Genomic DNA, 72,089 nt, shown 5'->3' with positions numbered 1-72,089 from the left:
ATCCGCAACCTAGAGCAGCAACAGCAGCAATCCCAGGAGGAGTGGAGGGCCTACTACCGTTGGGCTGGGTTTAACCCCAACCAGCAGCAGTGAGCCTGAAGCTAGCTTGGGGGAGGACCCCCATGAGAGGTACCTTGTATCAAACTCTACCTTTACCGCTTTCCAAAACCATGCATGAAACCAAACAAAAATTTGCAAAATTCTGAAAATCCATAAAAATTTGCATAACTAAAATCAAATAAAAATTGACAAAACCTTTAAAAACCCAAAAAATATTTCCTTGCTTTCCAGTATGTGTAGTAAGCATGTGTAGTTTTTCCTTGTTGAGATGATGAAAAGTTGCTCTGTTAGTTCCTTTCATATCCCTAGTTACAATATTGTGCTATCCCTAAGTTCTGAGTTTGGTGGCTAGATGTTCAAACCTTAAGCTTGAAACTTGTGGGTAGCGAAAAGCAGAATTCGAATTTAGGTTCTTGTGGGTTATGATATGGCTGAAAAGAGTTGCTATGATCTTCTCCTACGTGATGCTTGATATCCAGAGTATTTCTTTTCAAAAATACAAAAATAGAATAAAGTTCCTCGGTGATATGCAATTCCTATCCAGAGCCATATGAGTTACATGTTTGAAAAGCCTTTTCTACATATGCAACTTGTCTTCTCATTGAGCTTTGTCAAATTGTTGTGACCCTTTGTGAGAATCACTTCATATGCCCATGATCAAGATCACGTACACGTCCACTCACATGCTATACTTCTACACCTGGAAGATAGCAAGTACATCCCCCGTTCATCCACAAATAAAACTCCATGTTGTACCATGTTTATCTCTCTCCAAAGTTATCATCATGATGTATGGGCTATACAAAAAGAAATAAAAGATGCATACCCAAAGAAGGTATGCCACATGCCCACAAGGCATGTCAAAAAAAAAGAAAGAGAGAAAAGATGCATAGCCAAAGAAGGTGTGCCACAGACCCACAAGGTGTGTCAAAAAAAAGGAGAAAAAGAAAATATAGCCCATACCAAAAATATTACAAGGGAGAGAGAAATCATATAATGTAGTTTCATCCACCATCCACCAAAAAAAATATCCACACACTCGCACATCTTGATCAAGGCTTATGACTTGTTTCTCCTTTGGATCCGGTCTTTGACTTAGCGAAATATGAGAAGCAAGTTTGCCATTATATCATCCATACCTACAGATCCACCAAAAAGAGCCATTAGAAGTAGGATGGGAAAACAAAGGCACATAAAAAGGCCTTGGTGCGGAATGAAACACATTTGAGCGATCCGAGAGATCACCCGAGGAACTACAATATTTCTTTTCAAAAACTTTATAAAAACCTCTGGATTGACGGTTGAACAAAGGAGTGGTAAGTGGTACTCTACAAGCCGTTCTGACCCTCAACCGCCAAAGATGAGGATGATGCTATAAGCCCCACAGGAGTAAGGTAAAAGTTGCGAACAAGGCCAACTTATTCAGAATAAAGGTAAGAACACTCGGTTGTGCCTTGGGCATAAGTCAGGAATGCAATATTGTAGCAACTCCTGATCAACAACCTAAGTCTAAAACTTTGCTCGCGACGAGCAAAGGGCTAGCTTAGGGGAGTTGTTGACGGAGCTTAAGTGCCATTTTCACCCGTCAACCTAAGTACATTTCAGATGAGCAATAGCGGAATAAGACGAAAACATACAGCAGACGCCACATAACTACGCAGAATATCGCATCCGGCATCACACCCTTACAAAGAGGGCCCACAAGTCAGAGGAAACGGGGCCTCCACGCAAGATGCACTAGAGGATAAGGATAAGATCCAACGAATCAATAACCCAGCAAAGGATCAGCATGTACGGTCGACAGGTGGGGTCGGCCGACCCCTAGGGTCGGCCGAACCAGGCCTGCAGTGCGTCCAGGTGCATCTCGAGGAGGAGTCACGGCCAAGGCACCTGATGACCTTCCATATATGCGTTGGCGGGAAACCGACCTCCAAGTAGTATAAATAGGGCCTCTCTCCCCCCCTCTCAACACACACACACTTCATTCCATTCTCTCCAAGAAGGCTCTCCTCTCTCTTACTCTCTTAGCTAGGTAGTGGAGCTAGGCTAGTTCTCTTTAGCGAGCAAGTCGTCCTCGGTGTCGTTGAGCAATCCTCGGCTCCTGGTATGGCTTTGTATCCAACTTGTCAAACTTCTATTCAAAATATAGAGTTCTTCCATAGTTGCTTTACTATCTTGATAGTTTATTAATCCATGCTTAGATCGTTCATAAGTTATGCTATGGTCTTGGTTAGGCCAGATGATCCGGGTACGGATAGAGGTTCGTTGTGCTTTCGGGCTTGTTCTAATGTTTTACTCATCCATCCGAAGGGTGGGAGACCTGGGGGCACTAGAGTAGTGACTTTATACACGAGCGTGGTGCTCGGGTATGCGGGATCCTTTGGATATGACCGTGGTCCACGATGTGACTGGGGTAGATGGAAGGTAGTGACAGCCCTGTCCGTATGGCGTAACAGCGGTGTTGCATTTAACGTACTCCCCGACGTTCAAGTTCGGTGTAGGAGTTCATGCAAAGAGGTAACGGGACTGGATGTACTCCGGTACGGGGCCTTCTCCCCGCTATCCCATTTTCCTGGTACCTGCAGTCCTAACCATGATCTAGCATGACCCCAGCTTTGGATAGAATCACTAGGACACCTAACCTAGTTTAAGCTCCAGCTGACTTGACGTAGGATAGAGTAGTTCCTTGTTTTATAGTTTCTCTCCTTTATTCCTTCCTCTTGGAGTTTGGATGTGTGCTGTGTGACATTAACCTTGCTTATTCTTTATTTGTACTTACCCCTATTAGAGCATTGCCTATTACTTGAGGCACAATGTCATGGTTAATGTTGAGTACAATACCTTTGCCGCTGCCATCCTTTGGGACATAAATTGTAACACCCTAAGTTAAATTTCAATACTTAATAATAAATTTAATTGGCTTTATTTAAATTTCTAAGGTTTATTTTGCTTAGCCTTGCATTTATAATTTATTTCTGCTTCATAAAGTAATTAAAATTTATTTTAGGTTCAACATGCTTGTGCATTCATGCTGGTGCATTGTTCTTTTTGTTTGAGTGCTAGGGTTGAATTCAAATTTGAATTTGAATTCAATTAGTTTAGTTTGAGTTTGGTTTGAAAATAGAATAGAGGAAAGAAATTAGAAGAAACCCAACCCATAGCAACCCAAAACCAGGAAGCAGCCCAGCCGGTTCCAACCCTTTCCTCTCCACACCCGGCCCTCCCCCAGCGCGACACACACCCCCTGGCCCAGCAGGCGCCGCGTAACCGCTGCCTCTCCACGCGTGGTCCAGCCCAGTGCTCGGGCCCAGCGTCCTTTTCTCCCGGCCTGCCCCGCGCCACGCGACCGGAGCATCGCCCCGCGCTCGCCCACCTCCGCTCGGCCCGCTCCACCCGCACGCCACGCGCGTTGCCAGCTTCTTCTCCTCCGTCCCGCTGCCACACCGGGCCCGCATGTCGGCGCCTCCCTCCGCAGCCGTGCAGTGCGCTCCCCACCTTCGACTGACAGGCCGGCCCCGCGCCCCGCTCGCCCCACCTGGCAGCCACCGCAGCTGCGTCCCGCGCCCGCCGTTCACTCGCTGACCACGCGGCCCCACCGGTCAGTTTCATCTCCCTCCTCATCCCGTGTCCCCCGCTCGCGCGCGCAACGGAATCCCGAGATCTTCGCTGGCTTCCTTTCCTGGGCATGCCTGCCCAAGATGCCCGGGCCTTCTTTAAACGCACCCGCGACCCCCCCTGCATCGCATCTCGCCACTGCAGACGCCCCAAACCCTAGCCTCGGCCGCCTTGTTTTGCTCCGCCCGGAGCAGAGCTCTGCGCCTCCGCGGGCGCGCCGCTCCTCGGCCTCCCAGCCTCCACCGGCCGCCGCAGGATCTCCTTCGTGGCCCCAGGAGCATTACCAGCCGCCTTCACATCCCCTTGCTCCGCGCTCGCTCGGGATTTCCACCCGGACCCGCCTCATGTGAGCGCCGCCGCCCCTGCGATTTCCTCGCCGCCGGCGACTTCGAAGCCCCCTGACCCCTCTAGCATCCCCGCAAAAGCTTCACGAGTCGAACCATCGGATCCAAAGACCCGGAGGACCTACGCAGCACCCCGTCCGTGCCCATTCCCGTAGCCCGTGGCGCACCCTAGGTGCCCGGACGCCACACGCCGGCGAGCCCTGCTGCACCGAGCCGCCCCACCGCTGTGCACCTTGCCCTGACCCCCCGCAGCACCCAAATACCCACCCCAGTGGACCACACGTGTCGTGCTCCTTCTTTTGCACCAAACCGCAGGCCAAAAGACCCTCGGTAGCGCCTAATCCTCCTACTCCGGCGAGCCTCCGCGTAGCGCCGCCGCGCGCCACCGGTTGCGCCGCCGCCCAACGCGCCCAATCTCCTCGATCCGTTCGATCCAGAACGAACGGCCCTGATTAGAACGGCGACCCCCTTTGATCCTAGCCACCAGATCTGGATCTGACGGCCCAGATCTGAACGTACCCCTTCGCCTGGACATTTTGCTAAAGAGCCCCTGACTTTTGTTAATATCAACCCTCGGTCCAGCTTTAGTTAAAAATAATTCCACTTAGGTCCTGTTTTTAACGTTTTAACCCCCGAGCTTTCTGGAATTAGTGCCCGCAGTCCAGCCCTTGAGTTTTTATATGCTAGCCCCTGAGTCTAACCTTTATTTACATTTAGGCCCTCAGTTTTTGCAGAAAACCCCCCTGGAACTCCAGTTTTCTTACAATTAGGTCCCTGAAACTTGTTTTTAGCCTAGAATATGCGTTTTAGTTCCGTTTTAGGCGTTCTTTATGTCCACGCGATCGTTGTGACATGTAGAATAGTTTTAGACTAGTTTAGTGTGCTGTTTTTATGTATTGATGTACTATTTCCTAGCTTTGGTTAGTGTTTGCTTGTATGTTTATGTTGTGCATTGTTTTTGGCCATGTGTTCGTGAGTAGACGTTGAGCTACCGGAGGAGCCCCAGTACCAGTACCCGGAGCAGCCGTCTTCTGACCAGTTTGAGCAGCAGCAGGAGTAGTATGAGGAAGGCAAGTATAACATGAACAACCGATCACTTTTAAATACACTTTCATACTGCATTTTACTACTGTATGCCTATAAGGACTTTCCTAGCCACTTTATATCCTTTATATATATCCTTTGGGTTGCATTTTGGTTAGTTGTGCTAGGTGCCGCGCTATAACACACATGGTCCTTTTTAATTAACTGGATTAATGGTATATGCAACTTAATACTGAGAGTGGCCCTCTATGTGGCTTGAGTGGCTCACGTCTCGTTAAAATTGGTTTTGTTAGAAACATGGTTTTGGGGTGCAGCACGGTGCTTACTGCCTGGTTGGCCACTCTCCATAAGGACCGGTTCATAGAGCGACAACCTGGGACAACAGCGCTACCACAAGACTGGAATGGGACGGTCTTGGCGTAATAATTAGGTCTTTTTGGTTTGGAGTAACTTACCTGCGGGGCAAGGGTGGTAAGCTTCTATGTCCCTCGTACTGAGTGGCCTCGTCTGTGTTATTCTTGACGCCCACTAGACCTGCTACATAGTCGCCGATCCAACCCTCGTGGTTATTCCTTACCAACGAGATTCTTTGTAAAGGCCTCGTTGTGAGTTTGCTAGTCATCTCACCTAAGGAAGTGTGATGAACAACTAGCGTAGCTCACGACTTGTGGGTAAAGATGTGCAATATCTGCAGAGTGTAAAACTGGTATACTAGCCGTGCTCACGGTCATGAGTGGCCCAGATCCTCCTTTTGATTAGTGGGGTTATCTTCCTTTGACAAGGCAGGTTTCCCCGGGTGGTTTGGTTCGGTTTGGTTCTCAGTAGTTTCTTAATTAATTTTGATTAATTACTATGTAACTGGGTTAATGGTAATTCATCAACTCGTAATAAATAGCTATAATAAAATTTTGCCAACACTTAAAAGCTAATGCAGTTGAGTCAGCCAACCTTAGAGCCTCATAGTTTGTGTTATACTTGTTGAGTACAAGTTGTGTACTCACTCTTGCCTCTTCTCTACTTTTTCCTCTTGGATACTCTACTGCTGCTCAGTTCCTGCCGACGCGAGGGAGTTCGCTCAGCGCTACCAGGACTACGAGGACTTCTAGGCGTTCGTCTCCCAGTCGACGTCCCTGTGGCGCCCTGCTTAGCTTCGGAGAGTTTTATCGTATTTGTACTTCACTTCCGCTGTATCAGATATTTTTGTCATTAATGTAATAAATAGCATTCGTATTCGCTTTATTATATCTTTTTACGTGATATGTGCTGTGATATACTGTTCATTCTGTTGTATATACGTGTGACTTGATCCTGGCACGTATATGATTGCTCGGTTTATGTCCTTTTATAAACCGGGTGTTACAGAGTGGTATCAGAGCCATATCGACTGTAGGACGAAGCCTAGATAGAATTGGTCGAGTTTTAAGCCTTCTTCTCTCTCAGCCTTGTCTGCTGAAACTATTTTGCTATTATATTCCTTGAAAATTCTAAGATTTTCACTCGTCTTGCCTTGATTACTCTCTATTAGTTTCCGTAGATTCTGGTCTGAAGAAAATCGTTTGACCATCATAGGTATAAGCTAAATGACCCCTTTATAATAATACGATAGCACGTTCCGCGACGCGTTATGGTTAGTCGAGTCAGATGTTAAACTCGGCTAAGTTGTGAAATTTGTATGCTTGTTATTATGCTACATGTTTGATTTGGATTTTTGGTTGATTGCATAGTTTAGTAGTTAAATTTGTTTAATTAAAATCAGTTTTAAGTTAAAGTTAATTAATTAATAAAATGAGTTAGATCGTTGGGGGTAAAACCATTCACTCTATCCTCTCTACCTTATCATGCCTTGAGTTTCCCCGGTCTTGTTTGTTGAGAAGAAGGATAATACGAAGAGGATATGATATCCAGGGATTCACTGGCAAGGATGTCACTGACGAGGACGTCGGTTTCTGTAAGGGGGTAGGGATGTGACACCCCGGCATACAGATAGTACTGGAGAATTTGAGAATCTCTCATACGGAGCAGAAGAGTTATGCTATAGTTCCTTTTTCCCGGATTTATGTAACACCTATCTGGAGTTATCAGCAGTAATGCCTGTGCAGTCTTGTCTAAATAGGATAGAACCTTAAATAATGGAGTTTTTCTCTCTTCCTTGACCTTACCAATCTGTGTTTCCTCTTTGCCCCAGCTCAGATGTCGGCAGAACAAAAAGACCTTGGAGACAGTGCAGAGGGTGATGGTGAGAAAACTTGCCCGTGTTGCCAATTCTATGGCGTTCCTTGTCGTCAAGTTCGTGCGACTGAAGATGAAGCCACAACTAGGAGGAACCAGAGGTTGTTCTCCAGTACAAAGAGGAAGAGGTCTCATCAAGAGCAGCTAGCAGAGGATTCCCTTTTCCTTGACTGTCCATTGGTTGAAGAGCTACAGACCATCCAGAAGAGAAAGGATCCTGAGTGCTCTAGAGATACACAGGTCGAGAACCAAGCACTCTATGATTATGTTGATGGGTTGACTATCACTATGAAGGTGATTCAGCCACGCAGTCACAAGGAGTCCAAAGAGCAAGCAGCAGAAGTAATGCAAGATGTGATGTTAAGTTCACAGGGAGGTCAACCAAGTAGCGTCATTCACCTCCACCGCAAGTGCTACAAATGCGGACAAAAAGGTCATTATGCCAAAAGTTGTCCTCAGAATCAGCTGTCACCAGTAGCACCAGTCCAGGACCTTTCAACAATCCTGCGTACCAGTGGTGGCAAGACCCACCTTATTTCCGGGGACTGCTCCAAGCAGGATGCCCAGAATGATCAGGATCAGCAGCAGGTGATACCAGTGTGCAGTGATCTTACAAAGCATGAGCAGTCCAAGAAGGGGTCCAAAGAGTATCGCCAGGGTAGAGTTCACCATGTGTCAGCAGAAACCATTCGGGATAATAGTCCAGTCATTCTCGGTATGCTTCTGGTCAACTCTTTCCCAGCCTCAGTGTTGATAGACCCTCGTGCTACACATTCATTCATCAGCACGTAGTTTGCTGCTAAGCATGAGATATTGAAGCTTCTCATGAGGAAGAGAATGGTCATCAAATCATCAGAAAAAGAACAGATCTCCAGTTACATATGTCCTCGAGTCAGCATGAGGATAGGCGAGGCAACCTTCCCTGAGGACCTTATTGTGATGGAGTCAACAGGAATCGACATCATTCTTGGTCAAAATTGGTCAGATCGAAACAAACTTGTGATGCAGCCTACCAAAAGAATGGTAAAGGTCCAGACCTCGTCAGGAGAGCGAATTGAACACGAGGTTCAACATACTTCCAACTCAAGACATGCGGGTGTGAGAATCCAACTCAGGAGTGAGTAGAACTTAATCCCATCCTTGTTTCTCTTTGCTAGCCAGCCCAGAATCTCGGGACGAGATTCCTGTAAGGGGGTAGGATTTGTAACACCCTAAGTTAAATTTCAATACTTAATAATAAATTTAATTGGCTTTATTTAAATTTCTAAGGTTTATTTTGCTTAGCCTTGCATTTATAATTTATTTCCGCTTCATAAAGTAATTAAAATTTATTTTAGGTTCAACATGCTTGTGCATTCATGCTGGTGCATTGTTCTTTTTGTTTGAGTGCTAGGGTTGAATTCAAATTTGAATTTGAATTCAATTAGTTTAGTTTGAGTTTGGTTTGAAAATAGAATAGAGGAAAGAAATTAGAAGAAACCCAACCCATAGCAGCCCAAAACCAGGAAGCACCCCAGCCGGTTCCAACCCTTTCCTCTCCACACCCGGCCCTCCCCCAGCGCGACCCACACCTCCTGGCCCAGCAGGCGCCGTGTAGCCGCTGCCTCTCCACGCGTGGTCCAGCCCGGTGCTCGGGCCCAGCGTTCTTTTCCCCCGGCCTGCCACGCGACCGGAGCATCGCCCCGCGCTCGCCCACCTCCGCTCGGCCCGCTCCACCCGCACGCCACGCGCGTTGCCAACTTCCTCTCCTCCGTCCCGCTGCCACACCGGGCCCGCATGTCGGCGCCTCCCTCCGCAGCCGCGCAGCGCGCTCCCCACCTTCGACTGACAGGCCGGCCCCGCGCCCTGCTCGCCCCACCAGGCAGCCACCGCAGCTGCGTCCGGCGCCCGCCATTCACTCGCTGACCATGCGGCCCCACCGGTCAGTTTCATCTCCCTCCTCATCCCGTGTCCCCCGCTCGCGCGCGCAACGGAATCCCGAGATCTTCGCCGGCTTCCTTTCCTGGGTACGCCTGCCCAAGATGCCCGGGCCTTCTTTAAACGCACCCGCGACCCCCCCTGCGTCGCATCTCGCCACCGCAGACGCCCCAAACCCTAGCCTCGGCCGCCTTGTTTTGCTCCGCCCGGAGCAGAGCTCTGCGCCTCTGCGGGCGCGCCGCTCCTCGGCCTCCCAGCCTCCACCGGCCGCCGCAGGATCTCCTTCGTGGCCCCAGGAGCATCACCGGCCGCCTTCACATCCCCTTGCTCTGCGCTCGCTCGGGATTTCCACCCGGACCCGCCTCAGGTGAACGCCGCCGCCCCTGCGATTTCCTCGCCGCCGGCAACTTCGAAGCCCCCCTGACCCCTCTAGCATCCCCGCAGGAGCTTCATGAGTCGAACCATCGGATCCAGAGACCCGGAGGACCTACGCAGCACCCCGTCCGTGAACACAGCCTCCACTCCACCGCCAGTCGTCGACGCCGACCGCCCTGCGCCGCTTCCCCGCTCGATCCGAGCCTCGGTGAGCTACACCCCAAACCCCCCCTTCTTCTGCGCCCGTTCCCGTAGCCCGTGGCGCACCCTAGGTGCCCGGACACCGCACGCCGGCGAGCCCTGCTGCGCCGAGCCGCCCCACCACCGTGCACCTTGCCCTGACCCCCCGCAGCACCCCACTACCCACCCAGTGGACCACGCATGTCGTGCTCCTTCTTTTGCACCAAACCGCAGGCCAAAAGACCCTCGGTAGTGCCTAATCCTCCTACTCCGGCGAGCCTCCGCGCAGCGCCGCCGCGCGCCACCGGTTGCGCCGCCGCCCAGCGCGCCCAATCTCCTCGATCCGTTCGATCCAGAACGAACGGCCCTGATTAGAATGGCGACCCCCTTTGATCCAAGCCACCAGATCTGGATCTGACGGCCCAGATCTGAATGTACCCCTTCGCCTGGCCATTTTGCTAAAGAGCCCCTGACTTTTGTTAATATCAACCCTCGGTCCAGCTTTAGTTAAAAATAATTCCACTTAGGTCCTGTTTTTAACGTTTTAACCCCCGAGCTTTCTGGAATTAGCGCCTGCAGTCCAGCCCTTGAGTTTTTATGTGCTAACCCCTGAGTCTAACCTTTATTTATGTTTAGGCCCTCGGTTTTTGCAGAAAACACCCCTGGAACTCCAGTTTTCTTACAATTAGGTCCCTGAAACTTGTTTTTAGCCTAGAATATGCGTTTTAGCTCCATTTTAGGCGTTCTTTATGTCCACGCGATCATTGTGACGCGTAGAATAGTTTTAGACCAGTTTAGTGTGCTGTTTTTATGTATTGATGTATTGTTTCCTAGCTTTGGTTAGTGTTTGCTTGTATGTTTACGTTGTGCATTGTTTTTGGCCATGTGTTCGTGAGTAGACGTTGAGCTACCGGAGGAGCCCCAGTACCAATACCCGGAGCAGCCGTCTTCTGACTAGTTTGAGCAGCAGCAGGAGCAGTACGAGGAAGGCAAGTATAACATGAACAACCGATCACTTTTAAATACACTTTCATACTGCATTTTAATACTGTATGCCTATAAGGACTTTCCTAGCCACTTTATATCCTTTATATATATCCTTTGGGTTGCATTTTGGTTAGTTGTGCTAGGTGCCGCACTATAACACACATGGTCCTTTTTAATTAACTGGATTAATGGTATATGCAACTTAATACTAAGAGTGGCCCTCTGTGTGGCTTGAGTGGCTCACGTCTCGTTAAAATTGGTTTTGTTAGAAACATGGTTTAGGGGGCCAGCACGGTGCTTACTGCCTGGTTGGCCACTCTCCATAAGGACCGGTTCATAGAGCGACAACCTGGGACAACAGCGCTACCACAAGACTGGAATGGGACGGTCTTGGCGTAATAATTAGGTCTTTTTGGTTTGGAGTAACTTACCTGCGGGGCAAGAGTGGTAAGCTTCTATGTCCCTCGTACTGAGTGGCCTTGTCTGTGGTATTCTTGATGCCCACTAGACCTGCTACACAGTCGCCGATCCAACCCTCGCGGTTATTCCTTACCAACGAGATTCTTTGTAAAGGCCTCATAGTGAGTTTGCTAGTCATCTCACCTAAGGAAGTGTGATGAACAACTAGCGTAGCTCATGACTTGTGGGTAAAGATGTGCAACCTCTGCAGAGTATAAAACTGGTATACTAGCCATGCTCACAGTCATGAGTGGCCCAGATCCTCCTTTTGATTAGTGGGGTTATCTTCCTTTGACGAGGCAGGTTTCCCCAGGTGGTTTGGTTCGGTTTGGTTCTCAGTAGTTTCTTAATTAATTCTGATTAATTACTATATAACTGGGTTAATGGTAATTCATCAACTCGTAGTAAATAGCTATAATAAAATTTTGCCAACACTTAAAAGCTAATGCAGTTGAGTCAGCCAACCTTAGAGCCTCATAGTTTGTGTTATACTTGTTGAGTACAAGTTGTGTACTCACTCTTGCCTCTTCTCTACTTTTTCCTCTTGGATACTCTACTGCTGCTCAGTTCCTGCCGACGCGAGGGAGTTCGCTCAGCGCTACCAGGACTACGAGGACTTCTAGGCGTTCATCTCCCAGTTGACGTCCCTGTGGCGCCCTGCTCAGCTTCGGAGAGTTTTATCGTATTTGTACTTCGCTTCCGCTGTATCAGACATTTTTGTCATTAATGTAACAAATAGCATTCATATTCGCTTTGTTATATCTTTTTACGTGATATGTGCTGTGATATACTGTTCATTCTGTTGTATATATGTGTGACTTGATCCTGGCACGTATATGATTGCTCGGTTTATGTCCTTTTATAAACCTGGTGTTACACAAATAAATGACGATACCCTTACTCTCCGGGTGAAATGCTACAATGGAATATCTGTGCGCTTGCGGATCCATCTGTAATCATATTGATTATACCACGAGAGTGGCACCCCTTGGGTGCAGTTACTAGGATGGGTTCGGCGCCCTCATTTCTAGTGATTGCACTAAGGACTGACAACAGGCATTTCTGGCACTGTTGCTAAGGATTAACCATTCCTATTGATTGCGCTAAGAAATGTCAACAGCATATTTATCTTTAATGTGCGGCAAGAGTCCATTAAATGCTGCATCGGCCAACTGCTGATCAGACAGAACCAAACTGTAACATCGGTTCTTGACATCTCTAAACCTTTGGATAAAAGCAGCAACCGATTCATCGTTTCTTTGTCTTAAACCAGTCAAATCGGTCTACTTCAATTCAGTAACCCCAGAGTAGAAAAATTGATGAAATTGTCTCTCCAGATCGGCCCAATGTAATATGGAATTTGCTGGCAAAGTAGTGAACCAAGCAAAAGCCGATCCAGACAAAGACAAGGAGAACAAACGGACTCTGAGTGCATCATAGTTGCCCGCTTCTCCCAACTATAGAAGGAACCTGTTAACGTGCTCCATCATAGAAACTTCTCCCTGCCTTGAGAACTTTGTGAAGTCAGGCATCTTGTACTTGTGGGGGGAGAGGAATCTGATTGTAAGCCGGAGGATAGGGAGCCTTGTACATAACAGATTGTTGCTTCGGTATTAAGCCAAACTGCTCCCTCATCACTTCAGCTATCTTCGTGCTCCAATCAACTTGTGTTTCAACATTTGGTGTTTGTTGGGGAGAAGCCACGCTCGCTGCGTTGGTCATCATTGCAAGTTGCTGAGCTACATGATTCATCGGCTGTTGAGCCGATTGCTTCTGTTGTGCTTGCTGAGCTATTCGATTGGGTGTCTGCTAAATCATCGTCGGCTATGGTGCTGATAGACTAACCGACTGTTGCCCAGTAGACTCCATGTATGGTACACTAACACGCCGTATCTATCCAGTTGCTTGATTATGGAATACCCAGTTGACTCCCTTCTGATGCGGAGATTGCGACAACAGCACTTCTGAAGGAGACTGGGATTGGAGCAGGATAGCAAGACGTTACTGTGGGGTCATCGGCGACGGTGCCGATGCATTAGCTTGTGCCATCTGTTGTGGACTCCATGCGCTTTGTGCATTTAGTTGTGTTGCCGATGCATCCTGCTATGCACCCATCAGCTGAACGGCCGATGGATCTGGCTGAGAGGCTATCGGCTGAGAAACCGACGCATTAAACTACATCTTGGGTTGCGTAGAAAAGAAATCCGGATGCATACCATACCCAGTAGCAGGATTCCATCCTTTAGGAAATACGGACGTAGATCCGTCTTGCACAGTTGTAGCAATCGGCGGTGTGGTTGAGTAGATAGGATCTGCTGTACCCGCCGATGCTGCAGTAGTCATCTGGGGTGGAGTTTGACTATTGCTTGTTCCTGCCTAGCTATCTTGAGCCAACAGGGCTGCTGCCATAGACACCTCCAAGGGAGTATATTGCATCTGATCTGGTTGTATATAGTAAGGACCCATGCACCCTGGAAACGTGCCTTCAGCAAAAGTCTTAACCACCGCATTGTGCACTGTGTTGCCCATGACTGTTGCACTCTTGATGAAGGCTTGTGCCACAGCTTGGCCAACTGTGTCTATCATCTTGCTTTCACATTGAGCCTCTGTCAATGGCTGGAGAGATGGAAGATTAAACTTCTTGATCACATCACCAGATCTGTTGACGCTGTACGACTTGAGGCATTCACGTTTGAATTTCTCCACCAGCTCTTCATATTCCTTCTTTTGTTCTTCTTTGAGCTTATCTTCAGGAACAGGAATCTGGTTCTCTTCACTGACTGCAGATTTATCAGTAATGTCCGCCATGTTGAAGCTTTCGGTCCCACCGGGCATGCCAAAAGGTGTGTTGACGCAAAAATCAACTCACTGGAATCCGAGGCCAAGTGTTTGTCGAGTCACGGAAAGTCAACCAAGCGTGCCAGTCAATTTGACCTGAAATTGACAAGGGAGAAAACAAAGTCAAATTCGAGAGCGTATTGGCTGGGATTCTGAATATATCTCAGATGGGCGTATCGGCAAGCTTTGCCGATACTATAGACGACAAAAGGGTATTAAATGCACGCGCATAGTAAAAGAGTGCATCGGCAGGATCAGCCGATGCACTAAACGACAAAACCGGCTTTGAATAGCTGATCGTGTATGTATGACAAGATCTAAGCTACGAATGTGTAACTCAGATGATGTGAGCTAAAAACAGATCTAAACCGGCTCTTGACATAACAAAAATATTACTCCAAAACCTAAAGCTGATCTAGTATGTTATTAGATGTGATAATGGCCAAAAAGCATAAGAAAACATACAAATCTAGCCGATATCGATAATTGGTGAATAAATCTATACGAGATGACAGTGATGCGCCCGGAAGTCAAAGCCTAGATAAACTCGATAACTTTTGAATAGATTTGAACGAAGCTACAGCAATGCGCCCGGTAGCTAAAGCTCAAATATACTCAGTAAAACGAAAACTCACCAGCAAATCAAGTCGCTCGAATGTGAGGCGTCCTTGATCAACTTGAAAGAACTCGTCGAAAAGAGAAGAGAAAAAGCGAAGTCGCATAAAAAAGTGCAAAGGAATTGTAAAGTTGTGTTGTATTGGATGTGTATCAAGTTTTTCCGGTCCCTTACAACTGATATATATAGCCTAGCGCTATCAAGTTCTAGCCGATTACGGCAAACATTACTTGACCCTAAAGAAAAGACTACCTAAAAGATAAACTACTTAAATACTACAACCGAATCATCAAGATTTTCGTAGAGTCCGGATCCTCTTCTCCTTCCTTGACTTCATCAACAACTCTCCATCGGCCGAGCACCAGAGCTAGCGGATCAGCATCTTCAAAGCATATTCCTCTGGCCCATCGGACGGACTCCATCGGCCGATTCTAACCCTGTGCATCTTTTGGTTTCTTACAAATCGGCCACCTTCCCTTCACAAAAATCACCTTCCTTGACACGTGTCAAAAAACGGTGTCAACAAATAGAGAGAATGTGTGGCAAGGGGCGAGGAACCTCCGTTTGATCTTGAGGATTTGTTGCAGCATTACGGTTCGTCCCCACCAAACTCGGAGGTTCCAGTTCCGCCATCGTCTTCTGGGCCAGCTAGAAATCCGTCAGAGCATTGTGTGTTCCCACGCAAGGATGATTGAAAATCTGTGTGTTGTTGTGCGAATTTTTAAGTTGCATGTTTGTTTTTGGGATGTTTGTGTTAGTTTTCGAATGTAATCTATGTATGTGTTGTTGAATAAATTGTGTTGGATGTAATAAAAATGTTTGTTATTAAAAAATTGTTAGTTCTTTTCCACTGAATGAAATTGCTTATCCAACGAGAACATATTATTTGTAGATGGATCGACAATGGATGTACGGCCAGCGGTGCACAATGGCGTGGATTAACGGTCTTAAAACTTTCCTCGATGCTGCTGAGACCCACAAGTCGTCGAAATGTTTCATGTTGTGTCCATGCCGCCTTTACAGACATACTCTACATGTCCACCTTTTTTAGAAGGGTTTCATGGATTACTATACTCTTTGGACCAAGCACGGTGAACCTGGAGTTCCGATGGAAGACAATGAAGAAGATAATAATGATGATAACATCCCAGACTGGGCTCACTTATATGAAGCGGGTGTCTTTGAAGATGAACCAATGCATGAGGCGGAAGCAAATGCTGCAGAAGAACAACAACCACCTGACGAACTAGGTCAGGTTTTAGTTGATGCACACAGACAAGCTGAAACTTTGAAGGAGTCAAAGAAGTTTGAGAAGATGTTGGAGGATCACAGGAAAATGTTGTATCCAGATTGCAAGCAGGGGTTAAAAAATTGGGCACCACACTGGAAATGCTGCAATGGAAGGCAGCCAATGGTGTTTCAGATAAGGGATTTTAGGAGCTACTAGGACTTGTAAAGAAGATGCTTTCAGAGGGGAATGAACTGCCCCCGAGAACTTACGAAGCCAAAAAGGTTGCTTGCCCTCTTGGGTTGGACGTACAGAAGATTCACGCATGTCCTAATGATTGTATCCTCTATCACGATGAATACGAGGAACTGGATGCATGTCCTGTCTGTGACGCAAAGCGGTATAAGATCAGGCAAAATGATCCTGGTGATGTCAACGGTGAGCCTGCAAGGAAAAAAGTACCGGCTAAGGTGATGTGGTATTTCCCGATAATACCACGCTTGAAGCGCTTGTTCAGAAACAAAACAAATGCTAAGTTGATGCGGTGGCACAAAGAAGAGCGTAAGCAAGATCAGCTGATGAGACACCCTGCAGATGGGTCTCAGTGGAAAAATGTGGATAGACAATTCCCAGGTTTTGACAGCGACCCAAGGAACATAAGGTTTGGTTTAAGTACAGATGGAATGAATCCTTTTCGGTGAGTGGGGGAGCAGTCACAGTATATGACATGTGACCCTTTGTATGTTTAACCTTCCTTCTTGGCTATGCATGAAGACGAAGTATATATTGATGCCGGCGCTTATCCAAGACCCCAAACAACCTGGCAACGATATTGATGTGTACCTAAGACCGTTGGTTGATGAGCTTTTATTGTTGTGCAAGCCAGAAGGTGTTCGTGTGTGGGACGAGTACAAACAAGAGAATTTCGACCTCCGAGCATTGCTTTTTGTAACCATCAATGATTGGCCTACACTTAGCAACATGTCTGGGCAGTTGAACAAGGGATATGAGGCATGCACCCATTGCTTAGATGAAACCAACAGCTTGTACCTAAAAAATTCTCGGAAGGTCGTCTATATGGGCTATCGTCGATTTCTGCCCCTCAAACACCCCTTGAGAAGAAAAGGGAAACATTTCAAAGGGGAACCGGAAACTCGTGCTAAGCCTATGTTCCGTGATGAAAAGCGTGTTTTCTCGATGATAAAGGATGTTCATGTAGTGTTCGGAAAGGGTCGCGGCAGCCGACCAGTTTCGAATGATGAAAATGGCCATGCACCGATGTGGAAGCAGAAGTCTATATTGTGGGAGCTACCTTATTGGGAAGCCTTGGAGGTCCTCAACGCTATTGACGTCATGCACCTGACAAAGAATCTTTGCGTTAATGTACTAGGTTTCCTTGGTACTTATGGTCAGGGAAAAGATACACTCGGAGCAAGACGCGACCTGAAAGAAATGAAACAATGATGAGATCATCAACCTGAGAAGAGACAGAAGGGACAACACTACTTACGTCCTGCTAGCTACACTCTTAGTAAAGAGGAGAAGCAAAGCATGTTTGATTGCTTGAACAGTATAAAGGTACCGTCTGGATACTCGTCAAATATACAAGGAAGATTAAACATGAAGGAAAAAAAGTTCACAAATTTAAAGTCTCATGACTGTCACGTCCTGATGACACAATTGCTTCCAGTTGTGTTGAGGGGTATTCTTCCGGAGAATGTTAGATTGGAAATCGTTAAGTTATGTGCTTTCCTCAATGAAATTTCACAGAAGTCAATCGATCCGGAGAAGCTCATACAACTACAGAATGATGTTGTGCAATGCCTTGTCAGCTTTGAGATGGTGTTTTCACCTTCGTTCTTTAATATTATGACACATCTCTTGGTTCATATTGTCAAAGAGATAAATATTCTGGGACCTGTATTCCTACAACATGTTCCCTTTCGAGAGATACATGTCAGTTCTTAAGAAGTATGTTCGCAATCGTTCTCGACCAGAAGGATGTATCGCCAAGGGCTATGGAACAGAGGAGGTCATTGAGTTTTGTGTTGACTTTATTGATGATCTTAATCCAATAGGGGTCCCCATGTCACGCCACGAGGGGAGACTGAGGGGAAAGGGCATACTAGGGAAGAAATCTAATATGCACATCCTAGAGAGTGAAATACGCAAAGCAAACTTCATAGTTTTACAAAATTCATCCCTCGTGGCTCCATATATGGAAGAGCACATGAATATCGTAAGGTCTGAAAACCCAGGGAAGCCTGAGGCCTGGATTACAAGGCATCACATAGATAAGTTTGTTGTTTGTCTTAGAGCAAAGTTGATGGGTGACGGCATGATTGCAGAGCAACTTTAATGGCTGGCAAGGGGCCCATCAATGACAACCATGCAGTACCAAGGGTACGAGATTAATGGGTATACATTTTACACAAGAGCTCAAGACGAAAAGAGCACCAACCAAAATAGTGGTGTGCGTATGGACGCAATAGGCAATGATGGAAATAAGGACGGCTACTTTGGAGTCATAGAGGAGATATGTGAACTAGAATATGGGCCTTTGATGATTCCTTTATTTCAGTTCCAATTGGTGAACCGAGCTGGAGGCGGCATAGTTTCTTCTGTAGAATTTAATCTTGTTCTAGGTGTTGTCAGAGTAAATGTTTTATTCTGAATAATTGGCTACATGAAATGGTATGAAATTTACAGGATAGATTGCTCTCTGTACTTCCTGTTTGAAGTAATTTTGCTAAATTTAAATGCTAGTTGTGTACGGAGTTACTTAATTCTTAGCAAACCATGATTTAAATGCTATGTGAATTAATTAAAACTTACTTTGTGAAGATAATCAAGTTGTTTTGTGAGGTTAATCATGTTGTTTTGTGTAGTAAGACATGTTAAATAACTACTCTATAAATGATTGCCCATATGCTAAGTTATGTTTGCTAATTGCTAGATTGCAACTTAATCCCGAAATGTGTATGTTGTAATACCGTTACTTGCATCACATATAGATACGACTGTTCTAGCGGACGGGACGTACGAGCTAATCCCGGAGTCCGAAGGAGGTGATTAAGAAGCCCAGCTGAACGCCACTACACTGACTGAAGACCCGGACCAAAGTCCGGAAGAACCCAAGGCTGATCTAGCTAGTGACTACCGCGAAGGCAAGCCCCGGACATAAACCCAGTATTTCAAATTATGCACTATATATACTACTTACTTGTGCATTTACAGTTCTTAGGATTTGAATTGAAACCCTAGATGCATGATCCTAGAAACCTATGCACTGAACACTAGACTTGAGTTCGAGTAATTGCTATGCTAATTGGACTGGTAAAAGTCGAGTGATTGCCTGTCACTCGCGAGCTCTATAGGAGTTGCTTGTTTACTTTCTGTAATCACTATAAGGACGACAGATGGGGTCATGTTCGATATCATGGCCTTGGGTGAGACCCCGTCTGTATTGATGAAATCTGCTAAGGTCGCGGTGTGTGGTAGCGATGGTTAAGTGTTTGAACGTACTAGCCACATGCCGTGAATATGGTAAGCGGTAAGCCTAGTAGCTGATCGGACTGGTGAGTGGATATACCTTTCACTCTCTCTTAGAGATAGGTTTTTATGTTTATGTTGCGCAACACCACAGGTACAGGGAGGAAGTTGGTGCCCTGTAGTCGGGGAGAGTGACCCTATCCACAAGCCGGAATGAAAGATCAACGGTTGTTTGGGAACGACCCGACGGTGTTCCAAACGTGTGTGTTAGGTTTACCTTGCAAGGTTGGAAATCCGATTCGAATCGTCCGTCTCTCGCGGATATTGAGACTACTTGATCCCTTTGCCACACAGAGTAATAAGAGTAATGTTATTATGATCAATCTTGATGTTTGACTAAAGTTCTACCATGGTTGATTAGAATTAGTTGCTTACATAGAATGGTTAATCAACTAGAATATTGAAAGCTAAAATATGAAATTAAGGACCTACTCTTTATTGCTTTTCAGCAAAAGGAAAACCAGAGCCTTACAGAACCCTGCATAGTCTAGCTAAGTGGTCTAAGTATATCCGTTGACGGTTAAGTCTTGCTGAGTATTAGTATACTCAGCCTTGCTGTTGAATCCTATTTCAGGTATGAGTTTTGAGGACCAGACCGCTAGTCTGACTTGGCCCTGCTCTTTGCCCCCTGGCTGGTCCGTAGAGTGGGATCCGTCTCCGGCCGACAATGACCCCGACGAGTGATACCTTGCTTGGGCTAGCTTGGTATCCTTTTGCGACGTGTTGTAGCCGTCGTGTTTTCTTTTCCGCTGCTTTAACTCTGAACTTTAAACTTATGTCTTGTATAACATTTTACTGAGTTTGGACCTGTAATAATACTTTGCACTTGTTGTAATAACTGCTATGCCTGTGTTGTAAAATATGTGGTTGTAATATCTCTGGACTCGCCTTCGTGCGGGGTATGCTTGTTCGATCCGAGAACCAGTGGTTGTATCGGGACGTTACCCGACAGACCAAGAATTGTTCCGTTTGAAGTGCGTTTGAGTCGGTGTTGCCTTTATGGTGATGGCCAGCGCACTTGAGCCGGGATAATTCAGGTGGTTCTGCCATATTGCTAAGCCTGAGCTTGTGAATCATATCTTAGGAAACCCATAATTGTTAAGTTGTTGACTAGTGAGATATGGTTTGATGGAAGAATCTGTGCTTTATTTGCTTATGTGTTTGGGAAATCTTTATCAAAAAAAAAGAAAACCCCCATAGCTTTACAACTCCACGTGCTTGTCCTACCAAAGACATATGTTGATCTTCTTGATACAAACTTTACACATATGTGCCTTGTTGTTGCTTTGAGCTTCATCAAACTGTGTGACCCTAGTGAGATGTCTTTCATACTTGTTTGATCAAGATCATGTGCACTCCACCAGCTGAACTTCTATACTGGAAGTCAGCTATGCCATTCCATCCATACACAAAATAAAACTCCATGTTTAATGATCTCTCTCTCTAGTATCCTTCAAATGAGGCATGGGCTATTAAAAAAAAGAGAGAGAAAAGATGGCATGCCCAAGAAGCATGACCCAAAAAAATGGACACATCAATGTCCATGAAAAAAAGGAATTAAAAAATATATATACATATATAGCCATGTCCTCATGTTATCCAAATAAAGGAGAGAGAGATTCATAAAAGGAGTATTGCATTCCATCATCCACCTTCCACATATGTGCACGATCTTGATCAGCTTGTGTGATTTGTCATCTCCATGGATCCATTGTTTGATTTTGCGATATATGTGACATAAGTGCATGCTTCCATTTCCCTACCATGAGCTCCATATAAGCCATCTTTAGAAGTTGGATGAAAACAAGCAATACCTTGGTGAGGATATATATACACAGTGAGCGACATGAGAGATCCTATGGAGAAGTAAAAGCTATGGTTGGTCTTTGCAAAAATATTTTCAAAACCCCAGACATATGGCAGGAAAGTGGAGGAGACTGAAGTCAATACCGTTTCGCTCTTCAACTTCCCAAGCAATTCATGGTAGACACATCAAATTCACAGGCAAAGGTAAGGCTTAGAATAATTTGTATGCAGGTGTCATATCATGTGAAGTCGGGTCCGCCTTAGTTCTTGCCTTTACTCGAGGACGAGCAAAGAACTAAGTGTGGGGGATCATGTTGACGGTCACTAACAACCCATTTTGACCGTCAACTATCGTGCAAAAGTCGATCATCAGAAGGAATAAATGTTAGCATAGGATGATTATTTGACGAATTCCACAGATGCTGGTCTGAGAATGTGTGCAGGTGAATTTGGGCCAAAACTACAGGTAACGAGCATATTATCCAAGGCATAAATTCCTGAGGCCAAGCACAAGCAAGCCCAAAGGCCAAAAGGGCCCACTTGGCAGCTGCAAATGAGAGGGAGACTCAGCCCACATGCGTGACACGTCATCAATCCGAAGCAATTCCACCTCGACCAATCAGACGCGAGCAAGAAGATCCATGGACCCACCAGGGCATGCAACCGACATAGTTTTGCGCCAAGTGACCAAGAACCGACCTAAGGGCCCACTCCTCAGTCACGTGTCCAAATTTGGGGGAGAAAGGCGGTGGCCAGAGGTCGGCCGACCATGAGGTCGCCGACCTGGCACTGGGCCCTCTCGCCTCCAGCTTCCATGTGTCACTTCCCTATTGGCTCTAGAAGGCGGTTTGAGGAGGATTGGCTGCATTACCGGGGTGGCTCCCTAATATAAATACAAGGGGAGGGGTGAGAATGAGACACACAACACACACTGTTGACATTTCTTAGCGCAATCACTAGGAATGGTTAATCCTTAGCAACAACGCCAGAAATGCCTGTTGGCAGTCCTTAGTGCAATCACTAGAAATGAGGGCGCCGAACCCATCCTAGCAACTGCACCCAAGGGGTGCCACTCTCGTGGTATAATCAATATGATTACAGATGGATCCGCAAGCACAAGGATATACCGTTGTAGCATTTCACCCGAAGAGTAAGGGTATCGTCATTTATTTGTGTCCCAAAGGACGGCAGCGGCAAAGGTATTGTACTCAACATTAACCATGACATTTGCCTCAAGTAATAGGCAATGCTCTGACAGGGGTAAGTACAAATAAATAATAAGCAAGGGTAATGTGACACAGCACACATCCACACTCCAAGAGGAAGGAATAAAGGAGAGAAACTATAAAAAAAGGAACTACTCTATCCTACATCAAGTCAGCTGGAGCTTAGGCTAGGTTAGGTGTCCTAGTGCTTCTATCCAAAGCTGGGGTCATATTAGATCATGGTTAGGACTGAAGGTGACAGGAAAATGGGATAGCGGGGAGAAGGTCCCGCACCGGAGTACATCCAGTCCCATTACCTCTTTGCATGAACTCCTACACCGAACCCGAACATCGGGGAGTACGCTAAACGCAACACCGCTGTTACGCCGGATGGACAGGGCTGCCACCACTTGTCATCTATCCCAGTCACACCGTGGAGCACGGTCATATCTGAAGGATCCCGCATACCCGAGCACCACGCTTGTGTATGAAGTCACTACTCTAGTACCCCCAGGTCTCCCACCCTTCGGATGGATGAGTAAAACACTAGAGCAAGCCCGAAAGCACAACGAACCTCTATCCGTACCCGGATCATCTAGTCTAACCAAGACCGTAGCATAACTTATGAACAATCTAAGCATGGATTGATAAACTATCAAGATAGTAAAGCAACCATGGCAGAACTCTATATTATGAATAGAAGTCTGACAAGTTGGATACAAAGCCATACCAGGAGCCGAGGATTGCTCAACAACTCCGATGACGACTTGCTCGCTAAAGAGAACTAGCCTAGCTCCACTACCTAGCTAAGAGAGCAAAAGAGATGAGAGCCTTCTTGGAGAGAATGGAATGAAGTGTGTGTGTGTTGAGAGGGGGGAGAGAGAGGCCCTATTTATACTAATTGGAGGTCGGTTTCCCGCAAACGCATATATGGAAGGTGATCAGGTGCCTTGGCCGTGACTCCTCGAGATGCACCTGGACGTGTTGCAGGCTAGGTTCGGCCGACCCCACCTGTCAGCTGTTCGTGCTGATCCTTTGCTGGGTGGTTGATTCGTTGGATCTTGTCCTTATCCTCTAGTGCATCTTGCGTGGAGGCCCCGTTTCCTTTGACATGTGGGCCCTCTTTGTAAGGGTATGACGCCGGATGCGATATTCTGCGTAGTTCTGTGGCGTCTGCTGCATGTTTTCATCTTATTCCACTCTTGCTCATCTGAAATGTACAAAACTCGATAACAACTATGGAGCGAGGTTAGTGATACAAATATGTGAGTAAGGCATGTAGTTTTCCTATATTATTGAGTATAGTTGATAGGTGAAAATGGCACTTAAGCATCGTCAACAACTCCCCCAAGCTAGCCCTTTGCTGACTTATGCCCAAGGCACAATCGAGTGTTCTTACCTTTATTCTGAATAAGTTGGCCTTGTTCGCACCTTTTACCTTACTCCTGTGGGGCTTATAGCATCATCCTCATCTTTGGCGGTTGAGGGTCAGAACGGCTTGTAGAGTACCACTTACCACTCCTCAGTCACGTGTCCAAATTTGGGGGAGAAAGGCGGTGGCCAGAGGTCGGCCGACCATGAGGTCGCCGACCTGGCACTGGGCCCTCTCGCCTCCAGCTTCCATGTGTCACTTCCCTATTGGCTCTAGAAGGCGGTTTGAGGAGGATTGGCTGCATTACCGGGGTGGCTCCCTAATATAAATACAAGGGGAGGGGTGAGAATGAGACACACAACACACACTGTTGACATTTCTTAGCGCAATCACTAGGAATGGTTAATCCTTAGCAACAACGCCAGAAATGCCTGTTGGCAGTCCTTAGTGCAATCACTAGAAATGAGGGCGCCGAACCCATCCTAGCAACTGCACCCAAGGGGTGCCACTCTCGTGGTATAATCAATATGATTACAGATGGATCCGCAAGCACAAGGATATACCGTTGTAGCATTTCACCCGAAGAGTAAGGGTATCGTCATTTATTTGTGTCCCAAAGGACGGCAGCGGCAAAGGTATTGTACTCAACATTAACCATGACATTTGCCTCAAGTAATAGGCAATGCTCTGACAGGGGTAAGTACAAATAAATAATAAGCAAGGGTAATGTGACACAGCACACATCCACACTCCAAGAGGAAGGAATAAAGGAGAGAAACTATAAAAAAAGGAACTACTCTATCCTACATCAAGTCAGCTGGAGCTTAGGCTAGGTTAGGTGTCCTAGTGCTTCTATCCAAAGCTGGGGTCATATTAGATCATGGTTAGGACTGAAGGTGACAGGAAAATGGGATAGCGGGGAGAAGGTCCCGCACCGGAGTACATCCAGTCCCATTACCTCTTTGCATGAACTCCTACACCGAACCCGAACATCGGGGAGTACGCTAAACGCAACACCGCTGTTACGCCGGATGGACAGGGCTGCCACCACTTGTCATCTATCCCAGTCACACCGTGGAGCACGGTCATATCTGAAGGATCCCGCATACCCGAGCACCACGCTTGTGTATGAAGTCACTACTCTAGTACCCCCAGGTCTCCCACCCTTCGGATGGATGAGTAAAACACTAGAGCAAGCCCGAAAGCACAACGAACCTCTATCCGTACCCGGATCATCTAGTCTAACCAAGACCGTAGCATAACTTATGAACAATCTAAGCATGGATTGATAAACTATCAAGATAGTAAAGCAACCATGGCAGAACTCTATATTATGAATAGAAGTCTGACAAGTTGGATACAAAGCCATACCAGGAGCCGAGGATTGCTCAACAACTCCGATGACGACTTGCTCGCTAAAGAGAACTAGCCTAGCTCCACTACCTAGCTAAGAGAGCAAAAGAGATGAGAGCCTTCTTGGAGAGAATGGAATGAAGTGTGTGTGTGTTGAGAGGGGGGAGAGAGAGGCCCTATTTATACTAATTGGAGGTCGGTTTCCCGCAAACGCATATATGGAAGGTGATCAGGTGCCTTGGCCGTGACTCCTCGAGATGCACCTGGACGTGTTGCAGGCTAGGTTCGGCCGACCCCACCTGTCAGCTGTTCGTGCTGATCCTTTGCTGGGTGGTTGATTCGTTGGATCTTGTCCTTATCCTCTAGTGCATCTTGCGTGGAGGCCCCGTTTCCTTTGACATGTGGGCCCTCTTTGTAAGGGTATGACGCCGGATGCGATATTCTGCGTAGTTCTGTGGCGTCTGCTGCATGTTTTCATCTTATTCCACTCTTGCTCATCTGAAATGTACAAAACTCGATAACAACTATGGAGCGAGGTTAGTGATACAAATATGTGAGTAAGGCATGTAGTTTTCCTATATTATTGAGTATAGTTGATAGGTGAAAATGGCACTTAAGCATCGTCAACAACTCCCCCAAGCTAGCCCTTTGCTGACTTATGCCCAAGGCACAATCGAGTGTTCTTACCTTTATTCTGAATAAGTTGGCCTTGTTCGCACCTTTTACCTTACTCCTGTGGGGCTTATAGCATCATCCTCATCTTTGGCGGTTGAGGGTCAGAACGGCTTGTAGAGTACCACTTACCACTCCTCAGTCACGTGTCCAAATTTGGGGGAGAAAGGCGGTGGCCAGAGGTCGGCCGACCATGAGGTCGCCGACCTGGCACTGGGCCCTCTCGCCTCCAGCTTCCATGTGTCACTTCCCTATTGGCTCTAGAAGGCGGTTTGAGGAGGATTGGCTGCATTACCGGGGTGGCTCCCTAATATAAATACAAGGGGAGGGGTGAGAATGAGACACACAACACACACTGTTGACATTTCTTAGCGCAATCACTAGGAATGGTTAATCCTTAGCAACAACGCCAGAAATGCCTGTTGGCAGTCCTTAGTGCAATCACTAGAAATGAGGGCGCCGAACCCATCCTAGCAACTGCACCCAAGGGGTGCCACTCTCGTGGTATAATCAATATGATTACAGATGGATCCGCAAGCACAAGGATATACCGTTGTAGCATTTCACCCGAAGAGTAAGGGTATCGTCATTTATTTGTGTCCCAAAGGACGGCAGCGGCAAAGGTATTGTACTCAACATTAACCATGACATTTGCCTCAAGTAATAGGCAATGCTCTGACAGGGGTAAGTACAAATAAATAATAAGCAAGGGTAATGTGACACAGCACACATCCACACTCCAAGAGGAAGGAATAAAGGAGAGAAACTATAAAAAAAGGAACTACTCTATCCTACATCAAGTCAGCTGGAGCTTAGGCTAGGTTAGGTGTCCTAGTGCTTCTATCCAAAGCTGGGGTCATATTAGATCATGGTTAGGACTGAAGGTGACAGGAAAATGGGATAGCGGGGAGAAGGTCCCGCACCGGAGTACATCCAGTCCCATTACCTCTTTGCATGAACTCCTACACCGAACCCGAACATCGGGGAGTACGCTAAACGCAACACCGCTGTTACGCCGGATGGACAGGGCTGCCACCACTTGTCATCTATCCCAGTCACACCGTGGAGCACGGTCATATCTGAAGGATCCCGCATACCCGAGCACCACGCTTGTGTATGAAGTCACTACTCTAGTACCCCCAGGTCTCCCACCCTTCGGATGGATGAGTAAAACACTAGAGCAAGCCCGAAAGCACAACGAACCTCTATCCGTACCCGGATCATCTAGTCTAACCAAGACCGTAGCATAACTTATGAACAATCTAAGCATGGATTGATAAACTATCAAGATAGTAAAGCAACCATGGCAGAACTCTATATTATGAATAGAAGTCTGACAAGTTGGATACAAAGCCATACCAGGAGCCGAGGATTGCTCAACAACTCCGATGACGACTTGCTCGCTAAAGAGAACTAGCCTAGCTCCACTACCTAGCTAAGAGAGCAAAAGAGATGAGAGCCTTCTTGGAGAGAATGGAATGAAGTGTGTGTGTGTTGAGAGGGGGGAGAGAGAGGCCCTATTTATACTAATTGGAGGTCGGTTTCCCGCAAACGCATATATGGAAGGTGATCAGGTGCCTTGGCCGTGACTCCTCGAGATGCACCTGGACGTGTTGCAGGCTAGGTTCGGCCGACCCCACCTGTCAGCTGTTCGTGCTGATCCTTTGCTGGGTGGTTGATTCGTTGGATCTTGTCCTTATCCTCTAGTGCATCTTGCGTGGAGGCCCCGTTTCCTTTGACATGTGGGCCCTCTTTGTAAGGGTATGACGCCGGATGCGATATTCTGCGTAGTTCTGTGGCGTCTGCTGCATGTTTTCATCTTATTCCACTCTTGCTCATCTGAAATGTACAAAACTCGATAACAACTATGGAGCGAGGTTAGTGATACAAATATGTGAGTAAGGCATGTAGTTTTCCTATATTATTGAGTATAGTTGATAGGTGAAAATGGCACTTAAGCATCGTCAACAACTCCCCCAAGCTAGCCCTTTGCTGACTTATGCCCAAGGCACAATCGAGTGTTCTTACCTTTATTCTGAATAAGTTGGCCTTGTTCGCACCTTTTACCTTACTCCTGTGGGGCTTATAGCATCATCCTCATCTTTGGCGGTTGAGGGTCAGAACGGCTTGTAGAGTACCACTTACCACTCCTTTGTTCAACCGTCAATCCGGAGTTTTTTATAAAGTTTTTGAAAAGAAATATTGTAGTTCCTCGGGTGATCTCTCGGATCGCTCAAATGTGTTTCATTCCTCACCAAGGCCTTTTTATGTGCCTTTGTTTTTCCATCCTACTTCTAATGGCTCTTTTTGGTGGATATGTAGGTATGGAGGATATAATGGCAAACTTGCTTCTCATATTTCGCTAAGTCAAAAACCGGATCCAAAGGAGAAACAAGCCATAAGCCTTGATCAAGATGTGCAAGTGTGTGGATATTTTTTTTTTTGGTGGATGGTGGATGAAACTCCTTTATATGATTTCTCTCTCTCTCTTGTAATATTTTTGGTATGGGCTATATTTTCTTTTTCTCCTTTTTTTTGACACACCTTGTGGGTGTGTGGCACACCTTCTTTGGGTATGCATCTTTTCACTCTTTCTTTTTTTTTTGACATGCCTTGTAGGCATGTGGCATACCTTCTTTGGGTATGCATCTTTTATTTCTTTTTGTATAGCCCATACATCATGATGATAACTTTGGAGAGAGATAAACATGGTACAACATGGAGTTTTATTTGTGGATGAATGGGGGATGTACTTGCTATCTTCCAGGTGTAGAAGTATAGCATGTGAGTGGACGTGTACGTGATCTTGATCATGGGCGTATGATGTGATTCTCACAAAGGGTCACAACAATTTGACAAAGCTCAATGAGAAGACAAGTTGCAAATGTAGAAAAGGCCTTTCAAACTTGTAACTCATATGGCTCTGGATAGGAATTGCATATCACCGAGGAACTTTATTCTATTTTTGTATTTTTGAAAAGAAATACTCCGGATATCAAGCATCACGTAGGAGAAGATCATAGCAACTCTTTTCAGCCAGATCATAACCCACAACAACCTAGATTCGAATTCTGCTTTTCACTACCCACAAGTTTCAAGCTTAAGGTTTGAACATCTACCCACAAGTTTCAAGCTTAAGGTTTGAACTTAGGGAGAGCACAAGGTTGTAACTAGGCATATGAAAGGAACTAACAGAGCAACTATTCATCATCTCAACAAGGAAAAACTACACATGCTTACTACACATACTGGAAAGCAAGTAAATATTTTTGGGTTTTTAAAGGTTTTGTCAATTTTTTTATTTGATTTTACTTATGTAAATTTTTATGGATTTTCAGAATTTTGCACATTTTTGTTTGGTTTCATGCAAGGTTTTGGAAAGTGGTAACGGCAGAGTTTGATACAAGGTACCTCTCATGGGGGTCCTCCCCCAAGCTAGCTTCAGGCTCACTGCTACCGGTTGGGATTAAACCCAGCCCAACGGTAGTAGGCCCTCCACTCCTCCTAGGATTACTGCTGTTGCTGCTCCAGATTGCGGATCCTCTCGCCTGTGTATCGCTGCTAGTTCTGTGTTTACTTGATGTGCCGGCCCAGCGACTCATTGATGTTGGTGGTGCGCACGTTCAGCTCGCCCATCTACCGAGTCAAAGTGGCGAAGCCTTTGGACGAAGCTGTACATCGTGGGGGTCCGCTGGAACTGGAACTGGTGGACCGGTGCCCTGAGGCCTGCCGTGCCCACTCAGTGGAGCTGGCACTCTGCCATGACGAACCTCCAGCCTCATATTGTTGTGGTTGAGGCTGAGGTTGCTGTTGCATGAACTCCTCTCTTCTGGTCCGGCTTCTTGTAACCCTGCCAGGAAGACCAGAAACACTATGCCGGCGGCTCTCCTCTTGTGGAACAAGAGGGATGGTTAGCAAACGGCAGTTATACAAATGATATCCCGCATTTGGCAATGGGATTTCATTTGCATAACCAAGCGAAAAGAAAATCAAGGAGTCATCCGGGCCTTTCTTGAGCGTGTGGCCTTGAACCAAGTACGCCTCATCGATCATAACACAGGGCTCCTCAATGAAAGGAACGGGGTTCCTGTCTAAGATTCCCATGTTTGATGCGATGCGGGTAACCAAAGAAGTGCATTCAATAGGACCCGTCATCCGAAAATTTGTGAGCCATTGCTTAACCATTACTTGTGCGGGGGGAGATTTGGATCTTATTGACCATGGCATATAATATCATCAACTCATCATTGCGCACTGGTCGTGGATCATCTCTTGGAAAGAGAGTGATAGCCACCCACTTGTGCGTCAAACGAAGAGTCGGGTTTTGAATGTCATTATACCGAGGTGCAAACTTGCCATGAACAACTTGACCCGAAATCAAACCCCAGAACTCATGTCGATCAAAACCGCGACAAGCTTTTGCAAGGGAAATTGGCAAGCGTGCGCTAAAACCAAGGAGATGACTCAAATTTCTCCAATTAAAATAGCGTTCAACTCCAAAAAGTCAGAAAGAAACACCATCGTCCACCTCCTGAAGAGTGCAAAGAAACTGGAAGGTGAGGAGACGAGAACAATTCTCCTCAACGGGCACAAAACTGTGACACCTCAGGTGTTAGCACCTTTAAATCCAATCAATGTACCTTAGTTAAAGTTAAAAGAAAAATTTGAGAAATTAATTTAAAGAGAAAGGATCAAATAAAAGACAAATCATACAAAAAAATTAAAGGAAAAAAAAGAAAAAGGAGTGAAAAGCTACTCAAAATTTAATTCAAAAATGTGCACAAAATTTTTGTTGGCCCATGAGAGGTGTTTCAATTGACATGTGCTCAATTGAACTTCAGCCAAAATCAAGTCAAAAACTGAATAAAACTAAAGTCCTTTTGTGCAAATATGCAAATGGGTCAATAGTTCAAAATGTGATTTTCAAATGAAAATTTGCATAACACAAAAGTTGTAGATCTTGAAAAGTTATGCAAAAGTGGTATTCAACACTTTTCCATTTGAGCCCTCCAAATAGGAGAAAATTTTAGATTACCGAGAGGTCCCTGGAATTTCAGAAATCACATTTAGGCCCTCACCTTCACCTCTCTCTCTCCCGGTGCTCTGTTTTCCCGCCGCCCGCCGTACGCCGCCGGTGGACCTCGTCCACCGCGCGCCCGCGGCCAAATGGACCCGGGGAAACCGTTTAGCGCCACCTGGCCTGCCCCTTGGCGCCCTCCCACGCCCACACGCGTCCCAGGCCGCTCCCGAGCCGCCACGACGCCCCCAGCCATGCGCCGCGCCGCTGCCTCCTCCGCCCGCTCGCCGTCGACTCGCCCAGGCCGAATCGACCGCCCCCAGTCACTCCTTTCCTCACCCAGGAGCTCTGTGGCCTATAAAGACCCCCAGAACCCCCGCAGTCGCGCCCCTTCTCCCCTTCTTCCTCCTCCCGCCGTTCCGCCATGGCCGCCGAGATCCAGCTCGCGCGGACCGGCTAGCCCAGCCCCACATTGCCCCCTCCGACCACCGCAACAGCTTCGCCACCTCCCAGTTAAGCTCCACGCGCGCAGAATCGAGCCCAAACCCCCTCCCGACGCCGTTCCCCTTCTGCGCCGCCGCCGGCGAGCTCAGGCTCACCGCGGACCGGCCAGCTCCGGGGAAGACCGAGCCCGACAGCTACCCCAGAAGCATCCACGAGCTCACGCGGTGCTCGTGCGCGCCTTGTTCCCCTACCCCGAGCCCTCCTTCGCCTCCAGCGCCGGCGAACCGAACAACCGACCCGCCATCAACGCCGACGAGCTTGAACCGGTGCTCCAATCGCTCGAACGTCGACCAGGGTAGGTGTTCCTCGATCCTTTCTCCCCCACGCGCCTCCCCGTGGCAGCCCCGGTAAGCCCTGCACCGCAGAACACCACCGGCAAGATGCCACGGCGGAGAAGGCCGGCGAAGGACCCGGTTGTAATTTCTTTTTTTCGTTCAAGGGTGTCTCTGCAAGTTTTACAGTGTATACCAGTGAACTTCTAAAATGCGAAACAAATCACAGAAAAATCAGAAAAATGCAAACTCAACTGATCTGGAATCCTTGTAACAAAATCTACAAATTTTGTAACATTCACATTTGCAGAAACTCAACCGAATTTAATCTAGGGAAAAGATTAAGAAAATCACCTTATGCATGTTCATGAAGTTCTGCTCATCAAATGACATTGATTTTTGGATATGTTATAACTAATGGGATGCTAAGATCACAGTAAAAAGATGACCTCAAACCAAAACAGTTATCAGGTTAGAACAATCAAGATTCTCTAATCTGTTGTTAGCACTCTCGATTTAATTCTGGAAAATATGTACATGAACTTGCTCTGAAAATTTTACTACAGCCTTGTGCCACTGAATCCCTGCAAATCTATAAATTTCAAATTTATTAGAGTTCTTTTGCTATATACCATGATTTATGCTTGTTTAATCAACTTAATTCCTTATATATAGTTCTTATGCTCAGAAAAATCCATGTTTATTTCTGGAGTCTCTTTTTAGCTCTGTGTTCCTGTCTAAGAATTTTGAGCTGCTTTTGATGAGTTTTACCTTGGCGAATAATCATGCTTAGCATCTTAGGGCTAGATTTACTATTTTTGTTCTGAGTAATCTACAATGTTGCTGATCCTTATTTTTGGGCATGATCTTGCTTAGAGTATGTTCTACCCGTGATAAAAAGTTCAGATGCAATGCTGGTCAGATGCATCTTGAGAAAGTTATGCAAACTCATGTTAAGCTAACTGAATAACTAATTTAGTATGGTGAGTTAAATCTTGAAAAATTTTCTGGAGTATGTTTAACTCAGGACCAGTCTCTGGTAAAAACTTGAGAAGCAATTCCTTAGTAAAACCTTCTGTAGATTTAATCCTTGTTAGTGGCTTGCTGTTTTTAATCTTTTTATCACCTCTGCTATATAAGTGTATAAAATCTGGAAAAATTTCAGTACTGAGTTTATGCTTTGAAATTGCTTGCATAAAATTTGTAGCACCAGAATCCATGTGAAACATTCTGTACAAAAATATGAAGTAACTAGAGTAATCCATTTGCATGATTAGTTATAGTTTTTGCTTTATGGTTAAATGCTGAAATCTATACCATAATTACTTATTTTGGATCTGAGTTACTTTAGTGTTCATCACTAGCTCTTTAGTATTTGTGATGTTAAGAAATAATGAAAGCATGTTATGTGTTGAAATTAAAAAATGAAAACCCAAAACCCCACTCATTCATGAATAACCATAGTTATGCTTACTACTCTATAAACGATTGCCCATGCAATGAAATGTGAAATCGGCACTAAATTAACTTACGTGGACTACAACTTTATCGTAAAGGAAAGAAATTGTTATCCATGAATAACTCATAATCTTGCATTGCATATAGAAACGGTTAATCTCGCGGACGGAGACTACGAACTGGTGCCCGCGGACTCTCGTGCGAAGCAGGAGATTAATCTGAACTGTACTAACTTGTCTCAAGACCCGGGCCAAGCCCCCGAAGTTTTTCTGCCTGACAGTGCCCAAGAAGGCAAGCCCCGGTGCATAATCCCATTATTTTTACGCTTTATATTCATCTTACTATTTGTATATGTTGTAATAATTTTTATTGTGCATTTACGTTTTCTAGGAGTTGATCGAAAACCTTAGGTGCATGATTCCTAGGTACCTATGTTTGATACCCGGATCTTTTTCTCGACTAGTTGCCCCGCTAACTAGGTACGGTAAAAGTCGAGAGGTTTCCTGCCTTTCGCGAGATTATAGGAGTTGACTGACTTTAATTCCTGCTGAAATATAAGGACAACGGGCGGGGTTGTGTAGTTGTGATACCCCGCCGGTGTAGTCAAAAATGGCTAAGGTCGCGGGGTGTGGCTCATTTCGTTAAGCGTTTGAAAGTACTAGCCACATACCGAGAAATATGGTAATCGGTAAGCTGAAGTACCTGATTGGACCAGCGAGTGGAACGATCTCGCACCCTCTTGGTAGAAGTAGGTTTTATTTTTGTCCGGACGTACGGGTGCAGAGTGGTCGGACTCTGTAGTCGGGGAGGGTGTGCCGGATCCACGGACTGGAAAGAAAGGGGAAAAGTAGCGTGGGCGGGAGCGAAGTCGATCCCCATGCGTGTGGTCTAGGTTCCCCTGGCCAGGTTGAAATTCGATTCGGAATCGTCCGCCTCTCACGGCATGAGATTGCTTAATGATTTCGGTCACATAGAGTAACAAGTGGAACATGATGATGAAAATACTGCTGGTTGATTAAATGATTGCTCTACCATGTTTGTGTAGAGTTGGATGCAGACTTAGAATGGTTAATCTAACTAGAAGATGGCTAAATAAAATCTGAAAATAAGGATCAACATTTAGTGGCATTTTTGGCAAGCAAACCCCACCAATCAAAAAGCCTTGCATGTCTAGTTATCGGACTATGTTATATCCGGAGACGGGTCAGTCTTGCTGAGTATTAGTATACTCAGCCTTGTTTGTGGCACTGTTTTTCAGGTACTAACTTTGAAGATCTGTTTGCGAGTCTCACTTGGCCTTGTACTCTGCCTCCGGGTTGGTCGGTTGAGTGGGATGGCCCTTCAGCTAGTGCTAATCACCCTCCCGCTGAGTGACGCATTCGTACGGGCTTTACCGATGCGTCACGTTGTTTCGTTAGTTATCTTTTAATGCTTCCGCTGAACTTTGAGACTTGAATAATTTGAGGAGTTGGAACTCCTTAGTACTTCACTAGTCTGAACATGGTTTGTAATAAATTTTTTTTTCTTTCCGCTGCAATCACTCTGAGATGTATGAAATGGTTTGTGTTGTAATCTCTGGGCTCACCTTCGTGTGAGTGTTGTCTGCTGATCCTGGAATAGCGTGGCTTTTATCGAGGCTTCACTCGAGGAACTACCGGTGAGTGCCAAATTGGGTCAGAGTTGCTTAGCAACGAAGATCAGTGCACCCGGGCCCAGTAGTTTTGGGTGGTTCCGCCACAGCTGGCATCAGAGCTCGCAGACAGCCTACCAGAGATGACAACCTTGTTTTCTAACAACAAAAAAACTTGACTTAAAAACTATTTAAGTCTTTGAAAAAGTTTAGGATCTCCAAGGACAAGTCTAGAACGTAAAGCCCTAGGGGATCTTATGGGTATAATCAGGTGGCTTATTTTGTATGGCTAACTTCCAGCACATTACTTTTCAGTATTTAAATTCCGCAATTTAAATTCTGCAACTACATCGTCGCTACGAAGGTATGCTTACTCAGTCAGCTGAGGGAGTCTGACCTTCCCGTCGGTGATGCGAGCCGAACGCTGAAGCTCAAGCAGTGGCCTACTTGAGCTGCTGCCCATATACCAACTTCGGTTGATTATATGGGGAGTAATGGTTCAAAATTGGAATTCAATTCCCCGTCAAAGACGGTACTCAGTCAATACGTTGTTTCGATAACGTATGCTTAACATTGTCCATACGGCGGTAATGGTATGGATGCCGATTCTATAGTGATCGGTAATGTATGGGGACGCTTTCGTGAGTGCTGGCACGAAAGGTTCATTTTATACACTGTCAATCTTCTGCAGGTACGCTAACTCGAGATCGAATTATAGGCTATCTAGCTATATCGAGTAGCTATATAGTGAGAGACGTATTATGTATGCCACCAAAATCATTTGCGTAAGACCAAGATTACTTGGCGATTTTTCATTGGTGAGGACGTATAGGTTCTGCATTCATTCTCAAAAAGATTAGCAAATAAATCTCTGGGGAAATCGCAAGCAAATCAGTTAAAACACTATCCTAGGGAGTATCCAGAAAGTCTGCCACATGGTTTCCACGAAATTTTAACCTTCTGATAAGTTACTCAAATCGACTTGGGGTAGTAAGACTAAATGATGTTTCCTAAGTTATCAAGCTGCTGTAAAAATTTGAGAATTTTTGAAGCCTTCTAGCATGGTATTTGTATTTTTGGATCAACCCTGTGTAAAACTGTTAACTCTGAACAGTCTATACAAACGAAATTTTTCGACCATTATAAGTTGTTCAAACTAAAAATCGTTCAACATGAAAGTTGTAGACAACTAAGTGATGAGCTTACCATAAAAATTTGAGAAATTTTTGACGTCTGGGTTGAGAGTTATAGTCCAAATACACCCTCTCTGGACACTCAGTTTTCCTGGTTGACATCACTCTGAATACCTGAGCATATCACCCCCATGGAATCCGAATTGAGCTTAGTGATGACTAGGTGAATTGTTCCTTAATATCAGAGGGATCTTGTGTAAATTTTTGAGAATTTTTGAAGCAAGTTCTCTACAGTTTTGGCCATTTCTTTCACTGTTCCAGAGTTAGTAGTTCTTGTTACCATCAGCTGATCTATCGGTCTTTTGTTGGGACAGATGGAAGAGCTGCTGGTCGTTGACGCGCAGGGGCACGTGCACTCCGCCTGCCTGCACTGGGACGGGTTTCCCCGCCGTCTTTGGGAGCTTTTGAGTGCAGCCGGTTACCTCCAGCCACCGGTTTACGATGGCCACGAGTTTGTGGAGGACGGAGTTCGTCGCTGCAATGTGACGATGGTGATCCCGCAGCACCCGCTCAACGGGTGGGAGCCGATCGTGACTCAGATGGTCGGTCACTATCTGCTGGACACCTGGGAGCTTACCGCCATGAGGGCGATGACCACCTTTTGCTCTTCGCACCCTCTGGAGGTGGTTCTGACCGCGTTCGGGTTGTTCCCTGCACCTGACCCGGCCGACCCGCTTTGGCTCGACCGGATGGCACACGTGGACGTGGTCGCTACCCTTGACCCGGTCGGGGCACTTCGGACGACAGCGATGTGCTTGGACGGCCTCTACAGGCTTCACACTTACCAGAGTTACGCCGTCGCTCAGTTGGTGGACCACGCTCAGGCCTTGCACCTGGCAGTCCAGCTGAGAGATGGGCAGCTTCAGGAGGCTAGTACCGAGCTCGAGAGCAGGGCTACTCTTATCGCCCAGCTCCACGGCCAGGTTCACGAGCTTCAGGACACTGTGTCGGATCGTGACGCTACGATCAACTTCCTGGAGGACCAGTTTCACGACCTGCAGCTTGAGGTGGACGAGGCTCAGGGGCAGCTCCACGCGATACAGCACGCGCAGGATGCCCTTCACGCACCTCCCGACGAGATGCAGGTGGACGAGGAGGACGAGCCCCAGGAGATCGAGGGCTTTTCAGAGATGGACTTCGAGGACCAGGCGCCGCAGCCCGCACCGGTTGAGGTTCACACTCCCGCGGCGAGTGAGGCATCGGTCAACATGTAGACCGAGGCGTTGTTTCTTAGCTTTTGTAGACTCCTCTTAGTGTGGCCTACTTTTGGATCATGGCTACTAGGCTAACTTAGAGTTGAGTAACCCCCTTAGTACTGATGTTAGGAGTGACCAAGTAGAAATGAGAAAACGATGGATGTAATGAACCCCTAATGCTACTAGTGTTAATTATCAGTGATCTGCAAAAAGCTGAAGGCAGCAGCTAGTTCGAATTTTTATCCTCTTTTCCTTTCTGATTTAGCTCTTGAGTTGAATACCAAAGTTGTTCCAAATTTCATCAGGAACCTGCTCGCAAAATTTCAGCCCAAACGGATTGGTATTGCAGGAGATAATCGCAAATTACAGAAGCTCTGTTTTCTGTGAAGCAGAAAAACCAGAGGAGGAGTAATTGAATTTTTCGACTAACCTACTTTGGAAATCTGACTTTGTGATGACTACCAAAGTTGTAGATCATGAAATTTCCTATCTCTTGTAAAAATTTCAAGTCCATATCATGTACCGAACTCCAGTTATGAGCGTTTTCGTATCGCTGGTTTTGCTGCACAACCTGATTAAGCAATTTCCAGTATTTCCATGTCATTTTGAGTTGTATATTCCATTTGAAATGATGATAATGATGAGCCTAATGCAAAAGTACTCACATTTCAGATGGTTGGATCAACTCGAGGCACCCCTAGTGGTTTTGGAGCCGGAGGGAATGGCGATCCACCTCCACCTCCTCCACCAGTGGGTATTGCTGAGGTTCTTGCCGCCCAGACGGAAATTCTGCGGCAGCTGGTTCAAGCTCAGCAGCAACCGCGGGGTGGGCATCATGCTCATCACGCACAAGAGGCGAGCTACCAAGATTTCCTCAGTACTCAGCCTCCGCTGTTCAATAAAGCAGATGAGCCTCTGGACGCTGACGCTTGGATTCGCACGATCGAGTCCAAGTTTTCTCTATTGACTACTCCTTGTTCCGAAGCGAACAAGACTCGCTATGCCGCGCAGCAGCTTCGCGGATCAGCTCGTATGTGGTGGGATCATTACCACGGGATGCTACCGGCTGATCATGTGGTGAATTGGAATGAATTCAAATTGGCTTTTCGAGATCATCATATTCCAGCTGGACTTCTTGACCGTAAGCTCAACGAGTTCTTGGCCTTGACTCAGGGCACTCGTACTGTGGTGCAGTATGCCCAAGTATTCCATCAATTGTGTCAGTATGCTGGACATCACGCGGATACCGACGCTAAGAAGCGTGAACGCTTCCGTCGGGGCCTTAGTACCAAGTTACAGGAGAGGCTAAATCTTGTCCGAGCAGACTCATTCAATGAATTGGTGAATATGGCTATATCTCAGGAGGATCTGATTTCTGCACACCGCGCTGAAAAGAAGCGCAAGGCACCTGCTGGACCCTCGAGTGCCTCTGCACCGAGGTATCGTATTGTGCAAAATAACCCACCCGCATCCTCTCAGAAGGCCCCTCAGCCAGGGCGTTGGATTATTAGGCCTCCTCAACAGCAGCAGCAGACTCGATTCGGGCTTCCCCAGCAAGCTCGATTTGCACCTCAGCAGCAGCAGACCGGCCCTAGGCCGAATGCTCAGCCAGCCGCTCGCCCCGATAATAATAACCGCTGTTTCAGATGCGGGAGTCCGGATCACTTTGCCAAGATGTGCCCCCAGGCGGGACAATCTCAAGGGCAGGCTCCTCGCAGAAACGATCAGAACAAGGGCAAGAGGCAAACCATCCAAGTCAGGCAGGGCCGACTTAACTTCACCAACCTTGCTGAACTACCTGAGGGAGCACCAATCATGTCGGGTACATTCTCTATAAACCATCACCCCGCAGTCATTTTATTCGATTCTGGTGCATCTCATAGCTTCATTAGTTCTAAATTCGGAGCAAGGGTTGGGTTAGATTTTTGCCACACAAAAGGGTCATTCATGATATCTACTCCGGGTGGCAAAGTTGCATCAAACCAAATCGTTAATAATGCGCCACTAAGTTTGGGTAGTAAAACTGTCCCTACCACTTTAATATTGCTGCCACTAGAAGGTATGGACATTATTCTGGGAATGGATTGGATGAACAGACATGGGGTAATGTTAGATATCTCTTCCCGAGCTGTCGAAATAAATTCTCCAACTCATGGTCATTCGGTTCTATATTTACCTCATCACCAATGCAAGAACTCTTGTGCCTATGCCATGAAAGATACTCGTCTCGAAGATATTCCGGTAGTCCGTGAATATGCAGATGTGTTTCCGGATGATTTACCTGGTATGCCGCCAGACCGGGATATCGAATTTATCATTGAACTTCAGCCTGGTACAGCCCCTATTTCAAAAAGGCCGTATCGAATGCCGCCCAAAGAATTAGCCGAATTAAAAATCCAGCTGCAAGAACTTCTGGACAAGGGTTTTATTCGCCCAAGTGCTTCACCATGGGGTTGCCCAGCACTGTTCGTAAAGAAGAAGGATGACAGTCTGAGGTTGTGTGTTGACTACCGGCCTCTCAATGCGGTGACCATCAAAAATAAATATCCACTTCCCCGCATTGATGTACTGTTCGATCAGTTGGCTGGGGCAAAGATTTTCTCCAAGATTGATCTTCGTTCGGGGTATCATCAAATTAAAATCCGGCCTTGTGATATTCCCAAGACCGCCTTCTCAACCCGATATGGTCTCTATGAGTACTTGGTTATGTCTTTCGGTCTCACCAATGCTCCGGCTTATTTTATGTATCTCATGAACTCGGTATTTATGCCGGAACTTGACAAGTTTGTCGTTGTTTTTATTGACGACATTCTGATCTATTCCAAAGATGAGGCGGAACATGAGCAACATCTGCGCATTGTTCTTCAACGTCTCAGAGATCATAAGCTGTACGCAAAATTCTCCAAGTGTGAATTCTGGCTGGACACAGTCAAATTTTTGGGTCACACTATATCTAGTGAAGGCATTTCAGTTGATCCCAGCAAAGTACAAGAAGTGATGGACTGGAAACCTCCTACTTCAGTTCATCAGATCCGCAGTTTTCTCGGCTTGGCGGGGTATTACCGCAGATTTATTCCGGACTTCTCCAGAATTGCTAAGCCCATGACAGAACTACTAAGGAAAGATGTCAAGTTTAAATGGAACACGAAGTGTGATGAAGCATTCCATACATTGAGAGCACATCTAACCACTGCACCAGTCTTGGCTCAACCTGACAACAATAAGCCATACGACGTTTATTGTGATGCTTCAGGCACTGGTCTTGGTTGTGTTCTAATGCAAGACAATCGGGTGATAGCTTATGCTTCCCGAGCTCTTCGGCCACACGAGCTGAATTATCCCACTCATGATCTGGAACTAGCCGCCGTTATTCATGCCCTCAAGCTTTGGAGACATTATCTTATGGGCACTCATTGCAATATCTATACCGACCATAAGAGTCTCAAATACATTTTCACTCAAAGTGAGCTGAATATGAGGCAACGAAGATGGCTGGAATTAATCAAAGATTATGATCTGGAGGTTCATTATCATCCGGGCAAGGCGAATGTTGTAGCCGATGCGCTCAGTCGCAAGGTTCACTGCAATTGCTTATCAATGGAGTCATATAATGACACATTGTGTGCGGAAATGCAAAGGCTGAAATTAGAAATCATCCCTCAAGGTTCTTTGAATCATATTTCGGTGGAACCGACACTCCATGACCAGGTCATCATGGCACAATTACACGACAAAAGTGTTGGTATCATCAAGCAGCAAGTAGTAGAAGGTGAAAATAAATATAAGTGTTTCCGAGTGGACCATAAAGGAATTTTGTGGTTCGAGGATCGCCTAGTCGTTCCAAAGAATCAGGAGCTGCGGAAACAAATCCTGGACGAAGCACATCTCTCTAAATTTTCTATTCATCCGGGTAGCACCAAGATGTACCAAGATCTCAGACAAAATTTTTGGTGGACTCGCATGAAGAGAGAGATTGCCAACTATGTCGCAGAATGTGACACCTGCCAGAGAGTGAAAGCTAGTCACTTGAAAGTTGCTGGAACTCTCCAACCTCTACCAATTCCGTCTTGGAAATGGGAAGATATCAGCATGGATTTCATCGTGGGCTTACCAAATACTTCTCAGCACCATGATTCCATTTGGATCATTGTTGATAGGCTCACAAAGACTGCTCATTTTATTCCAGTGCATACTGAATATCGAGCCAAGAAATATGCTGAGATCTATATTGATCGAATTGTCTGCCTACACGGTATACCCAAAACAATTATATCGGATCGTGGTCCTCAGTTTGTGGCAAGGTTTTGGGAGCAACTCCAAGAGGCTCTCGGAACTAAATTAATTCGAAGCTCAGCTTACCATCCACAGACTGACGGACAGACCGAAAGGGTTAATCAAATTCTTGAAGATATGCTTCGAGCATGTGTCATCCATTATGACAAGAACTGGGACAAATGTTTATCCTTGGCGGAGTTTTCTTATAACAACAGCTATCAGGCCAGTCTGAAGATGGCACCCTTCGAGGCCTTGTATGGTCGACGGTGTTGAACTCCTTTGAGTTGGTCTCAGACTGGGGAACGCCAAATATTTGGACCCGAATTAGTGGTCGAGGCTGAGGAGAAAGTCAAAATAGTACAAGCTAATCTCCGAGCAGCTCAGTCCCGGCAAAAGAGTTATTTCGATAAAAGAAGGGATCCTTTGAAATTCATGGTTGGTAACCACGTCTATTTACGAGTGTCTCCAACTCGAGGCGTTCAACGTTTCGGAGTTAGGGGTAAGCTCGCACCTCGCTATGTCGGGCCATATGAAATCATTGAAGAATGTGGACCCGTGGCTTATCGTTTGCGACTTCCTTCACGACTTGCCGCCATCCATAATGTTTTCCACATATCCCAACTCAAGAAATGTGTTCGAGTTCCTACGGAAATCATTGATCAACAGGAAATTTTAGTGGAGCCCGATCTCTCATATACCGAATATCCACTCAGAATTCTGGATCAAAAAGAGAGAGGTACTCGTCGAAAGGTGGTAAAAATGTATAAAATTCAGTGGTCTCATCACACTGAAGAAGAAGCCACTTGGGAGACGGAGGATTATCTTAATCGACACTATCCGGGTTTCCTTAGCTCTACCTCAGGTATATCATTTTCCCCACCTCAAATTCAATCATCCAATCTCGGGACGAGATTCTTTTTAAGGGGGGTAGGTTGTGACACCTCAGGTGTTAGCACCTTTAAATCCAATCAATGTACCTTAGTTAAAGTTAAAAGAAAAATTTGAGAAATTAATTTAAAGAGAAAGGATCAAATAAAAGACAAATCATACAAAAAAAATTAAAGGAAAAAAAAGAAAAAGGAGTGAAAAGCTACTCAAAATTTAATTCAAAAATGTGCACAAAATTTTTGTTGGCCCATGAGAGGTGTTTCAATTGACATGTGCTCAATTGAACTTCAGCCAAAATCAAGTCAAAAACTGAATAAAACTAAAGTCCTTTTGTGCAAATATGCAAATGGGTCAATAGTTCAAAATGTGATTTTCAAATGAAAATTTGCATAACACAAAAGTTGTAGATCTTGAAAAGTTATGCAAAAGTGGTATTCAACACTTTTCCATTTGAGCCCTCCAAATAGGAGAAAATTTTAGATTACCGAGAGGTCCCTGGAATTTCAGAAATCACATTTAGGCCCTCACCTTCACCTCTCTCTCTCCCGGTGCTCTGTTTTCCCGCCGCCCGCCGTACGCCGCCGGTGGACCTCGTCCACCGCGCGCCCGCGGCCAAATGGACCCGGGGAAACCGTTTAGCGCCACCTGGCCTGCCCCTTGGCGCCCTCCCACGCCCACACGCGTCCCAGGCCGCTCCCGAGCCGCCACGACGCCCCCAGCCATGCGCCGCGCCGCTGCCTCCTCCGCCCGCTCGCCGTCGACTCGCCCAGGCCGAATCGACCGCCCCCAGTCACTCCTTTCCTCACCCAGGAGCTCTGTGGCCTATAAAGACCCCCAGAACCCCCGCAGTCGCGCCCCTTCTCCCCTTCTTCCTCCTCCCGCCGTTCCGCCATGGCCGCCGAGATCCAGCTCGCGCGGACCGGCTAGCCCAGCCCCACATTGCCCCCTCCGACCACCGCAACAGCTTCGCCACCTCCCAGTTAAGCTCCACGCGCGCAGAATCGAGCCCAAACCCCCTCCCGACGCCGTTCCCCTTCTGCGCCGCCGCCGGCGAGCTCAGGCTCACCGCGGACCGGCCAGCTCCGGGGAAGACCGAGCCCGACAGCTACCCCAGAAGCATCCACGAGCTCACGCGGTGCTCGTGCGCGCCTTGTTCCCCTACCCCGAGCCCTCCTTCGCCTCCAGCGCCGGCGAACCGAACAACCGACCCGCCATCAACACCGACGAGCTTGAACCGGTGCTCCAATCGCTCGAACGTCGACCAGGGTAGGTGTTCCTCGATCCTTTCTCCCCCACGCGCCTCCCCGTGGCAGCCCCGGTAAGCCCTGCACCGCAGAACACCACCGGCAAGATGCCACGGCGGAGAAGGCCGGCGAAGGACCCGGTTGTAATTTCTTTTTTTCGTTCAAGGGTGTCTCTGCAAGTTTTACAGTGTATACCAGTGAACTTCTAAAATGCGAAACAAATCACAGAAAAATCAGAAAAATGCAAACTCAACTGATCTGGAATCCTTGTAACAAAATCTACAAATTTTGTAACATTCACATTTGCAGAAACTCAACCGAATTTAATCTAGGGAAAAGATTAAGAAAATCACCTTATGCATGTTCATGAAGTTCTGCTCATCAAATGACATTGATTTTTGGATATGTTATAACTAATGGGATGCTAAGATCACAGTAAAAAGATGACCTCAAACCAAAACAGTTATCAGGTTAGAACAATCAAGATTCTCTAATCTGTTGTTAGCACTCTCGATTTAATTCTGGAAAATATGTACATGAACTTGCTCTGAAAATTTTACTACAGTCTTGTGCCACTGAATCCCTGCAAATCTCTAAATTTCAAATTTATTAGAGTTCTTTTGCTATATACCATGATTTATGCTTGTTTAATCAACTTAATTCCTTATATATAGTTCTTATGCTCAGAAAAATCCATGTTTATTTCTGGAGTCTCTTTTTACCTCTGTGTTCCTGTCTAAGAATTTTGAGCTGCTTTTGCTGAGTTTTACCTTGGCGAATAATCATGCTTAGCATCTTAGGGCTAGATTTACTATTTTTGTTCTGAGTAATCTACAATGTTGCTGATCCTTATTTTTGGGCATGATCTTGCTTAGAGTATGTTCTACCCGTGATAAAAAGTTCAGATGCAATGCTGGTCAGATGCATCTTGAGAAAGTTATGCAAACTCATGTTAAGCTAACTGAATAACTAATTTAGTATGGTGAGTTAAATCTTGAAAAATTTTCTGGAGTATGTTTAACTCAGGACCAGTCTCTGGTAAAAACTTGAGAAGCAATTCCTTAGTAAAACCTTCTGTAGATTTAATCCTTGTTAGTGGCTTGCTGTTTTTAATCTTTTTATCACCTCTGCTATATAAGTGTATAAAATCTGGAAAAATTTCAGTACTGAGTTTATGCTTTGAAGTTGCTTGCATAAAATTTGTAGCACCAGAATCCATGTGAAACATTCTGTACAAAAATATGAAGTAACTAGAGTAATCCATTTGCATGATTAGTTATAGTTTTTGCTTTATGGTTAAATGCTGAAATCTATACCATAATTACTTATTTTGGATCTGAGTTACTTTAGTGTTCATCACTAGCTCTTTAGTATTTGTGATGTTAAGAAATAATGAAAGCATGTTATGTGTTGAAATTAAAAAATGAAAACCCAAAACCCCACTCATTCATGAATAACCATAGTTATGCTTACTACTCTATAAACGATTGCCCATGCAATGAAATGTGAAATCGGCACTAAATTAACTTACGTGGACTACAACTTTATCGTAAAGGAAAGAAATTGTTATCCATGAATAACTCATAATCTTGCATTGCATATAGAAACGGTTAATCTCGCGGACGGAGACTACGAACTGGTGCCCGCGGACTCTCGTGCGGAGCAGGAGATTAATCTGAACTGTACTAACTTGTCTCAAGACCCGGGCCAAGCCCCCGAAGTTTTTCTGCCTGACAGTGCCCAAGAAGGCAAGCCCCGGTGCATAATCCCATTATTTTTACGCTTTATATTCATCTTACTATTTGTATATGTTGTAATAATTTTTATTGTGCATTTACGTTTTCTAGGAGTTGATCGAAAACCTTAGGTGCATGATTCCTAGGTACCTATGTTTGATACCCGGATCTTTTTCTCGACTAGTTGCCCCGCTAACTAGGTACGGTAAAAGTCGAGAGGTTTCCTGCCTTTCGCGAGATTATAGGAGTTGACTGACTTTAATTCCTGCTGAAATATAAGGACAACGGGCGGGGTTGTGTAGTTGTGATACCCCGCCGGTGTAGTCAAAAATGGCTAAGGTCGCGGGGTGTGGCTCATTTCGTTAAGCGTTTGAAAGTACTAGCCACATACCGAGAAATATGGTAATCGGTAAGCTGAAGTACCTGATTGGACCAGCGAGTGGAACGATCTCGCACCCTATTGGTAGAAGTAGGTTTTATTTTTGTCCGGACGTACGGGTGCAGAGTGGTCGGACTCTGTAGTCGGGGAGGGTGTGCCGGATCCATGGACTGGAAAGAAAGGGGAAAAGTAGCGTGGGCGGGAGCGAAGTCGATCCCCATGCGTGTGGTCTAGGTTCCCCTGGCCAGGTTGAAATTCGATTCGGAATCGTCCGCCTCTCACGGCATGAGATTGCTTAATGATTTCGGTCACATAGAGTAACAAGTGGAACATGATGATGAAAATACTGCTGGTTGATTAAATGATTGCTCTACCATGTTTGTGTAGAGTTGGATGCAGACTTAGAATGGTTAATCTAACTAGAAGATGGCTAAATAAAATCTGAAAATAAGGATCAACATTTAGTGGCATTTTTGGCAAGCAAACCCCACCAATCAAAAAGCCTTGCATGTCTAGTTATCGGACTATGTTATATCCGGAGACGGGTCAGTCTTGCTGAGTATTAGTATACTCAGCCTTGTTTGTGGCACTGTTTTTCAGGTACTAACTTTGAAGATCTGTTTGCGAGTCTCACTTGGCCTTGTACTCTGCCTCCGGGTTGGTCGGTTGAGTGGGATGGCCCTTCAGCTAGTGCTAATCACCCTCCCGCTGAGTGACGCATTCGTACGGGCTTTACCGATGCGTCACGTTGTTTCGTTAGTTATCTTTTAATGCTTCCGCTGAACTTTGAGACTTGAATAATTTGAGGAGTTGGAACTCCTTAGTACTTCACTAGTCTGAACATGGTTTGTAATAAATTTTTTTTTCTTTCCGCTGCAATCACTCTGAGATGTATGAAATGGTTTGTGTTGTAATCTCTGGGCTCACCTTCGTGTGAGTGTTGTCTGCTGATCCTGGAATAGCGTGGCTTTTATCGAGGCTTCACTCGAGGAACTACCGGTGAGTGCCAAATTGGGTCAGAGTTGCTTAGCAACGAAGATCAGTGCACCCGGGCCCAGTAGTTTTGGGTGGTTCCGCCACAAAAACCATCCCATCCAACCGCATGCCAAACACGAGCGAAGTCAACGTGCATACCTACTTTTTCGAGAAGGTCCGGATCGAAGGCTCTGGTATGACCAAAGCTTCGATTCTTGATCATGGCGTAGGCTTGACACTCGCGGTCGTCTTGCAAGTCGAGGTACGCTGCATCATCTTCATCTTATTTCCATGTCCTCGGCTTGCGGTTCTTCAGCTTGCTCCTCTATTTGTTCCTCTTGTTCGTCTTGCTCATAGTCCATCGTGGTCGGCGTTGGTGTAGGTTCGGGGGAATGACGGGAGCTCGACCCACCCCATGAACGAGATGAGCTTGACCCTGTCATCTTCTTGATAGCTCCGGAAAGTTTCCGACCTACACCCTTCATGCTTGCAAAAAGAACGAACAAGAACGAACGAGAACAACTCGATTCGGGTTACGTTAATGAAATGAAAATGAAACTCTTACCCGAAAGTTGTTCCTCCAATTATGTGATCAATCTTGCAGCAAAGAATTGAGAGAGAGTGTGTTCTTGCAATCAAACTTGAGCCAAAATCCAAAGGAAACCCGAGCAAGAATGTGTGAGAGGGAGTGAGAGTGGAGAGAGTGAGCATGAGAGCTCATCACCCCTCTCTCGGCCTCTATTTGAAGGAAACTGGGCGAGTGAACCCGAGGAGGAGCCATGCACAACGGTCAGGAAGCCGTTGGAGAAGGTGGAGCCCAGGAGTCGTTGGCCCTGGTCTGCTGACCTGTGGGGTCGGCCGGCCCCTGGGTGGGCCCCCTGGTGCCCCTCTTTGGCCAAGTGATTCCTCAACGGTCATAAATTTTGAAAATATGGTGCACGGCCAAAAGTTTGCTCGAAAAGATGTCCAAATTATTTTTTTTCCAAAGTATTTTAAAACTCAGAAAATATTTTTGGTCTTTTTGTAAAAAGGGAAAAATGCTAGAAAAATTCCAGCATGTAGAAAACAATTTTGAAAATTTCAAACATACAGTGGAGAAAAACAAATAAGGTGCAAAGAAAATGTTGAAAAGTGGAAAAAGCAAATACGAGATAAATACCAATTTACCTTTGGCAAGGGCACGTCGTTTAAAGTCCGATGTGCACGACTTTTCTCCATCGTTCTTACCATTCATCGGCTCGTCCTGGAGAACTGGACGAGACCGAACTCTCGACCTTCCGCCACACCTTCTTTTCCTTCTTCTTTCTTTTAGGTGCGGAGGGTCGTTGTTCTGGCTGGGGTTCTGGTGCACCACAGAGTGCTTGCCCTTCACTGTCTTGTTGGATCATGAAGCGTTGCTCTTCCTTCATCTTGAACCTGAAAAACATTTCCTCCCTTCCGACACAGAAATGGATTTCTCCCTTTCCGACATCGATCCTTGCCTTGGCAGACCTTAGAAAAGGTTGACCAAGTACGAGGTCGACTCTGAGGTTGCCCTCCATATCCATTACCACAAAGTCGGCAAGGATGAAGGAGTCTCATACTCGTACGAAAACGTGTTCGCCTATTCCTTCGGGATACCGAATGGTTGAATCTGAAAGCTATACAAGAATAGTTGTTGGGGGAAAGAACAGGATATTCAAGTGCTTCATATATTACCTTGGGCATTATATTCATGCTTGCCCTAGATCGCATAGGCATCGCTCGAAGTGTTTTATGTAGAACGAGCAGCTAATCATAGGGACCCCTGGATCCTCTTGCACTACTGCCACCATGCCACCCCAAACGTCGTTCCTTGGGGGATAGTACCTACCTGCATTGTTATTGCGTGGTGGCCTCCGGGACGAGTTACCCCGTCCGGTATACACCATGCTGATATTTTCAACGGGAGACTCGGGTTGCCCCGGGATCTTCCCGCTCTCAACAGCAGGTAACGAAGCAACAATTTGTGCAAGCTGGGTTTCGATCATTTTGTTGAAACTTAACTGGTTTTTAAGAGTTGAAGACAAAGTTTCAAGCTTGACATTTAAACTTTCCAGGGATTTGTCATTGGCCAAGAGCTTTTTATTTATATTTTCATTGATTTTAACTTGGCCAAGAACAAGTTCTCTCAAGGGAGGTTGGTTTGAATTGAAATTCGAATTATATGAAGGATTGTAGTTATTACCTCCCTGAAAAGGTGGACGTGGCTGGTTCCACCCCTGGCCTCCTTGTTGTGGACGGTACCCGTTGTTGTTGTTGTTGAGGTAGGCGCAGTCTTCATGGGTTTCGGGGCAGTCATTCCCCAAGTGTCCATCATTACCACAGACTTCGCACGTGAAGTGCGAACCCATGGCGTAAACGGGAGCATGGATCGGTTGTTTGCTCCCTTCCTCCATCTTTTTGATTAGGAGGTCCAGCTTCGCGGCAATCATATCCATCTCTTTGACGGTATGCATGCCTTTGGTGCGGGGTTGGAGTCGTTCATCGCTCCACCCCTGATTGGAGAACATCTTCTCGACCAATGCTTTGGATTTGGCTATGGTCAGGTCGAGGAAGGCTCCTCCAGCAGCGGCATCAATATTGGCTCGAGATGTCGTTGTGAGCCCATTGTAGAAGCTTTGCAGGACGAGCCACTCGTCCATGCCGTGATGAGGATAGGCCAGGATGTATTCCTGCAGCCTCTCCCAAGCTTCTGGGATGGATTCCATCCCCGTCTGCTGGAAACTTGAAATTTTCCCACGCAGGGCATTTGTTTTGCCCAGGAGGAAGAATTTTGTGAGGAATGCCTTGGAGCATTTGGCCCAGGTGTTGATGTCCAATTCTTTATAAAACCACTGTTTCGCCTTTCCCAGGAGGGAAAAGGGAAACAGATGAAGCTTGACAACATCGGCGGCGACACCCCGTATGACAACGGTGTCGCAGAGCTCAGAAAGTTCTGTAAATGTGCATTTGTGTCCTCGTTCGGCTTTCCACAGAATGGGCTAGCCTGCACCATGTTGATGATGCTTGATTTGAGCTCGAAGTTCACGTCCCCGACATTGATGTTGGGGCCAGTGGCCACATTGTCGGTGGAGGGGACGGAGAACTCGCGGAGAGTCTTTTCAGCCATAGCCTCAAGAATGAGTGGTGCTTCCGAAATGGGTTCCTGTGCCGGGAGGATAGCGAGAGGAGGAACGACGCGAGGTCGTGCCCTTCTCACGAGCCTCTCTGGATTGTCTGTGTAGTTTTCCGGCAGGGAGAAATCGGTCATACACTACCCCTGTCTTCTTTCAAATCAAAAATAAAAGAAGACATAAAGTGACATTAGCCTGAAAGAGTAAAGACCATATCCTGAGTACAAGGTGTAAGTTAATATCAGCACAATATCTTTGTTCACATGCCGTCCCCGGCAACGGCGCCAGAAATGCTTGTTGATATTTCTTAGCACAGTCACTAGGAATGGTTAATCCTTAGCAATAGCGCCAGAAATGCCTATTGGCAGTCCTTAGTGCAATCACTAGAAATGAGGGCGCTGAACCCATCCTAGCAACTACACCCAAGGGGTGCCACTCTCGTGGTATAATCAATACTATTACAGATGGATCCGCAAGCACACGGATATACCGTTGTAGCATTTCACCCGGAGAGTAAGGGTATCGTTATTTATTTGTGTCCCAAAGGACGGCAGTGGCAAAGGTATTGTACTCAACATTAACCATGTCATTGTGCCTCAAGTAATAGGCAATGCTCTAACAGGGGTAATTACAAATAAAGAATAAGCAAGGGTAATGTGACACAGCACATATCCACACTCCAAGAGGAAGGAATAAAGGAGTGAAGCTATAAAACAAGGAACTACTCTATCCTACATCAAGTCAACTGGAGCTTAGGCTAGGTTAGGTATCCTAGTGCTTCTATCCAAAGCTGGGGTCATGTTTGATCATGGTTAGGACTGCAGGTGCCAGGAAAATGGGATAGAGGGGAGAAGGTCCTGCATCGGAGTACATCCAGTCCTGTTACCTCTTTGGATGAACTCCTACATCGAACCCGAACATCGGGGAGTACGCTAAACGCAACACTACTATTACGCCGGACGGACAGGGCTGTCACCACCTGCCGTCTACCCCGGTCAGACCGTGGAGCACGGTCATATCCGAAGGATCCCGCATACCCGAGCACCACGCTCGTGTATGAAGTCACTACTCTAGTGCCCCCAGGTCTCCCACCCTTCGGATGGACGAGTAAAACACTAGAGCAAGCCCGAAAGCACAACGAACCTCTATCCGTACCTGGATCATCTGGCCTAATCAAGACCGTATCATAACTTATGAACGATCTAAGCATGGATTGATAAATTATCAAGATAGTAAAGCAACCATGGCAGAACTCTATATTATGAATAGAAGTCTGACAAGTTGGATACAAAACCATACCAGGAGTCGAGGATTGCTCAACGACTCCGATGACGACTTGCTCGCTAAAGAGAACTAGCCTAGCTCCACTACCTACCTAAGAGAGCAAGAGAGAGGAGAGCCTTCTTGGAGAGAATGGAATGAAGTGTGTGTGTGTGTGTCGAGAGGGGGGAGAGAGGCCCTATTTATACTACTTGGAGGTCGATTTCCCGCCAACGCATATATGGAAGGTGATCAGGTGCCTTCGCCGTGACTCCTCCTCGAGATGCACCTGGACGCGTTGCAGGGCAGGTTCGGCCGACCCTAGGGGTCGGCCGACCCCACTTGTCAGCCGTTCGTGCTGATCCTTTGCATGGAGGCCCCGTTTCCTCTGACATGTGGGCCATCTTTGTAAGGGTGCGACACCGGATGCGATATTCTGCGTAGTTATGTCGCGTCTGCTGTGTGTTTTCGTCTTATTCCTCTCTTGCTCATCTGAAATGTACAAAACTCGAAAACAACTGTTGAGCGAGGTTAGTGATACAAATATGTGCGTAAGGCATGTAGTTTTCCTTTATTATTGAGTATAGTTGACGGGTGAAAATGGCACTTAAGCACCGTCAATACACACCACACAACACACCATCTCCTCTCTTGAGTTCTCACTTGAGTGAGAGTAGTCTTAGGGAGTTTAGGAGTAGAGGTACTCAGGAGGGGCTCTGGCAACGGCGCTCTTCTCCAAATTGTGCCTCTACGAGAGTGAGGGAGATAGTCGGGGGATGTGCCGGGCTTGTCGGCGCTCTTCTCCGCTTGTACCTCGAGGGATGCTTATTCAGTTGTAAGTGTTCGAGGCTTTCTTTGCTTATTTAGAATTAGAGTTTAGACTATAAGTTATTATCTATGCCTTATATTAGTTGATGTGTATGCTAGCGAGTAGCATTTGACTCTAGAGTGGGCTCCGGATAGAAAAGGATAACCCTGATCGCCTCTAGAGTTAGTAGGGAAAGGCGTAGACGTGGTGTCTAGGCTGGATTATACCACTCAGTTGTCTGATAGTCCCATGGTTTGTAGAGATAGCCGGTAGGTGGTGACAGCCCTGTTCGAGCCTTTTAGTAATCCTCCATGTTCGGATATTGGATAGAGCATCATATTGGAACTATCAGCTTGTATAAGCCGGTCGATACCTTTAGCTCGAAGTATAACGGCGATGTGATCTCTTCTCCTAAACAAAGATTCTAGATCTTAGAAAGTCCTCTCTTTCCTAACCTCCTACACCAGTGTGCGTGTCCTTGGACAGCCTGAACCCGTAGGTAGTGTGCTCACGTTCCCTAGTGGATACGATACCCTGGAATACTCTTGGGTGAAAGCTACAGCGGTATCCGTGCGCTTGCGGATTTTATTCGTGACATTACAAAATACCAACACCGAGATGAGTACTTATCTTATGATCCAGCAGGTAAAGAAACCGAGTGGAAAAGTTTCTGGTTTCATGTCGGGAACTTTGAATCTCCACTTCCAGAAAGAATTGCTGGCGCCCCCAAAGTCCAACCAAGCTGGTTGAGTACAGGACCTGGTGGCAAACAAGTCGAATGTATTCTTGGCGCCATTGCCAAATTCAAAGACAAAGGAGTTACTGGTGATCATGTAGTCTTTTCCTTTATTAGTCACCGAATTCAACCTCTTCAGCATCGGAAACATCCTGCTTCAGATATGAAGGCACACAAGATCCCACCATACTCTCTCCAGAAGCAATGGCTCGTTCTGAAGTAGTCAGAAGATGTTGTAAAGTACTCGATAATTTCGACAAGTCTTTGGTACTACCAGCACTCTTCTCGGCAGTTAATCCTCCAGAAAAGACCTGGGTAAGTGTTGAGAAACATTGTCGAGTACTTGTAGATAAGTAGTTTTTGATCTTCTGATGAATCCTTGCTTTCTTTATAGAAGAATTATAAGACATGGTACTGTATGCCTCCGTCTTTGGAAGATGCTACCCCTTATGATGATAGCAAGAAGTGGAAGGCAGCTTCTGGAGCTTTGTTACAGAGGAAAATACCCCGTCTCATTAGTGGCCATTAAGAATATGATCTTCTTATATTAGATCTAATTAGCCTCAGCTTTCTTATTTTGAATCTCGCTTGGCTAGGATCCAATATCTTCCAGCACATGAGAAGGATCAGATTCAGGACTTCCGTAACTGGATGCAGAGTGATCCTGAACCAACTACTCAATCAGCCCCCGAGTCACCAGTAATTGGGTTGATCGAGAACTCAACTGCTATATGTCAGAATGCAGACACACCTGAGACATCAAACGAGCCAAATCCTGAAGTACCCAAGCTTAATCCTTCTGTAGCTACTGAAGGTACCCCAAGTGCTGCTGAAATTGGCAGTGGTGGAGCTGAAGGATCAAGGAATCCTGCTGTTTGAGTAGTACCCTTTCAGTCTCTGCCACAGTCTACCCAGGAGGAATTGGGAAAGGAGTTCTTTGATGATCCACTGTTAACTATAGACAATGTAAAGAAGCTCGCAGATTATATACAATGGAGCTTTAAATATACCAAGGTAAACCTTCTTCTACTGCTGTTGCTTATATCGAGTAGTTGATGACATCGGACCCATCTTGCGTTGCACTTATAGGAAGTTGCCAATCGATCTTTCTTGAAGTCACAGGCTTTGTATAAGACTGTTGACAATCAGAAAACCTTGGCCCAGCAAAATGCACTGATTGCCAAACGCCTTGATGAATCCCTTGCTGCACGGAACAAGCTATATGAAGCGAACCGAGAGCATACTCAAGAACTTTATAAGATGAGACAGCAGATCAAGAGCCTTGAGGAGGAGAAAGCCAAACTCTAGGAACAACTACAAACTGCCCAAGCCTGTAAGTATTTGATCATTATCTTGACAGTGCTTCGCCAATGATTGAATAATCACCGAGATGTTCTTTTATCAGGTTCTTCAAGTGACCATACTCGACTTGTAGCAGTAGCTCAAGTCATTGTAGTTATGGTAGATTTTGAAGAGGGGTCATCGAGTAGTAAATCTTTGGTAGAGCATTCAGAAGAGGCTCCCAAGAAATTCTTTAACGTCATGACCGCCACCTCCAAGAATTATCTGACCCATATGATTGGAGTTGTTAAGTATTACTGGTCTCAGCATAACTTAGCTCCCATAGCCAAAGGAATAGACGCTGATTGCTCTGATGAGAAATTCCAGAGCTATTGTAAAGAGTCAGAAGTAAGTGCTGAGGAGATTTTGAAGAACTTGGCAGAATAATCTGCTTGTAACAGCTCTTGTCATCTTCTGTAAGAACTTGTCTTTTTATGTATTGCTTTTATCCTGTTGGTGTGTCTTCAGAAGCATGATCTGATACCGTAGGATAAGTACAAACTACTCGAGTGGTCAAGTAGAATGCTCACATGGAGCAATCTCCATAGTTGATCAGTTAGGATGAATCCCGTCGGACTATCCAGATAGAAAAACTTTGTAGAGATATCCATACCCTACTCGAGCAAGTGAGTAAGGTGTCCTGGCCAAGGACTGGAGTAATTTCTAAGATAGATCTATTAGGATGAACCCCGTCGGGTTATCCAAGGCGAAACCATCTTTAAAATATCTAACACCTACTCGAGCCAGCGAGTAGGGTGTCTATCATGTAGACTGGAGTAACTATTAAGATTGACTAGTTAGGGTGAACCCCGTCGAGTTACCCCAGTAGGACTAATTTTAGCAGTATCCAAAACATACTCGAGCAAGCGAGTAGTTTTGCTTTTAGCACAAGGCTGGAGTTCCTTATAGTTGACCTGTTAGGATGAACTCCGTCGAGTTACCCATGTTGGACAAACTAGTAAAGGTATCCATATACCTTCTCGAGCCAGCGAGTAGGTTGTGTCCTTATATTGAGGACAAGGATGTGGCTTGTAGAGTTATCCCCATGGAAAACTGTGTAAGCTATCCTGATCAGGTTATCCAGGTCAGTATGAATCTGTGAAGATTACCCTGGTTGGAAAAACCTATTAGAGAATAGTCCAATATGATGCTGCCAGGTTGAAAACTACCTCTAATGTAGTCGAACGGTTAATGGAAATCCTTGATTATTAGAGAGATCAACTGACATCACCATGTTACTTGGATCAAGGATAAAATCTATGCAAGTGCTCGATGTTCTAGGAATTGGGTACCTCATTACCATCTGCATCAGTAATTCTGTATGATCCGAGTCTTGTAACCTTGGATACGATGAAAGGTCCCTCCCATCTGGAATTTAACTTGTGCAGTCCGGTTTCATCTTGAATCCTACATAGAACTAGATCTCCTATATTGAAAGATCTGTGCTAGACATTGCGATCATGGTAGCGTCTGACTCCTTGAAGATATCTAGCCGATTGGGTCAAAGTATTGATCCTGGCTTCTTCGACTGAATCCAATTAAAGTTGTCGAGCTTCATCTGCTTCTCCTTCTTGATAGGCTTCTACTCTTGGAGATTTCCACATGATATCTGCGGGTAGTATAGCCTCTGAGCCATAGGTAAGGAAGAAGAGAGATTGTCTAGTTGCTTTACAAGGCTGCGTTCGCAGCCCCATACCACATGGGGTAGTTCCTGAATCCACTTGCCACCTTTCTTGGAATTGGCGTCGTAGAGTCTCTTTTCAGGCTGTCGATTACTAAGCCATTGATACGTTCCACTTGACCATTTTCTTGAGGATGAGCTACTGAAGCGTATTTGACATCTATGCAAGAATTGTCGCAGAAATCCCAAAAAGATTGCGATGTAAAGTTAGAACCCAGATCTGTAATGATAGTGTGCGGAAATCCAAACCGGTGTATAATGTCGGAGATGAAATCCACTGCTCTATCTGATTAGATCTTCACAATAGGCTTTTACTTGATCCACTTGGTAAACTTGTCGACTGCCACCAACACATGATTGAATTCTCCTGGAGCTACGGTCAGTGGTCCGATCATGTCCAAACTCTAGCAGGCGAATGGCCATGATGGAGGGATTGTTATCAAGTTGTGAGCTGGTACATGAGTTTTCTTGCCGAAGAATTAGTAGCCAGGACATCATCTTACGAGATCTTCAGCATCTGATACATCCATTGGCCAGAAAAATCCTAACCTGTAGGCCTTGCCAACTAGTGTCCTTGATGCGGCATGATTGCCGCAAACTCCTTTGTGTATCTCACTAGGGATGTCTTTGCCTTCTTCAAGGGTAACACATTTCATGAGGATGCCAGAGGCAGAGCGCTTGTATAGGTTGTCACCGACGAGAACGAAACCCTTGCTGCGCTGTTGGTATTTCTTAACTCTTACAGAGAGCGCCCGGAAATACCGTTGTGGCACTTCACCCGGGAGTATTCAGGATATCGTATTTTCCACGAGGAACGGGTGTGTAACTGTCTTCTAACTAGATTACCTCGAAGAAGATAAGAGATAAAGAGACCTTAGGGTAGTGTGATTCTGATCTATGGATAGGTTCAAGTGAAGATACACTAATGTTTCCACTCGCTCACTTCAGGCACCGGTTTGACCCTGGTCTGCCAAGGAATATCCGGTATCGCTTTATGTCGTACCCAGGCGGGGGGGGGGGGGGGAGTGCACTAACCACGCAGACTGTCTCCATAGCGGACGGACAAGGCTGTCACCACCTGCCGTCTACCCCACAATACCAGCTGAGTACGAGACAAACAAAGGTAATCTAAGGCCCAGACACCACGCCTATGCCTTCGACTACTACTCTAGAGTTATGCAGGGTTATCCCATCTTTATCAGGGGCCCTTTTCTAGAGTATCCGCTACGAGAAGGGACGATGAACCCGCGAACGAATGAGAACAAAAGAATAACTTTACTAGAACTCACCAAATAGAAGAACCCGGATATGTACTCCAAATGTACCGTATCAGTAGAGGTACAGGGCCGAAGAGACGCCGACAAGTCCAGCTCTTCTCCGAACTCCTTCCTCACACACTCCCGAGGCTAAGGATACAAAGATGAAGCCCCTCTACTCTACTCCTCCTCAAGTGTGATGGATGGATGAATGGTGAATGGATGATGTGTGTAATGAGAGGGGGGAAGGAGGCCCCCTTTATATAGTGGTGGAGGAGGAGTAGGGGCTACTCCACGTATCCCTATAGAAGGAAACCTTATCTCCTCGGGACAAGGATGAGTAGGGGCTACTCCACGTCAAGCTGCACCTGGACTGGAATCAATCTAGGTTCGGCCGAACCCAGGGGTCGGCCGACCCCAGGTGGCCCTCCCTCGGGTGTATCTTCCTCGTGGACACTAACATGTGGGCCCTAAGCCTTATCCTCAGGTGCATCTTGTGTGGCGCACCCATTTCCTCTTATTTGTGGGCCCTCCTTGTAAGTGGCATGTCTGGGTAGCAGTATTTTGTGCATTTCATCGTGTGTTCTCCAGTGTTTTCCCCGCTTTGCAGATGTGGGTGCCTGCAAATGACAATTCACCAAAACTCGTGGAATTCATTAGTTACAAGCCCTATATCTAAGTTTGGTGATTATTTATCTTGAAAAGCTGCAGGATTTGATGGTTGATTTTAGCACTTAAGGACCGTCAACAACACCCCCACACTTAGCCCTTTGCTCGTCCTCGAGTAAAGTTTGAAGGACTAAGGTGGTTGCCACTCCTTGAACATAACCTGCATACAAGTTATTCCAAGTTTCTTCCAATCCTTGTGAAACTTTTGAGTAGCTACCATGCTTCCTTGGGTAATTGAAGAATGGAATGGAATAGACTTCAGGTTACTGGCTCTTCCTGCTTAGAAACTTGGGTTTTTATTTTGAAAACAAAAGCATAGTCTTGCTCCTCAAATTATTCTCTCGAATCACTCTTTTTATTTCAGATCCTCACCAAGGCAGAGTTGTTGCCTACTTTTCTCCTACCATCTATTCAGGCTTATGTGGAGCTCAGGGTAGCGGTAAAGAGGCACGTTTGCTTTGCTTATGTTGTTGAGTCAAAAACAAGATCCAAGCAGAAATGAGTCATACAACCTGATCAAGAGGTACAAGTGTGTGGAATATTTTCGGTGGATGAAAGAATGGACTCCTTTGCATGATCTATCTCTCTCCTTGTATATATTTTTTTTTCTTGGACATGGGCTATATATTTTTTTTCTCTTTCTTTTTTTTGACATGTCTTGTGGACATGTGGCATACCTTCTTTGGGTATGCATCTTTTCTCTTTTTTTTGTCATGCCTTTTGGGCATGTGGCATACCTTCTTTGGGTATGCATCTTTTATTTCTTTTTTTTTTGTATAGCCCATATCCTTGATGGTAACCTTGGAGGGAGAGACATGATAGAACTTGGATTTTTATTTTATGAGTGGATGGAAATGATTGCTATCTTCCAGTGGTAGAAGTATAGCATGTGAGTGGACGTGTACGTGATCTTGATCATGAGAGTATGACAAGTCTCTAAAAAGGGTCAAAGAATTTGACAGAACTCAAAGCAAAGTCAAACTGCATATGAGAGTTTGATCATGAAAATCTAACTTTGGCCTTGGTAGGAATTTGTAATTTGAGCAGACAAGCCATTGCAATTTTTTATATATATTTTTGAAAAGAAATCCCAAGTACTTTGCAAGGAAGAGCATGGTTCCATTCATCCAATCATATCACATTCGTCAATTACTTAGATAGCATAGGTTCCCTATGATAATGATTGTTCACAAGAACTAGAGAGAATGCAAGGAATAAAGAGTATGCAAATTTATTCATGAAAGCGCATGGAGTGCAAGGCCCTTCTTTGCATTTTGATTTGTAGTTAAAGTTTTAGATCTGAATTCATTTGAATAGGGGGTGTGAGTTTAGGATGCAAACCAGCATGATGGATGAAGAAGGGCTGTACGGCCCCTTAGGAGTTCGGCAGGCCTTGGGGGCCCGGCCGCCCCTTTAGTTGGCCTGCTAGGTCCTGTCTTGGGCATGTTGCTTGGAGCTGGTCTGTCGGTGTTGTGCGGCATTTTGGGGGAGAGATCTCAAGTGAGTTTTCTCCTTGTGCTTTTGAGAGATCTCCCCCACACTTATTCTTGTACCTATTTTTATTCAACAAAAGAACAAAAGGTGGAAACAAGCAAGGACTCTGCCGGTTGTAAACACCGGGGAGTCTAAACTTTTATTGAACAAGTATTTGAAAAGGCCTAAATTTCTTTTATTTTACTTTTTTTTGTTGTTGTTTTTTTTGTTTTTGTTTTTTTTATTATGGCAAACTAGGCATGATGGGTAACTTAGCAGGGTGGAAGCTTGACATGAGGATGCATGAGTTATGGGATTACTTACCTGAGAACTCGCCAAGTGTGAACGCTAATGCAATAGCTAAGCTTGGTGAAGCAAAGTTTTGCATTTTGTTCTGCTTAGTTCCTCGTGCATCTGTCCTCCATGGAACCAAGGAGCATTGCATGAGTGTTGGGTTGTTGCACGTTGCTCGAAGGTTGTTTTTTTTATTCCCTGCAAAAGGTTAGTGGACAACAAATACTCGAGGCATGTTTAAAGAATTTTGAAGGGATTTCATCTTTGCCTTGAGATTAGTTGTTCACATCCATGCTCTAAGGAAAAACAGATTTGAAGGTTCAAAAGCCATGGATCCCAGGTTGCTTGCCATTATTTTATTTCATCATTTTTTTAAAAGAGAGGTATACTTTTTTTCAAAGGGTTTTTATTACTGTTCACCAAATTTTTATCTTTTCAGAAAACTCAAACAAGGCCAGGATAAAACTGCATGAACGCAAAGGGGTATTTTGGCAAAATACTCATAGTGCTCCTTGAAAGCTGATTTGTGCCTCCTTTGTATGTTGTGCATCATTTTTTTTCTTTTGAAGTGCATCTCAAGCCTTGATTCACCTCCAGTATGTGGTAGAACCACCTGAATTATCCCGGCTCAAGTGCGCAGGCCATCACCATAAAGGCAACACCGGCTCAAACGCACTTCAAACGGAACAATTCTTGGTCTGTCGGGTAACGTCCCGATACAACCACCGGTTCTCGGATCGAACAAGCATACCCCGCACAAAGGCGAGTCCAGAGATATTACAACTACAAGTTTACAACATAGGCAAAGTAGAGATTACAAACCAGTTCAAACCATTATTACAAAACCAAATTTAGTAAAGCAGTTATACAAGCCTTAAGTGTAAAACTTTAGAGTTTTAACAGCGGAAGATAAAACACGACGGCTACAACTCGTCGCAAAAGTATACCAGGCTAGCCCAAGCATGGTATCACTCGTCATGGTCATTGCCGGCCGAAGACGTATCCCACTCTACGGACCAGCCAGGAGGCAAAGAGTAGGGATAGGTCAAACTAGCGATCTGCTCTTCGAAACTCATACCTGAAAAAGTTTTCAACAGCAAGGCTGAGTATTCTAATACTCAGCAAGACTTAACTGTCAACGGGTATACTAAACCCACTTTAGCTAGACTATGCAGGGTTTGTGAGGCTCTGGTTTTCTTTTGCTAAAAGGAAATAAAGTGTAGGTCCTTACTTTCAAATTTTAGCTTTCCAGATTCTAGTTGATTAACCATTCTAGGTGAGCAACTACTATTCAACCATGGTAGATCTTTAAGCAAACATCAAAATTGAATATCATAATGTTGCTCTTATTACTCTGTGTGGCACAGAGATCAAGCAGTCCCAAACTGTGGGAAGCAGACGATTTGAATCGAGTTTGTTAATCTGGCCAGGCAGACCTAACACACACGTTTGGAACACCGTCGGGTCATTCCCAAACAACCGTTTGCCTTTCTTTCCGGCTTGTGGATAGGAACACTCTCCCCGACTATAGGGCTCTCCCTCGTCCCACAGGGCACTTTCTCTCGTCCCATAGGGCACTCTATACCTCGTCCCTCATAGTCATAAAGTAACACTATGAGTTTCCATATCCTTTATCATGTTATTCATCTTATCCCTAAAAGAGAGTGTCATGTATATCCACTCCCCGGTCCAATCGGTTACTAGGCTTACCACGTACCATATTTACGGCATGTGGCTAGTACGTTCAAAAACTTAACCAGCACTACCACACACCGCGACCTTAGCAAGTTCATCAACACAGACGGGGTCTCACCAAAGGTCATGATATCGAACACGACCCCGTCCGTCGTCCTTATATTGATAACAGAAAGTAAACAAACAATTCCTATAAAGCTCGCAAGTGACAGGCAATCACTCGACTTTTACCGATCCTATAAGCTTAGCAAGTAGTCGAACTCAGGTCTAGTGTTCAGTACATAGGTTCCTAGGATCATGCATCTAGGGTTTCAATTCAAATCCAAAGAACTGTAAATGCACAAGTAATAACAGTAAATCATAATAATTTGAAATATAGGTTATGTCCGGGGCTTGCCTTCTCGGTAGTCGCTAACTATTTTAGCTCTATGCTCTTCCGAACTTTTGTCCGGGGCTTCAGTTAGTACGGCGGTGTTCGCTTGAGCTTCGAGATCACCTCCTTCGGAATCCGGGATCAGCTCGTACGTCCCGTCTGATAAAGCAGACGTATCTATATGTAATGCAAGAACAGAATTATAAACACACTCACGATGTGGTGAAGCTAAGCAAACAAAATTAATACACACATGGGCAATCGTTTATAGAGTAGTTAAATAACAATTCTAACTACACAAGGCATCCTGATCAACAGCACAAGAAAGCTATATTAACATCATAAACAAGTGGGAGTGGTTTCCTATAGCAAGCAAACTATGGTTTGCTAACAAATTAGTCACTCAGTGCACATTCAGTAATAAAATCGGCAAAAATTACTTTAAACAGAAGGTAAACAGAACAAGCTATCCTGCAAATTTCATGCTAAAACTTGTAGCTAATTATTCATAACAAATTAATCACTCAGACCACACCTAGAACAAGTTTGAATTACACAGATTAAAATAGAGAAAAAACAGAAGCTCAAAATTTAACAGCAGACCTACACAGGGATGAATTAGCTACTGTGAATTTTTCATGATTTTATCTACAAAGAAATAAATATGAGAAAATAGACAAAACAGACATCAGATTAATAAGATTCATTTTTAACTCCTGTTCTTGTCATGAACTGGGGCTCATACTTTATTTACAAGCTAAACTATTAAAAAAGATCACTCAAAATATTTTCATGATTTAACATCAGCATAAACTATTTATCATAATTAAAGTCTACTAAACAAGGATTAAATCAAAGAAATAGCTACACATGAGAACTGACCATGAAATTTTTATAGCAATACAAGTGTCAGATGATTAAATCACCACAAAAATTTCACTACAAGACATGGCTTAAATCATCAGTTAAGAAAAATATAAAACATCTAGTCTTTATGTACCTAGTGACACAAAACAACTTGTACAGCAAAAACTGGCAACAAGCATACTCCATATTTTGATTCTACTGCAAAGAGCTACTCTCAAGGATTCCAAAACATCAAAGCTTATATTTTCTTGAATTTCCTATGAATTTCTATGGAATTTCAAAGTTCATTGCAAAAATTACAAAGGAGTCCTTGGTGGCACTATTCACATGAGTCACGGTCTATTCAAAGAACACCCTGGATTTTTGTTTCTTCTCACCCGAGGTCCCTGGCCGAGGTCAGAGCTGGGGCACGGCGTTGACCGGCCAAAACCAGTGAGAGGGGTCACCGGCGGCGAGGGTGGAGGGGTGTGGGAGGTTCACCGCACCCGTGCGCACCTGTATATGCCCGGTATCGAGGTCGGGGTGGGCTGTAGCGGCGGCGCGACGCGAGCAGGCGGTCGGCGGCGGAGGGAACTCGTCGGCGAGGGTGCTCCGGCGGTGGTCTGAGGGCGGGCTTAGGCCTGAGAGCTGCGCGAGGTCGAAGCAAAGCTAATGGTGGGGTCGATTGAGGACGGGGAAGGGCGGAGGAGGGGGTTCGACAGCGAGCAGCGGCGGCGGAGCTCAGGCTACGGTAGCGGGGTGGCTCTAGGGGAGATTGGGCGAGGAGAAGGGGTTGGTGAGCTACGCGAGGCCAAGGCGGAACTCGCTAGGGTGTCAGCACGGGCGGAGGAGCTGCAGATAGGCGGTTCGACAGCGGCGTCAAGCTCGCCGGCGTTCGGCGGATGGCGGCGGTGGTGTTCCTGGTTCTGGGGTTGAGGAATCGGAAAACAAACGAAGGGAACGGGTTGCGGGGCTATTTGTAGTGCTCAGGCGCGCGCGAGAACGAGGGCTGGGGCTCTGCGGCGAGCTCGCCACTGCGGCGGCGAAGTGGTGGCCGGCGGGTGCTCTGCTGCTGCGTGGCAAGGCGAGGAGGGGTACAGCGCGCAGCAACGGGCGGTGGAGGAGGTTCCGCGCGACGCGTGGGGTGCTTGGCAAGTAGGAGGGGGCGCGGGGAGGTGGCCCAGAGTGGTGGGCGGCGCTGCGACGCGCCGGCGGTGCTGAAACAGAGAAACAGAGAGGGAAGCATGAGGTGGAAGAAAAGTGGACCTATCTGTAATTTCCAAAAACTCCAGGGACCAGTCTGTAAACCATCTATAACTTTTAAAATATGGCTAAAATGAAAAAGTGCCCAACATGAAAGTTGTTTAATTTTTCAAGATCTACAACTATGATGTTGTGTAAAAATTTATTTGATCAAAGATTCAAGAGCTAATTTTGAAAACATAAGAGGGATTTTGAATTCTAGGAATTTTGTCTTTTTCAATGCAATTTCACTTCAAATTTAGGCTGAATTGAAAAGATTCCTGCCATGTAATGATTACACTATATTTTGCAAAAACACCCTCCACAAAAGCTATAATTGCACACCCTATTCAAATTAAACTATAGAAAGGACCTTGCATAAAATCATAATTACACATATAACCTTTTATATTTACAAAAAGATCCTTTTTCAAGCAATCAAGCACATGATGCATAAAATAGATACACAACTACTGTGTAGACACCTAGGGTGTCACACAGTATGAACTTAGCTTTAGGACTTCCCTATCTATTTGAAGCCTTCCCTGCAGGGGTTAGTCCACAATATATATACATCCAATGCCTATGAAAGTATTAACTCTGATGGATCATTAATCAAATTTGACATGAAGTCTCAGTTGATTAAAGATTCCAAGCACTAGGCTAAAACCAGAGCATACCAAAAAAAAATAGGCAAAGGTTGTATGCATTTTGTAAAATCAAGCTATGTTCAAAAGGAGATAAATATGAGTGAAGGATTGATGAACATTGTCTTACCTTAGCACATACCTGAGCGTACTTACCAGCAGCATATATGGATGGATGTCTTGGAGTTGCTGCAGTGGTGGCATGGTCGCATATGGTTGTTGACGATTCCTCCTTTTGATGCGAGCCGAAATGGAGGAGGGCACCATGCCAACTCAAGTGAATAATCAAGGTCAGGTCGTACACACAGCTAGTGTGTAGAAACCATGGACCTAGGTGGCATGATCCGTTGGCACAATGCTTTAGGATCGGAGGTGTAAAGTACGTCTCCTTTCTTTGCATATGAGCATGTGCCAAACAAGGTGGAGTAGCAAAGCCCCTGATCGTAAGAGGAGCATTCCTCTTCTTTGTGTGCATTGGGGCCGCTAGTGATGCTATGCAAAGCTGGCAGCGGATGAGAGTTATGGCAAGGCTTTGCAAGCGCGTGAGAGCAAGATTGGGTGGAGCCAAGTGGCGAAATATTTTTCTGCTAAAGTGTATTGCCACAGCTTGAAGGCATGAACAAGATAGCCTTTGACGTGTGTAGAGCTAGCTAGCTCACTCTCACTCCCTTCCTTTCTCACTCTCCTTTTTTTTATATACACCCTCTCTTTTTCTCTCTCTTTCTTTTTTTTCTTTCTCCTTTTTTTCACTCCCTTTTTTCCCCTTCTTTTTTCATCTCTCTCTCTCTCTCTCTTTTTTACTCATACCAACCTTGGTATGGATAGATTTTATTGTGCGGCGATTACCAACCTCCCCCACACTTGGACTTTCATGTCATATGACACTAAATCAAGTGTGCGGTGTTGGTGCCTCCTTCAGAGTGTGCTCCATCGCAGATGTACCAAAGTGTTGATGCAATCCCCATGTTTCCAGCCATCATATGTCCCTGTTCTTCTTAATCTTTGCCTGCAATGGTTAGGACCAAGAATACCCGAAGGTGCATACTAAACCGAAAACATGTTCATGACTATTATTATAAAGAAGGAATTTTTTGTATATTATATATATTCTCTTTTTTTATTTTTGATAGTCCGGGTTGTCTCCCGGCAGTGCTTCGTTTAAGGTCCCGAGCTTGACCAAGGGGCTTCTTCCTGCAGCTATCAACTGGTGGTGTAGCCCCCGCCTTCACCACCGTCCGTCGATTGTGCTTAAGCTGCAAGGTTAGTGCGATAGTGCAACCACAAAATTTACAATGCTTAAGATAAACAAACGCGTCTACAACCATCCTTCTAAATGTTTTGCTCGAGTGAGTTTTAAGGAGGTTGCAGCTCGCGAAAGCATTCATGGTGCAACGAGCGGCTGACTCTGGAGGGGTGCTAAAAGAGCATGGTGGTGGTGTTTCAAGGATGAAGCTACCATGCTCGTCTATGAAATCTTTTTCTTCGCACTCCAGAGATAGTGCCTCACTAGATTCCCTAGCCCAACGGTTTTCTATCGCGAGAGGTTCATCATGGAAGATCATGGTTGTTTCTCGATCTTGATCAAGAACGATCCAACGTGGCCTAGTGGGACGGGGCTCGAACTCGATCAAGGATGATGAGGCTTGCACCATCATCTTGAGTGGGTTCAGGTTGGGAAAGGGCTTTGCTGAAGGATTTTCTAAGCATGGAGTGGCAGAAGTCATTTTCCCAAGTTTCTCGAATAGGCTCCCTAGAGGTGTATGATGAAGGTTGTCCGGAGGATAGCCTATGAGAAGATCAAAATCAAGGACATCAAAGATGTGAAAGTCAAGGTTGACCTCGATTTTGTCTATAGTAACTGGCACAACACTTGCGACCCCTCGGCACTCAAGAATGTTTCCAAAGGGACAACTTTCTAAGAGTTTGCCGGATGGATTTAGTGAAACATTACCTAAGAAAGGGTGTGCCAAGTGCCATGGCATGATATTACCCTCCATGTTGGGGATAAGCTGGGCTTCTACGGTGATTCCCCGTATGGAACATGGAATGATCGTGGAGGGTGACTCAATCCAAACTGCTTCGGGAAAGTCTACTATTCTATTTGACAGCTCCTCCCTATCTTCTTTGAGAAGTGCGTCATTGAGAGGATCAGGAGGAGAAGCAATGTTTGGAGAGATGAATGGTAACATAAGCATCGTCTCTACGAATGGGTCGTGATCATCATGATGCTCCGCCATTGGATTTTCCGGGCAGGAGATAGGAGTGGTGAAAGTAGTTTCCCCGGAATCATGCCCGAGGCTCCCTTGCGATGATTTTTCTCGGAGAAAGTTTTCAAAAGGGGAGCCTATAAGAACATCAAAATCGATGATCGGGTAGGCATGGAAGTCCAAGTGAACCTCAATTTTGTCTATCTTGACTGGCACTGCTCGTGTGATCCCTGACATTCAAAGAATAGTCCTGAAGGAATTTGAAAGAGTCTGTCGGTCGGGTCTAAAGGCATGCTTCCTACAAAGGTTTCTGCGAGAAATTCGGACATGATGCAGGCCTCGGCAGTGGTGTCATGAAGGGCTTCTACGATAGTTCTTCTTATTGAACAAGAAATGGTTGTGGAGGATGAGCTAATTCGAAATGCTTCAGAAGAACGTTTCATTCCCTCCAACCATTCCTCATTCATGGATTTTCTGGGAGAAGAAAGGGATGCCGTAGGTCTCCTATCACAAAGGTAATTCGAGGTGTATGTAAGCATTTCATAAAGATAATCCTCGAATTTGGAAGAGAACTTCGAAGGTTGAATTTCTTCTTCCTTTGATGTTCGTGATTCGGGAGAGGTCTCAACAGACGAATCTGGGGATGTGGTAGGTATAGGTTTGGATTCGGCTTATGAGGGGCTCTCATGGTGTGGCTGGGACTCGTGCTGGGGTTCGCAAGGATTGGAAGGAGGAGAAGACTTTCTTAAGATGCGATGTAGGATTTCTCTTCCTTCTGTTGGAGATCTATGAGTAAACGAACCTCCAGCGGCGATGTCGAGATCGTCGGCTGAGTCCATGTTTAAACCCGTGTAAAAGATGTGCAAGGCTACATCATCGGGTATAGACCAGTCTGGGCATGAAGCTAAAAGGTGAGAGAATCTTGCACATGCTGCACCTAAGGACTCCTTCTCTAATTGTTCAAATGCAAGGATTTCACTTCGAAGGGAGGCTTCATGGGATGAAGAAGAGAACGAGAGGCAGAAGTCATCTCGAAGCTCTTCCCAATCTTGGATCATACCCCTCACATTGTGAGTGTACCATTGTTCCGCCTTTCCCATGAGAGAGAAAGGGAACAATTTCCACTTCAAGGTTTCCTGTGACATGCCTGATATTACCAAGCACGAACACAGTTCCTCGAACACTTGCAAATGAAGGTCGGGATCTTCGCTTTCAAAACCAGAGAAGGTTTGTTCCCGAACCAAGGCAATGATGCGAGGATGGAGTTCATAGCCAGAAGTCGTGGAAGGCCTTGAAGAGGTTGATGGCTCTGAGAACTCATCCTCGGAGGTAGAGAGTTGGTGGACAGAAGAGGATGACATGGTATAAGGTTAAAATAAAAGAAAGGATAAAAGAAAAAGAAAAGGTAAAAGAAAAGACACACGGATAAACTAGGTTTGAAGACAACTACAGCAACTGTTCCTCAGCAACGGCGCCAGAAATGCTTGTTGGTATTTCTTAACTCTTGCAAAGAAATCCGCAAGCACACGGAAATACCGTTCTAGCACTTCACCCGGGAGTATTCAGGGTATCATATTTTCAACGAGGAACGGGTGTGTAACTGTCTTCTAACTAGATTACCCCGAAGAAGATAAGAGATAAAGAGACCTTAGGGTAGTGTGATTCTGATCTATGGATAGGTTCAAGCGAAGATACACTAATGTTTTCACTCGCTCACTTCAGGCACCGGTTTGACCCTGGTCTACCAAGGAATATCCGGTATCACTCTATGTCGTACCCAGGCGGGGGGAGTGCACTAACCATATAGACTGTCTCCGTAGCGGATGGACAGGGCTGTCACCACCTACCGTTTACCCCACAATACTAGCTGAGTACGAGACAAACAAAGGTAATCTAAGGCCCAGACACCACGCCTATGCCTTCGACTACTACTCTAGAGTTGCGCAGGGTTATCCTGTCTTTATTAGGGGCCCTCTTCTAGAGTATCCACTACGAGAACGGATGTTGAACCCGCGAACGAATGAGAACAAAAGAATAACTTTACTAGAACTCACCAAATAGAAGAACCCGGATATGTACTCCAAATGTACCGTATCCGTAGAGGTACAGGGCCGAAGAGACGCCGACAAGTCCGGCTCTTCTCCGAACTCCTTCCACAAACACTCCCTAGGCTAAGGATACAAAGATGAAGCCCCTCCACTCTACTCCTCCTCAAGTGTGATGGATGGATGAATGGTGAATGGATGATGTGTGTAATGAGAGGGGGGAAGGAGGCCCCCTTTATATAGTGGTGGAGGAGCAGTAGGGGCTTCTCCACGTATCCCTATAGAAGGAAACCTTATCTCCCCGGGATAAGGATGATTAGGGGCTACTCTACGTCAAGCTGCACCTGGACTGGAATCAATCCAGGTTCGGCCGAACCCAGGGGTCGGCCGACCCCTGGTGGCCCTCCCCTGGGTGTATCTTCCTCGTGGACGCTGACATGTGGGCCCTGAGCCTTATCCTCAGGTGCATCTTGCGTGGCGCGCCCATTTCCTCTGATTTGTGGGCCCTCCTTGTAAGTGGCATGTCTGGGTAGATGTGGTTTCCTCTGATTTTGTGCATTTCATCGTGTGTTCTCCAGTGTTTTACCTGCTTTGCAGATGTGGGTGCCTGCAAATGACAATTCACCAAAACTCGTGGAATTCATTAGTTACAAGCCCTATATCTAAGTTTGGTGATTATTTATCTTGAAAAGCTGCAGGATTTGACGGTTGATTTTAGCACTTAAGGACCGTCAACATGCGCCTTATAATGCGAGCAGCTTCGGCGGTCTTGGCATCAATGTGTGGTGGAAGCTTGAACTCCTTGATGAAGCCGATGAACTAAATCCGCCAGTCTTCTTCGATCATATGCACTTATCTGACTGTGGCCGGGGCCTCCTTGTCAATAGCTTGTTGACTTTGTACCTTGACTGATGGATGGTGTAGTTCATGAACAAAAACTCCAGGTGGAACAGCTGCTCGAGTAGATCCAAGTTTGGACAGGGCATCGGCTCCCATGTTGTTCTCACAGTCTACATGGTGGATTTCCAATCTTGAGAACTTGTTCTCAAGCTTTTTGATTTCTTCAACGTATGCGTCCATTGTGTCTTTGTTGATGTCCCGTGCGTCCACTATGGAATCGGCTACTTCCTCCCTGTTGTGGCCGCAGTTGTTGCTACGATTCGGTTGAGGCCCAGGAGCTTGGTTGGTGGTTGGCCACCCCTGGGAAGACGGATGCTTGTGACTTCCTGATCCTCTTGGTTTCTTTGATTTTGTTGCTCCAGCTATTGTTGACGGTGATGGCCTCCGGGGGGACGACTTGTTTGAGGTATGACTGTTGCGGTGGCCCTCGACCGGGTGCCATGAAGCGATTGTCTCTCGAGTTTTTCAACAGCATTTTTGGCGAGGTGTATGACACATTCCATCTCCGGGTTTTGAGGCATCTGCATGAGTCGCAGGGTTACTTTTGTCATCGCAGCGATTGGAGTAGTGAAGACTGGATCCGCAACGTTGTTGAATTCATTGTTGAGGTTGCACTGGGGAAGGCGAGCACGCTCAGCAGCTCGAGCCCTGCGTTCTCCTTTACGTTGATTTCTTGCCCTGCGAGCTGCGCGAGTAGCTTCATCCTCATCTTGTGGAGTGTCTTGGGTCAAATTGTCTTCTGAAATCTACTCCAAGGCCTCGTTAGGGTCGTGATGACTAGGAGCGCCTCCACCTTGTTGGTTGATCACTGAAACCAGACGTTCGGGGGAGAAGCTTTCTAGATCTGATTCGTAATCAGCTAGCACAGTTTCCTCAGACCTAGTTTCCGTCTTAGTTGCTAGGGGAGTACCGTATTGGAACGGGAGATCATCAATGTTGGCAACCTCTCGGAGGTTGTCGAGTAGTTCTGCGAGTGTATGATCCTGGCAAGATTTGAGTTGAATTTTTGCCAATGCATTGGTGATGAAATCCAGGCTGTCGCGAGATGACTCGACTGGATCCGGGTATACGTCGAAGATGGGTGCCTCCCGGCTAGCGGTGACTGAGTGGTTTTCGACATAGGGAAGATGATCCAAGCTATTTTCATAGATGGATCCGATCATCTGTTTGTAAGTAGATGATGCGCTGCACAACCCAAAGATGGGTTGAGCAAGAGGAATCTCAATCTGAGTAGAATTCGGTTTGAGATTGATCTGGGTCCGAGTGGAACTCGAGATGTCTTCGAGTTTCATCTCGATCTCCTTGGCGAGGTCGGGAAGCAGCATGACGCCATGATTGTCTGATCTGGCGAACTTGTTGGAACTTTCCGACGTGGTTGCCTCAGCATGGGGGGATTGGTTAGGTGGCTGTCAAAACCGATCGAACCATTGGTGACGCAGACCCATGAGCCAAAGACGAAGGTGGCGCCTTGAGGAGGCACCATGGTGCTGAAAGTGAAAGTGGCCATCGAACTCGCCGACGAACTCGCCGAGTCCCCAACCTGGCGTGCCAGCTGTCGGTGTTTACCGCCGAGCCTGCTCAGGGATACCCTTAGCAGTAAGGTTTGTAGGTAGGGATCGGCTGCTCTGGAACTCGATGGTGCAAGGAACACAAAGATTTAGACAGGTTCGGGCCGTGAGTTGCGTAATACCCTATGTCATGTGTGGTTGTTTGGATTGCCTTAGGTGTTGATGATCTTTCGAGGGGGTCCCTGCCCGCCCTTATATATCCGGGGGGGACAGGGTTACATGGAAAATCCTAGCTGAGTACAGTTGGAGTTCTACTACAACATGATCGGGTAGTTTCCTTCATACTGTAGCTAGTTCTACGCCTATTCGGGTAGTTACAAGAGAGGTAAGGTATATCCATAAGCTATCCCTTACTCTAGAACATTCTATGCCCATAAGCAGTCCCGCTGTTGACGGTGCTTAAGTGCCATTTTCACGCATCAACTATACTCCATAATAAAGGAAAACTACATGCCTTACTCACATATTTGTATCACTAACCTCGCTCCACAGTTGTTTTCGAGTTTTGTACATTTCAGATGAGCAAGAGCGGAATAAGATGAAAACACGCAGCTGACGCCACATAACTACGCAGAATATCGCATCCGGCGTCACACCCTTACGCAGAATCTACATGTTAGAGAATGTCACCTCCTTGGTTTTAGCGCGCGCTTGCCAGTTTCCCTTGCAAAAGCTTGCCGCGGTTTTGATCGACATGAGTTTTGGGGTTTGATTTCGGGTCAAGTTGTTCATGGCAAGTTTGCACCTCGGTGCAATGACATTCAAAACCTGACTCTTCGTTTGATGCACAAGTGGGTGGCTATCACTCTCTTTCCAAGAGATGATCTACGACCAGTGCACAACGATGAGTTGATGATATTATGCGCCATGGTCAACAAGATCCGAATCTCCCCCGCACAAGCAATGGTTAAGCAATGGCTCACAAATTTTCGGATGACGGGTCCTATTGAATGCACTTCTTTGGTTACCCGCATCTCATCAAACATGGGAATCTAAGACAGGAACCCCATTTCTTTCATTGAAGAGCCCCGTGTTATGATCGATGAGGCGTACTAGGTTCAAGACCACACGCTCAAGAAAGGCCCGGATGACTCCTTGATTTTCTTTTCGCTTGGTTATGCAAATCAAATCCCATTGCCAAATGCAGGATATCATTTGTATAACTGCCATTTGCTAACCATCCCTCTTGTTCCACAAGAGGAGAGCCGCCGGCATAGTGTTTCTGGTCTTCCTGGCAGGGTTACAAGAAGCAGGGCCCGAAGAGCGGAGTTCATGCAGCAGCAACCTCAGCCTCA

At 45.9% G+C, this 72,089-nt stretch overlaps 1 non-coding gene across 1 annotated transcript; it reads left to right on the top strand.

The window, feature by feature from the left end:
• Positions 1 to 49,280: 49,280 nt before the first annotated feature.
• On the top strand, positions 49,281 to 49,389 carry LOC120663078. The gene has a single exon (XR_005670303.1). It is a non-coding gene; the product is annotated as a small nucleolar RNA R71 (small nucleolar RNA).
• The last annotated feature ends 22,700 nt before the right edge of the window (positions 49,390 to 72,089 follow it).

Source organism: Panicum virgatum, chromosome 2N (genome assembly GCF_016808335.1).
Source record: "Panicum virgatum strain AP13 chromosome 2N, P.virgatum_v5, whole genome shotgun sequence".
NCBI lineage: Eukaryota > Viridiplantae > Streptophyta > Magnoliopsida > Poales > Poaceae > Panicum > Panicum virgatum.
Note: the sequence above shows the minus strand (reverse complement) of the source record. Positions and strands in the feature narration are given on the sequence as shown.